The 71145-nt window shown below is 32.8% G+C and overlaps 7 protein-coding genes across 10 annotated transcripts; 3 read left to right on the top strand and 4 right to left on the bottom strand.

The window, feature by feature from the left end:
* Positions 1-7584: 7584 nt before the first annotated feature.
* Positions 7585-13386, bottom strand: LOC133300533 (ABC transporter B family member 9-like). Its single transcript, XM_061500091.1, has 13 exons — positions 13150-13386; positions 12979-13033; positions 12637-12812; positions 11847-12068; positions 11518-11756; positions 10896-11421; positions 10495-10768; positions 10221-10329; positions 9660-10169; positions 9199-9427; positions 8837-9103; positions 8347-8610; positions 7585-8229 (listed from the first exon to the last, which is right to left on the bottom strand). The coding sequence occupies exons 1-13, from the start codon at positions 13384-13386 to the stop codon at positions 7585-7587; spliced, it is 3753 nt and encodes a 1250-aa protein (XP_061356075.1).
* Positions 13387-15962: 2576 nt separating this feature from the next.
* Positions 15963-19911, bottom strand: LOC133300532 (codeine O-demethylase-like). The gene is made up of 4 exons (XM_061500090.1): positions 19654-19911; positions 19174-19418; positions 18757-19078; positions 15963-16235 (listed from the first exon to the last, which is right to left on the bottom strand). Exons 1-4 carry the CDS (start codon positions 19909-19911, stop codon positions 15963-15965), a joined length of 1098 nt encoding a protein of 365 aa, XP_061356074.1.
* Positions 19912-28065: 8154 nt separating this feature from the next.
* On the top strand, positions 28066-32263 carry LOC133300541 (uncharacterized). Its single transcript, XM_061500101.1, has 9 exons — positions 28066-28256; positions 28421-28501; positions 28665-28714; positions 29577-29654; positions 30747-30804; positions 30892-30941; positions 31188-31296; positions 31376-31437; positions 31977-32263. Exons 1-9 carry the CDS (start codon positions 28173-28175, stop codon positions 32017-32019), a joined length of 615 nt encoding a protein of 204 aa, XP_061356085.1. The 5' UTR covers positions 28066-28172; the 3' UTR covers positions 32020-32263.
* Positions 32264-34095: 1832 nt separating this feature from the next.
* LOC133300539 (serine hydroxymethyltransferase 3, chloroplastic) lies at positions 34096-38898 on the top strand. Its single transcript, XM_061500097.1, has 12 exons — positions 34096-34232; positions 34924-35177; positions 35745-35940; positions 36048-36222; positions 36312-36429; positions 36514-36626; positions 36760-36882; positions 37043-37147; positions 37296-37382; positions 37470-37577; positions 38178-38250; positions 38355-38898. The coding sequence occupies exons 2-12, from the start codon at positions 34964-34966 to the stop codon at positions 38627-38629; spliced, it is 1587 nt and encodes a 528-aa protein (XP_061356081.1). The 5' UTR covers positions 34096-34232; positions 34924-34963; the 3' UTR covers positions 38630-38898.
* A 1193-nt stretch (positions 38899-40091) lies between these two features.
* On the top strand, positions 40092-42457 carry LOC133300528 (eukaryotic translation initiation factor 4E-1-like). Its single transcript, XM_061500086.1, has 5 exons — positions 40092-40432; positions 40606-40771; positions 40880-41005; positions 41944-42009; positions 42103-42457. The coding sequence occupies exons 1-5, from the start codon at positions 40146-40148 to the stop codon at positions 42151-42153; spliced, it is 696 nt and encodes a 231-aa protein (XP_061356070.1). The 5' UTR covers positions 40092-40145; the 3' UTR covers positions 42154-42457.
* Positions 42458-43242: 785 nt separating this feature from the next.
* Positions 43243-47662, bottom strand: LOC133300537 (transcription factor GTE8-like). 4 transcript variants are annotated; one of them, XM_061500095.1, is made up of 11 exons: positions 47535-47662; positions 46115-46965; positions 45866-45926; positions 45649-45795; positions 45505-45554; positions 45345-45369; positions 45169-45252; positions 44947-45068; positions 44768-44834; positions 43857-43978; positions 43243-43747 (listed from the first exon to the last, which is right to left on the bottom strand). In XM_061500095.1, the coding sequence occupies exons 2-11, from the start codon at positions 46835-46837 to the stop codon at positions 43496-43498; spliced, it is 1653 nt and encodes a 550-aa protein (XP_061356079.1). In that variant the 5' UTR covers positions 46838-46965; positions 47535-47662; the 3' UTR covers positions 43243-43495. The 4 variants fall into 4 exon arrangements, with proteins under 4 accessions (XP_061356079.1, XP_061356078.1, XP_061356077.1 ...); XM_061500094.1 differs by having other exon boundaries at positions 45345-45402; positions 45866-45902; XM_061500093.1 differs by having other exon boundaries at positions 43244-43747; positions 45345-45402.
* A 21039-nt stretch (positions 47663-68701) lies between these two features.
* On the bottom strand, positions 68702-69097 carry LOC133300531 (protein S40-1-like). Its single transcript, XM_061500089.1, has one exon. It carries the CDS (start codon positions 69095-69097, stop codon positions 68702-68704), a length of 396 nt encoding a protein of 131 aa, XP_061356073.1.
* Between the last annotated feature and the right edge of the window lie 2048 nt (positions 69098-71145).

The following is a 71145-nucleotide window of genomic DNA, read 5'->3' as shown; positions in this document are numbered from 1 at the left end:
ATTGTGGATAGATTGACAAAATCCGCACACTTTTTGCCAGTTCGGGTAGATTTCTCTGCGGAGAGATTGGCTAGGCTCTATGTGAAGGAGATTGTGAGGCTTCATGGGGTGCCTGAGAGCATTGTTAGTGATCGGGACCCGAAGTTCACTTCTCGCTTCTGTGGAGCATTGCAGGAGGCTCTTGGCACTCAGTTGAGACTGAGCACTGCTTATCACCCACAGACGGATGGTCAGACTGAGAGGACCATTCAGACGTTGGAGGATATGCTGAGGGCTTGCACCCTGGAGCAGGGTACTGCATGGGATCGATATCTCCCGCTGGTTGAGTTTTCATATAATAATAGTTTCCATGCTAGTCTGGGTATGGCTCCCTACGAGGCCTTGTATGGTCGCAGGTGTAGGATACCTACTTGTTGGTCAGAGGTTGGAGACACGTAGCGGTTTGGATTGGATTTTGTTCAGGAGACTACTGAGCAGATCAAAATGATTAGGGATCGTCTGAAAAAGGCTCAGGATCGTCAGAAAAGTTACTATGATCTCAAACATCGACCTCTAGAGTTTGAGGAGGGAGATCATGTATTTCTGAAGCTGTCACCGGTTACGGGTGTTGGACTAGCCCTTGGAGTGAGGAAGCTGAGTCCGAGATTTATTGGACCCTACCAGATTCTTCGTAGGGTGGGACCGGTTGCCTACCAGCTTGCCTTACCTCCGCAATTGGCAAATTTGCATGATGTGTTTCATGTTTCTCAGCTGAGGAGATATGTAGCTGATCCTTCTCATGTGGTTCAACCTGATAATGTTGAGATCCGGGAGAATTTGAAGACTTCTATTGGGCCACTGAAGATACTGGAAAGAGATGAGAAGAAGCTGAGAAATAAATCTATTCATATGGTGAAAGTCCAGTGGGAAGTAAGGACGCCTAAAGAGTCCACTTGGGAGCGGGAAGACGAGCTTCTCAGGCAGTATCCTGAGTTTAAGGACAGGTACGTTCTTGATTTTGCGGAGAAAATCGCTAAAAGGTGGGGTGACTATAATAACCCTAACCCAATTAATTAGAAAATTACAGGTAATTAAATAATTAAGCATGTTTTAGTGAGTAAAATTAAGTATAAGGCTTAATTAAATGAATCTGAGTCACTTTGGAGTTAAAAAGTGTACTCAGTGAAAATTAGGGGGTATAAATGGATACTGGAGAAAGTGCCGAAAATATAAAAATAAAATTATAAACATTCCTAGAATAATATTCCAGACTTTTGGGTAAAGTTTGGTAATTATTGGAGTTAAATAGATAGATGAACCGATACCCACTTAAAACCACTTAACATAAGGTTTAGTGGCATAAAACAAAAAAAGAACCCAAGCCCCCCATTTCCCCGTCGAACCAGCATCAGAGAAGAGAAGAGAGAGAGAAGAGAGGAATGTGAGGGGAAACCTAGAGATTGCAAATCTCAACCATTTTGAGTGATTCCAAAGCCTAAACTACTCCAAATCTTCTCCTCTTTCATAATCCTAGCTTAGTTTTGAGCGAGGAGCATTGTGGAGAGAGATATTGCCTCTCAAAAATTCGGCCCTTTGGAGAAATAGAGGTGTTTGAGAGCTTCAACCTCTATTGAAGCTTGAGGAGCTATTAATCCTTGGTTGTGCAACCATTGGTGGTAAGATTCTAACCCTTGAACCTCATGATTCCTTGAAATTGCATGAGTTAGGGTTTATGAATAGTGTTTTAGGGTTTTGATGAAATGTTGTTAAATTAGCTATGTTCTAGGAAGAATGGAACTTAGAGCATGTTGTGAAAAATGCTAGGAACGACGTTTAATCGGTGAAAATGAGCTTAGATAGCTAAATGAGCATATTTGGAAAATGGCAAGAATATGACACTTAGATATTGGATTTCTTGCAATTATGATCAATGGGTTGGCTTGGTTGATTGATGATTGGATCCTTGTGATGTCTAGGATTGAGACAATTGGACCAACCGTGAGTGATCAACCATTGGAGCAAGCTATGGATCTTGATTAGCTCCATTGGATAGGTAAGTTCATGCTTATGTTTGGTATGAATTGTATAGCTTGGTTGATAAGCTATGAGATGTTATTGGATGCAATATGTGTTAATTGCATTAAACCTTGTGTAGGTTTTGTTTGAGAAGTGGAGTATTGTAATTGACTGACTGTGGAACCTGTTGGTGGTGAACAAAGGTCGAACTGAAGCTTGAGGTAAGCCTTCGGACCTTGGGTGTAATTCCCTTGATTGTTCCACCAAGCCCTGAAAGGGTAGTGGTAATTATAGTGTATATAAATGCAATGAAATAGTGTAATGCTTTGTTATACGTATGTGTATGCATTTGGTGTGGCATAGGATGGTGTTTCCCTATGTGGTATGTTGCATGACGATGCGTAAATCATACTTGGTAGTTAGCTGGCCAGTAGGACTATTTGCATTTGAGTTTCCTTAGGACAACTTGAGAGCTCGAGAGATTTCTCCTGGAGATGTTATTGCACTTTGCATAGATATGTATTTACTGCATTATTATTGTTATTGCTATTACACTGATATGGAACTGTGGGGTGGAGAGATGCTCCAAGGACCCCTGGTTTACTGGATATATTCGTATATCCCACCCCGTGTTGTGGGGACCCCCTTTCAGGTAAGGATGCTGCAGGAGCCACCAGTGGCAAGTGGCCATATTTGGATTAGCATATGCATGAGGATCCTATATTTTGATATTATACATGTTTTGTAGCTCACATGTATAGGATTGTAATTCATAGACCATTGATAGATGTATGATTTGTATATTGGCATGGACTTAGCCTATGCTCATGCCTTTGGTCATCTCTTTTATTGATGGGAGCCAAGGGAATGATCATAGTGTTTTGTAAGCTAAGTTCCATGATTTGTAATTGATGAGTACTTTAAGTTTAATATATGTATGCTCATTAAGTATTAGATTGTTGACTGGAAACTAAATTAGGTACCTAGTGCTAAATTGGGAAATGTTGAGAAAACAAATACATCCTGTCCGTTTGACCAATTTTCACACCCAATGTGATGGAATTGGACTTTGATGTCTCTATGGAAGTTGTAGACATTTCTCTTAGCTTTCCATAGAGACCAAAATGGTGTAATTTGAGTGAGTATAGCTCAAGTTATGAGTGGAAAACCATAGGTAGGTTAAATGACCTTGTTTTGGGTCACCCAGCCCTGTGGATGGCGCCTGGGGCGCCAGATTCACGCTTGGGGCGCCAAATTACGAGATCAGACAGTAGCATCCACGCTTGGGGCGCCAGATCCATGCTTGGGGTGTCAACTTTCTGTTTTCCCACGCTCTGGGCGTGGATCTCACGCTGCGGGCGCGGGGGTTCTGGAGGTTTCGCACCCTTTTCTTAGAAAATGCATAACTTTGGCTACGGTGCTCCGATTTGAGCGTGGTTTAAACCCATGCATAGCTAATGAAAAATACTATAACATAGTGGAAGATGGAAATCATAAAAGAAGTTTAGAATTAATTTGATAATTAAAGTGATGAAGACTTTTAACGACGTATTGTTAAGTAGAATGGGAATATAATATCAAGTTTAGTCCCACTATTCCGTGAAGTATATATAGTTATGATCACGCACTTGGTTATTTAAATCCGGCTTGTTTAAGAAGGAAAAATTTATCCGGTTTTCTAATTGAACCAATGTGATTGTAACTGCGCTTAATGCCGTACGCAATGATAACAATCCGGTTCTAGAACGGGGTGTTACATATGTTAATACGCCGGTCCGAAATGAGGTGTTACAGACTGGTTTCTGGAAAATATAATAGCCCTAGCTTAATTAGTCAGTAAGTTATAGGCAATTAAGTAATTAAAATGACAGTAAGAGGTAAAAATGCGGGTAAACAAAGTTACCCAAAAAGTGAAAGTAAAGTTAGAAACATGACTAGAAAAATATTCTAGTCCATTGGGTAAAGTTTGGTAATGAATAGAGGTAACTAGATAGATAAATATTTACCCAGTTAAATTTCACTTAACATATGTAAGTGAAAAAATTTCAAAATTTTTACTATTCCTTCTTCTCCTTCGAAAAACGATCGACAGAGGAGAAAAAAATGAAAAAGGGATTTTGATGGAAAATCTTCCAAAATCATAGAGAATGCTAGAGACCTCCAAATCACTTCGTTCCAAAGCCAAACTTATGAGAAACTTCGAGAGGAACACATTGGTACCCATTTTTTCATGTGGGGTTCACTGTAGAGAGAATTCTTCCTCCTCTAAGATTTCAGATTTCATGGAAAATGGGGGTGGTGATGGAGCTTGAGGCCATGGGGGCTTGAAGTAAGCTTCCCCCTTCGTTCTAGGTAAGTTTATGTTAAGAAATCTTAGTTTTCTTTTTAGTTTTGAGAAAGATTGAATTTAGGTTTTCATTTTGAAAGTTTGGCTTGAATGAGCATGTTAGAGCTTGATTGAGGCTTAGCTCATGTGGAGAAAAGTGTTTAAATGGGGATTTTAACGGTGAAAATGTATTCAGAAAAATTAAAGATATCGTATTTTTGAATAGTGTCGTATACATGAATAATAACGTATATGTGAATTGTAACGTCCGGCCGCTTCAAGAATCAATGACTATCTCATATACTAACACGAGACTTTTCAGTGTGCTTTTTCCTCACTCGCACACTTTCTAGGAAAACTTCCCAGGAGTTCACTCATCCTAGAATTGCTCCAAGTCAAGCACGCTTAACTGTGGAGTTCTTTCGTTCCGGGCTACCAAAAAGTAGATGCATCTTGTTAGTATAGGTAGTACTAATTAATTCTTATAAGCTATCCCAAACTGTGCAGTCTCATACCTGCACAGTCTTTAGAATCCCTCTCTTTCGGGTGTCGATTCGATTCATTCATGCATGTAACCCCCCGCTGGAAGCTTGTCAGGAGCCGCTCCTTGTTCGTGCCTCTTTGCATCGGCGATCACTCCCCGCCCTCGTCAGCGCTCAGGATGTTACATGAATAGTACTGTAGAGATGAACAGTACCGTATATATGAATTGATGATGGATAACGATGTAAATGTGTTCATTGGTTATAATGTGAGACCAAGTGGACTTGTGGAGCAAGAGCATGGACATTAAGCAAGGCTCTTGATTACTTGAGATTGAGGTAAGTATCAAACAATGGTTTGATGTAAAACTTCTATGAAATGATATATGTTTAATTGCGGTAAATTCACCATAGATAGGTGTGTTGATCATTTGTTGAGCATTTTGTTGGCTTGTGGACCTTTGACTTGGAAGAGGCTAGAAAAAGAGCTATTCCAGGTAAGCTTTCGGTCCTTGGGGTTAATCTCCCGTTTGTTCCACCAAACTCCGAGGGAATGTGATAGTTTGATATGGTATGTTGAAAACGATTTGTTATATGTTGCATGTATATGTATGTATATTTGTGTGCCACACAAGACAGTGTTTCCTTATATGAGGCATAAGACGGTGTTTCCTTATGCATAGTATGAGACAGTGTTTCCTTATACGACATGTTGCAAGACAGTGTTTCCTTGCGTAATGCATACTTGTTATATTCTCTGGCCATTAGGATTACATTATTGCACACTGCATTGTCATACATATTCTGATGCATGCATGTATTTTTATACTGTGTTTATACCAAAAGTGAGCTTAGAGGTGGAGGAGCCCTCCAAGGGTCCCTAGCTTATTGAGGTAATTATATTATCTCACTTCGCGTTATGAGGATTACCATTTCAGGTACAGGAGCTGATGGTGCTGAGGCATAGCGTGGCAAGAAGCCATACGAGAGATATTATCTGACCTGATAGTCAGGATTAGCTTGTTATGCTGCTACGTATTTAACATGGTTTTATCTTGGATATGTATCTATATGCCATGTCATTATTTTGAGAGCATAGGAGATGTTTATGCCATGTTGATAGTTTATCTATTTTGTTAGTTATGTCTGTATATGTCTAGGTTACTTATTTGATTACATCTCTTTTGGTTGTTTGATGTAATCATGTAAGTAACTCTATGGATATTTTATTTTAAGATCTGTTATGATTCTGAGATAGCCTACGCCATGGATGGCTAGGTAATATGGTTTATGCTTGGATTATATTAAACTGTCATTCAGGTTGAAATTTTCATGGTGGGAATTATCCTCAGTGGTCCAAAATAAAGAGGAAATATTATTCGTTTTATTTTGGTCATGGAAGTGAAAAGGTTTGCAATACATAAGGAAAAAGAGAAAATTTATTCAGTTAGCTTTCGCATTAATTAAGTTGAGCATGTTGCGCTTACGATCATATGAATGTTAATTAACCGGCTGCAGACGAGGCGTTACAACCTACGTCACACAATACAATAAGTCGCTAACAATTTTCTAGGTCACTAACAATTTTCTATTTACTAACAATTTTCTAAGTCACTAACAATGTCCTAGGTCACTAGTATAAGATATCTATTGTTGTAATTAAATAATATAGAAAGTAGATATTAAGACATACTTGACTGGCAGAGCTTCGCTGCACAAAAAACTCAAGGAGAAATCTAGAGAAAAGTCTTAGAGAGATGGTGTGAAATGGAAAAAGTGAAAAAAAAGAGTTTATACAGGCCAGCCAGGTCTCGCCTTTTTCGAGCGAGTTTCACAAGGGAGTCTCGCCTTATTTGGGCAAGAGTGGTTTCGCCTTATTTGGGCGAGACTGAGTATAATAAATACGTAAATAAGTTAGAAAATGCTATGTTTTTATAAATTTTTATTAAAATAATAATATTTTAATTTTTTTCCCTAGTTTACACTCATTTAAAACTCAAGGGTTAATTCACACAATGGATGTAGTCCAACGGTTTCTAAAATTTTAAACATAAATTAACAAAGATAAATACCTACACAATTTACACACACACACCCCTTTCATGCCTAAGTGCTTTCTATGCTTGAATCACGTAACATGCCAACCGTGAGTGAAACTTATAAATCAGTTCTCATCTATTAAGTTCGAAAAATAGACAAACTTATTGTTTAGATGAAACATCGTCCGATCTGACAGGCATGTGAATCAGATCAAACCTACCTTCTATGTTCCTAATCTAAAGTCTTTACAATTATCAAACTCCTTTGGCACAGGTGATAAGGAGTCTGAGCCCCTGAGGTCTCGAGTTCGAATCCTTGAAACGAAAAAAAAGAATTTGGAAGAGCTGCTCCCGAAAAGGTTCGACAGTGCTCGATAGGAATTAGTCTTCGGTTACTGCTAGAAGATACTCTTGAGATTACTAAAAAAAATAAAAAAGTCTTTACAACTAGAGGAATGAGCATCTGATGAAAAAGCCAAATAACAATAATATGTAATAAAATAATGGAACATCATTAGTTTTTTTGAAACAAATGTTATTTAATTAATGTATCAATAATGTTTCAATACTTCACTAATTTTGTAAACTCAAGTTGCGTATATATATACTAGGTTTACAAAAGAATCTTTCATAAAAGAATAATAAGAAGTTAGCCCAAGCGTTAGAAGGTGTTCAACCACTTTGCATAGTTTGACCTTTCATTCCTCCTTAGGAGGCAACAACATTTTATTTTTTTTCCTTCCTATGTTGCACTCATATGGAGTGCTACCAATGAAGCATAATTTCCACCATCAAGCTTCATCAACTCATCATGTCTTCCCTTCTCAGCAATGGATCCATTTTTCACCACTGCTATGATGTCAGCATTTTTAATTGTTGCAAGACGGTGAGCTACCACAATGGTAGTTCTGTTCTTACTCACTCTGTCTAGAGCCTCTTGAACTATACGCTCTGACTCTGCATCAAGTGCACTTGTTGCCTCATCAAGCAAAAGGATTTTGGGGTTTTTGAGCATGGCTCTTGCAATGGCAATACGTTGCTTTTGTCCTCCTGATAATTGTGTGCCTCTTTCTCCAACTGGGGTGTCATAACCATTTGGTAGAGAACTTATGAACTTGTGTGCATTGGCTGCTTGTGCTGCTGTAGTTATGTCATCCTCGGTAGCACCTCCTTCTTTGCCATAAGCTATGTTGGCACGAATGCTTTCATTGAAAAGAATAGGCTCTTGACCAACCAAACCCATTTGCTGCCTCAACCAGCTTAGTTTGAACTTTCTGATATCCACTCCATCTATAAATACACGTCCAGAATCAGGGTCATAAAATCTCTCCAAGAGGCTGATAACTGTTGATTTTCCACTGCCACTTTCTCCAACCAAGGCAACAGTCTACATAGACACACACACATATATATATAAACATTGTAATTACATCACATAATTCTCAAATAAGTTGGTTTGTAGAACCCAAAAGCTTAATTGTTAGAATACTAATGTAATATTTACCTTTCCAGCTGGGATGCTTAGACACATGTCTTCGAAAATTTGAATATTACGCCTTGTTGGGTACTTAAAGTTGACCTTTTCAAGTTCAATTTCACCTTTCATGGTTTCTAGTGTCAAGCCTTCATCGCTGCTCGAGTCAATACTAGGTTTGCTGTCGAGAATTTGGAATATTGAAGCTGCAGAATCTTTGGCCTTGTTAGTATCTGGTGCCAAGGCACTAGATTGGGAAACACCAACAGCTGTTATTGTTAAAGCAAAGAAAACCTGCAATAAAACAATAAGTGTTACTAAAATATAATATAAAATTATTAACATCACAATCATCTAATAACTTAAGCTTTTAAATTTAATTAGTTATTTACCTTATATTAGAGCATCTATAACCATTAACATGAACTTCACTTAACAACTTAAGCTTTTGGATTGAATTTAAGAACCAGTTCATAAGAAAGATAAAAAAAAGGTGGGCATTCCAAAGTGATATATGTACCTTGAAAACCTCTCCGAAAGTTGCTCTCCCGTGTTGCACAAGAATTGCTCCTATGTAGAAACAGAAAGCATTTGTGCAGTACAGAGCAAAGAAAGAGAAACCTAATCCTATACCACTGACAACCCCCAACCTAACACCTTGTTTTTCTGGCCCTAAACATTTCTGCTGGTACATATTCATCACCTTTGGTTCAGCACAAAATGATGCAACGGTTCTAATGCTGCCAACAGCATCATTAGCCACCTGACTTGCCTCTTCATACTTCGACTATAAAATACAAATGATTCTTGTTATATCCACAATATATAAATATAAGAGTACTTTCTATTGTTGAAACCCACAAAACTGAATTTAAGGCTAACCTTTGCATCGGCACTGAATCCTTTTAGAAACTTGGTCTGAAGGTATCCTTGCATGAGCAACAAGGGTGACACAGCCAGAATTACCAAAGCGAGAATCCAATTAGCTGAGAATGCCATAACTACACCTGCTGTGACTGTTGCTATGTTTTGTACAATGAGGGCCAAGGTGTCACCAACAAGAGTTCTCACTGTTGAAGCATCAGTAGCTAACCTTGAACTAACCGCACCACTACAAGGCAATCCATTCATTTCTTTGAGTTAGATGGATGAGCTAAAGGAATTATTAACATGTGGCAATGAATGTGTCTTTATTTTCTCTTCCATTATTGGAAGAAAGTATCACCACATTTGCATACCTTGAATTTTCAGGATGAGTTAAAAGGAATTATTAACATTTGACAATGAATGTGTCTCTATTTTCTCTTTCATTATTGGAAGTAAGTATCATCACATTAACATACCTTGAATTTTCAGGATGATCGAACCAGCTGATTTCTTGGTGCACAACCTTTTGAAATGTCATTGAACGAATTCTTTCTATAAGTTTTCCACCAGCAATCCCAAAGAAGTAGTTCTGCACTGGTATAGCCACCAGAGTAATAAAACCCAAACCAAGAAATAGAAGTGCCCAAAACTCAGATTCTTTCTTAAGCTTATCTGGAGGTTTATAGAACGTATTGATAACTGATGAAAGCAAGAGGCCAAATACAGGGAGAACAACACCATGAACTGCTGCAGCAATGGATCCAAGTATTAAGACAGGAACCTCAGGCTTATTCAACTGTGCCAAACGTTTAATAGAAACATTTTGGCGTTTCACATTATCAACTTCACTACTTTCAAGATCATTGGCATCTTCTTTTCCAGACTCATTTACAGGAATTTGATGAGGAAGAGAAAAGGCAAGTAGTGACAGAGATTGTCTACTGCCTGATGAACCTCGGCTCATTGATCTGTTCATTGATGTTTTCCTGGTTGAAGATTTAACCGTGAGACTATCTAAATTAAAACTGTTTTTTGACTTATCTGCATTAGAATTACGGCTTCCTTCTGCTTCCTTAGCTCCTTCTTGTAGACGAATAAGCTGAGAATAAGCACCATCACGATCCTTTATTAACTCATCATGAGCTCCTACATACATATATACAGGAATAATATCAAAACTATGATTTCATATATAGATAGCTGTACGTACTAAACATGGTAATCATACACACACATATATATATATATATATATGTATATCAAAGCTGTGGTTGATGAAGAGAATTGAAACAGTTGGTTCAATTTTATAACCTTTTTCCACAATTTTCCCTTGATGAACCACAGCTATGGTGTCAGCATTTCTAATAGTTGTCAAACGATGAGCAACAATTACAGTAGTCCTGTTTGACATAACTTTATCTAATGCTTCTTGAACAATACGTTCAGACTCAGCATCCAATGCACTAGTTGCTTCATCAAGAAGGAGGATTCTTGGATTCTTCAAAATTGCCCTTGCAATAGCAATTCTTTGCTTTTGGCCACCAGAAAGTTGAGTCCCATGCCCTCCTACCATAGTGTCAAGGCCCTGCAAACAGAATGATACAATTTTTTTTTTAGCTTCAGAATAAAAGAATGAAACCTAAAACTGGGATCACTTGTGTAAGATAAGAGTGTTTATATTTATATCCTGAGTAAAAGAGTTTGTTATATACATGAGGCAGTTTATCAATGAACTTTTTGGCATTGGCAAGCGTTATTGCTGTTGTTATCTCCTCATCTGTTGCACCTTCTTTACCATATGCTATGTTCTCTTTGATACTGGCTGTAAACAGGACAGGTTCTTGACCAACAAGCCCAATCTGTTCTCTTATCCATCTAACTTGAAATTTTTTCAAGTTCACACCATCTATAAGTACTTCTCCAGAATCAGGATCATAGAATCTTTCCAATAAACTGATTATAGTTGACTTCCCACTGCCACTTTGACCCACTAAAGCAGCAGTTGTGCCATTTGGAATATAGAATGAGAATCCAGCAAAGATCTGCACATCTGGCCTAGCAGGGTATCTGAAGCAAACATCCTTGAGTTCAATATCTCCCTTCAAGTCTTCCAAGACAACACCACTGGTGTCATAAGCATCAATCTCTGGTTTTCTTTTAATTGTCTCTAACATCTTATATGCTGCTGCTTGGCCTGATGCAAATGCATTCAGGCATGGGGTTGTCTGACCGAGTGACCTAGTTTAACATTATGCCAATCAAAGCATGATGAGTATCAATTATCAAACATAAACAAGGCTCTACAGACTAAAAGAAAAACCATGTCTCACTTACATTCCGCCAGTATTAATTGAAATGATTATATTGAAGACGTTTCCACCATTGTATCCTTTCTCAATGATCATTTTGGCACCATACCACATGGCAAGTGCATAGGTGCTAAAGACAATCAGCAAAAGTACTCCCATTCCTAACCCTGAGGTCAACCCTTGTTTAACCGTTGTGGTATAAGCAATTCTCAACTTGTTTTGATAACTATCTATTGCTTTTTTCTCACCAGTAAAAGAAGCAACCTGGTTAAACATCAGGAAGAAGTCAAGAACAAGAGTTAAATATAAAAGCTACGCATGCTAAGTTATCCATAGTTGATTTGTGTGTCTTACTGTTCTAATGGCTGAAGTTGTTTGTTCTACAACATTTCCGGCTTCTGCATAAGCAGTTTGTCCACGGCTTGACATTTTCGCCATCATCATGGCCATAACTCCACCAACAATAACAATTGCAGGAATACATGCAAGCAAAACTAGACATAGTTCCCATCCTTTTGTAAAGGCAATCACGAAGCCACCAACAAAGGCGGAAACAAGCTGTAGAAACTTCCCAACCTGCCATTAACTAACTTCTAGTCAGTTCTCTTCCTTCTTCTTCTTTTATTTATTTATTGGTAAAAATCCTTGTCAACTTCTGTTTAAATCAGAGAGACCTACTTAATACTGAGATCATGTACGTTATAAAGAACCAATTCAACCCAAAAGCTTAAGCTATTGGGCGAGGTTACATTAATAATTTTATATATCTCAACATGTCCCCTTATACGAGAGTCCACTGGGCTTGAAGGATGGACAATGTACAGGCCCACCTACTTGTGGGAAGAAAGAAATTCCACTAGATACCATGTAAAGAACCACCTCAACCCAAAACCTTAAGGTGTTGGGTGACGACATAATGCACGGGCCTAATTTTTGGTTTACCTTTTTATGCTTTTATTTAATTCTACTAGAAAGTGGGGGCGGTGAGAATCGAACTCATGTCCTTATGGTCACTGAAGCTCTAATACCATGCAAAGAATGTAAAGAACCAATTCAACTCAAAAACTTAAGTTATTGGGTGAAGTTACATTAATGATTTTATATAACTCAACATATGTACCGTGTATAATAGAAAGGAGCATACCTTTTCTCCCATGGCATCTTGAATGAGAATGGTGTCACCAGACATTCTTCCAATGACCTCACCAGTTGTTGTTTCAGTGTCAAAGTAGGCAATGTCCTGCTTTAATATAGTTTTCAAGTACAAGCCACGGATCCTCGCAGCTTGTCTTTCTCCTGTCACCATCCAACATGATACCTCTGCACCATTCAACAAAATCACCATCATATATATCACATTAATGCTGCATGCAATTATATATATATCTTGAAAGACTCAACTCAAATAAACAAATAAATATGCAGAAAACTGGGGGGGGGGGGGGGGGGGGGGGAACAAAAAAAGAAAGAAGAAGCAATATCTTACGTAGAAATGAGGCTATTCCAGAGCCAATAGCCAGGTAAACAAATAATAATGAAACCTGAAATTTGAAGTGCCAGTGAGACAAACATATAAGATCGTTTGCAAACAAAACCTTTGTTAATGGAAAAGTAAATATTCATTGTCAAGGCCAAATGGGTGGATTTGATTATATACCTTAGCAACTTCCTTTACAATGTGTGATGGATCGGTGGTGCCAAAGGTGTTGATAAGCTTCCCAAAAATGAGAGTCATGAGAGGCTGAGAAAACCCATTAGCCACGGCACAGATCGTGCCAATGATCATCAAAGTCACATCAAGACGATCTGCAAAAGAGAAAAGCTTGTAAAATGGGACTTTTTCCACGACTTTGGGCTTGCGTGCTTCTTCTTGTGCATCTGTTTTTTCAGCCATGGTGAAGAGGTTAGGAGCACAATGCACCTAACCTTTCACGTAGGAAAAAAAAAAACAAGACAAGAAAAAGAGAAGACAAGAGTCAGGTGTGAATAAATTAAAAAAAAAAAACAAAAAAAAAAACAAAGAGTCAGGTGCGAATTCAGATCCTATTTAAATGCATGGTTACGCACTTGTAATTGTAAGGGAGTAACTTACGCGTTTGATTTTTGTTATTTTGAAAATTATTTTGTAGGATAGTTTTTAAAAATTCATTTTCAGAGTATAAAAAGAAAAAAAAAATCTGTTTTGTAAATTTATTTTGAAAATAATTTTAAAAGTTAAAAAATAAAAATAAAAATAAAAAAATTTGATAATTTTTTTCTAAATATATGTTTTTAGAGTAAAAAATAAAAAACTTGTTTGATTGGTAAAAATTTTCTTCTTAAATTCAATTAATGATTTCCTTTTAAAAATTTTTAAGAATAACATATTTTTTTATGAATATCTTCTTTATAACATATATCTTCTTTATAACATATATTCATTGGCAAGTGAAGGACAGCAAAACGTGCTCGACTTGACAGACCAATCCATCCTGTTTGGTCCAAGTTTTATAACCTGCCTAACCCGATCTGACAAAGTGAGCCAAGTTTTTCAATCCATTTTCAAAAGTAAGGGAAGGCAGCTTAGCTCCACCTCTATAGTTTTTGAAAGTTGTCTATTAATTTGTTAGATAACAGCGAGTCACGTTGCATAGGGTTGGAAAAGTTTGGGTACTGAAAAAGTTATGGGTTTTATGTTTGTTAAGTTACATGATGTAACATAACTTTCTTACACACATAATTTTACGTGGGTCTCGTCCTTTGATTTTTCTCTCTCATTTCTTCTCTCTTCTCTCTCTTCTCAATTATGTGTGTAGGAAAGTTATATTACATCATGTAACATAACAAATATAAAACTCAAGTTATTCCATGTTTCATTATCAAACTCTAGTATTGTGGGTTTCACTAATAATTACAAGTTTGTCATTAATGAAAACAGTTCCCCGTGTTCAGTTCTTCATATTTTCCTTATTTCCAGAATTGAAAATAAAAAATCAAAACAAAAACATCTAATAGATGTTCTCTATTTCCTGTTTAAAAAACTAAAAAAGGATACTCGTTATCAAACCACTTTTTTTGTTTTTTTATTTTTAAAATTAAAAAATTGTTCTGTAAAACATAAATCAAACGTGCTCTATTGTGTGTTTTCCGTGTATGTGAAAGGAATTTATGTATGTTGACCTTCTAAAAAGATCGATACTATTTATATAGTCCATTGCCAACCTCCTAAATTTTTTCGTTGAAATTCTATTTTAAAACTGTTATTTCTAATCTCCCTATTACATTTCATTTTTAGTTTTTCATTTTGATATATTCACTAGTAAGTCTATGTAATGCACAGTTGTTTTTATATTTCGGTATATATAGATATAATTCAAATAGAATCTAAAGAAAATGTGTATGATACCAAATAGTGGTAGCTCTAGCAAAGGAGCTGAGTAAGTGGAAAGAAAGATAGTGTAGGTTCAATTCTCACATGTTACATTTGAGAGTGATTTAAATATCTTTATTCATGACTCGCCCTATACTCTGGATTAGTCCTATAACTAGCTCAAAGCTTGTGGGAATATAGGAAAAGAAACCAATTCACCTTTAGGTTAACTCCAAAAAAAAGTATACGAAGAATATATGTATAATAAATATAAAATAATTTAAATTTAAATTCTTTTAAAAAATGTTAAGAATGATATGTGTTATTTTTTAAATAAAGATAAACAAAGAGGTTAAGTTATGTCAACTATTATATTAATATATTTATGAGAAATTCTATTTTTATGCAGCTGGAAGGATGAATAGTGTTTCCTGCTGATAGATCAAAAATTGAGTTTTCTTTTTCTTTTAAAAAATAATGAAAAAAACTCGTTTATCAGTGCTCACATAAGAAAACTGAAGCTCTATATTTATTAGAGATAGAATATTGTTATTCTCGATATCATTATCAGTTTATTTCATTATTAGATCAATTATGTTGATTCAATGGTTCCGATTTAACTTTATAAAAATATTTTTTTTCTATATTTAATATTTTATATTTATTTTCATCTTTATTGGATTATAATTTCTCATATTTAATGCTTTCACATTAAATATGAGAAATCGTAACCATACAAAAGTGAAAATAAATATAATCATTGGATCAATATAATCTATCTAATGGTAAAATAAATTAATAATAATATTGATAATAGTAATAATATCCTATGTCTATTTATTATAATGAATGGTTTCCATTTATTGATCATTATTATTTAGTTCATTTCATGAAAGCCTATGCGTGTGAATGTAGGGTGGTATAGCATGGAGAGTACAAATAATCTGCCAAACTAGTACTGTCCCATATGACACCATACTCATGCATCAATAATCATTGCCCAAAAAATTATTTTTTTTGTCATGACATTGCCCAACATATACACGCATATGTATACATATAACAAGCTAGACACCCTTGTACCCAACAAAAAAAAGAAAACAAGCTAGCCATCCTAGGTGCTAAACTGTGGTGTCGGTAACATTTTGATCAGTGATTCTCATATGCTCCAAGTACGACTTTCCATCCATCTTACGAGTGAAGTAATCTTTGACATATTTCTCCATTCCAATCCTTTTGAACAAAGGGGGATTTTCTGGGTTTGTGAGGCTAATTGCAGGTCCAATCTCAGATTGAAACTTGGGGAGAAAGAACATAGCAATAGAGATCCTTTCCTTTTCTGAATTCACTGTTGCCCTGTGCTCAACACTTTTATATGCCCCATTGCTCATAATCTGCAAATTCGAGCATTCTTTATTATATTCCAAATCAAATCACTTTATTATCTTTCCACAAAAACAATCATTTTATTTTTGGAATATTTTTTTGTTCAGTCTTTTCTCTTTTATTTTTAGTCAATTGCACTAATCTTCCTTCAGATTTACTCAAAGTTATGCACATTGTTTTTTCAAGTTTCAAAGGTCACAAACTATTATAAAACCGGCTGAAAAGTAAAGTAGAAGGCTTTTCGTATTATTGTATATAATATAAAGTAAAATGGGGTGTCTGCATTCATGGTTTCGAGAATCTCGTTAAAAGTCAACGCAGCTTATTTGATTTTAGAAGATGTATTTCTTATCATTTCAATTTTTACACGTGTTTTAAATTGAATATTTATTCTAACTGAAAGAATCTGAAGTGGATGGAAGCATTCTGTTAATCACGAGATGAAGATTTCTTTCCTAAATCAAATAATAATTCTGGTTTTCTTCCCTAGATTTATCTTTTGGTTGTAAAAGCTTTGTTCTATAATTTTTCATTTTTTGTATATTAAGGATTAAAGCCAAAATCATATTATCATATAATCATATCTTAATTGACTGGTGTATAATTCTCATTGTTCAGCAAAAAATATAATTTATGAGGTAGGATCCTTTGATACCAGTGTCATATTTAAAGTTTGACACCTTATCTGAGAGTCGTTAGATCAAAAAAGATCAATGCCACATGCTTACAAATCAGAATCGTTGATCTTTTTTTATCTAACGGTTCTCAGATGAGATGTCAAACTTCAAATTTGACACTGATGTCAAAGGATCCTACCTCATAATTGATATATCAGAAAAATATTTCTGCAGTTACTACAGATAAGTTATCTGCATTTACTCTCAAAATGATGTCGTTTTGGGATTGAAATATTAAAAAATTATAATCATAAAGACTATAATAACCCTGAAATAAATTAAAATTACAAAAATACCATAATTTCCGCCCCCAAACGACATCGTATTAGGCTTACTGCAGATAACTTATCTGCAGTAACTACAGAAAAAACGAACCTTGATATATATATATATATATATATATATATATATATATATATATATATATATATATATATATATATATGAGCTTATCATTTCTCAAGCTGTTTGAGATAATGTTATCTTCGGCTACTAAATCATAACCGTACAAAGATGGATCAATGGTGATAAAGGAAGAGAAAGAAAAATGAAATCATAACCATTCAAAGGTGAATCAATTAATATAAGGAAATAAATAAACAAAACAACGTAGTTTTGGGGTGGCCGGAGATAACATTGTCTCAAGCAACTTGAGAAATGTTTTTCCCTATATATATATGGGAAAAATGTTTCTGCAGTTAATGCAGATAAGTTATCTGCATTTATTTCCAAAACGACGTCGTTTTGGTATTGAAATCTTAAAAAATTATAAATATAAAGACTATTATAACCCTGAAATAAATTAAAATTACAAAATACCATTATTTCCGTCCCAAAACGACGTCGTATTGAATTTACTGCAGAAAAAGCGAACCCTATATATATATATATATAAACATAGAGAAAAGTATTTCTCCAGTCACCGGAGATAAAGTTATCTCCAGTGAGCTCAAAACGACGTCGTTTTGAGGTTATAAGATTAAAAATTTATAATGATAAAGACTAATATAACCCTGCAATATATTATAATTACAAAAACACCTTGATTTTCGTCCCAAAACGACGTCGTTTTGGACTTACCGGAGATAACTTATTTCCATTGACCGGAAAAATCCTTTACTCATAAATATAATGTTTGCAATTTTAACTTTATGAATTTCAATTTTTTTTCAATATTAATGTAGAATTTTTACAATATTATTTAATGGTATATTGACACAACATACTAGTCATTATCTCGATTATATATAAGGTGTCAACTGTCAATCCCTTCCCTAATTTAAGGGATTGACTTACTCCATGTTTAGTTTTCTGTTGAGAAAAGCATTAAACTATGATTTGGATAAAAACTTATTTTTTATAAATAAAATTCAAATTATGATTTTAGACTTCCAAATGAGAAACCAAACATTTTTATTAGTAATTAAAGAATTATGCTTTTTACCTCAATTATATTAAGAACGTGAAAAATTAATTTAGTCATAAGAGTGCGTCTTTAAGATTTTTCTATGACAAAAATGAAAATATCACCCTCCTTCCCTTCATTTATAATTCGGAAAGTACTTGGTTCTAGTGTAGAAATAGTAGTTGACTTTGCTACCTCCAATCTCTCCCAAAATCCAACCATTTATACATGTTAAAAAGCAGATAAGGAATTTATCTCAGTTGTTAATAAACAAATTAAAGAAAATGTGATAAAAAAAAATATGAAAAAGGATAAGTTGATTTGTCTATGCATTATTGGGATCATTTCATATAAGGTCTATGCATGTGACATTAGATAATTCATTCCCATGTGGAATGAGTATGGGTGTGCATATTAGGGAATATGAAAGTGAGGATGATGACAAACCTCCAGAATGTCCCCAATATTGACAATGAAAGCATCTGAGATGATTTTCACTGGAATCCAAATCCCATGTTTCTTAATCTGGAGGCCATGCACTCCATTCACTTGGTTAAGGATGGTGATTCCTGTTGCATCTGAATGAGCAGGGAAGCCCATAACAAGCTCTGGTTTTGGGCATGGAGGGTAATATGTCATCCTCACAGATTGCATCCCGTTTTCAAACACCTCCCACTCTCTCTTATCTATCTTCAGGGCTTTTCCCATCAACCCCACAAGTATCATAGCAACATTTTGCAACTCTGCAGTGTATGATTCTAAGATAGTCCTGCATGTTTAATTGAGAATATTATATATACATATACATATAGGTCAAGTGATCAATATATTATTCATGTAGAACCTAGCTATCACCCCAAATACCTGAGTGATGAAGGAAGGTCCGGGAAAAGATATGGTTTTCTTTTATTAAGAGGATTGGTCATCATATAGAACCTATCACCCCAATCAAGTTTTTGATCCTCTGATCTTATCACAGCTCCGTAACCTTCAACTTCACCTTGCCTTATCTTGTACTTCATCTTTTCTTGCAAGGGAAGCCCGAAGAATTCTTCAATCTCATCCTTAAGCGTTTCCAACACTGGTGTGCTGATTCCATGGTCCACCAACTGCATAAAGTATATATAAATTCAGAAAAAGAAGAGGATTTTGGAACAAATTATACATTTAAAATATATATATATATATATATATATATATATATATATATATATATATAGGTTGATCCATTTGACCATATAAGAAGAAAGAAATCAATTATCTAGACACAAATAAATTGAAACACATAACAATATAGAATGAATAACATGAATTTCTTTCTATAAAAGGTGATCACTTGTGAACCTGAAAGAAACCCCAGTCCCTACAAGCTGAGTTCAATTTCTCTAGTTCAAGTTCTGTAGCTTCTCCATGAATCATTTTTTTCAGGTTGATGGTTGGGATCATTGCACTACAAAAGGTTTCATCTTGGAAAGCTGAAGGTTCATGACTGTCTAGATGAATATAACGTTGAGGAATTGATGTCAGCGGTTTCTTCATGAGCTCCTGGACACTCAACACTGGTTGAGATCTCTCAGATCTTGCTGCTTCAGACGATGCCATTCCTTCTTCTTCTAAGCACACCTTACATTCATTGTATTGACGAGAATTTATACAACTATATACACGGCGATTAATACGTAGTTATAATAATAAAATTATTTTTTTTACTCTTCAAACATTATCAGCCGAAGAAAGAAAAAATACTATGCAGTACCGTAATACATAGTTAAAATCAATTGCTCCATAAAAAAAAAATCTGCAATGAAAGGAGAAGTATATTTCTCACACACACATATATACATATATGAGAAAAATATTTCTCAAGTAGCTTAAAATATGTTTATCTCTCTTTACCAAAAAATTATGTCGTTTTGTTTATTTATTTTCTTATATTTATTACTTATTGATTCACCTTTGAATGATTATGATTTTCCTTTTTCTCTCTTTTCCTTTATCACCATTGATCTACGGTTATGATTATGATTTGGTAGCCAGAGATAAAGTTATCTCAAGTAACTTGAAAAATATTTTTCTCACATATATATATATATATATATATAGGTAAAATCATTTCTACAGCCGCGTCAAGTACAAAAGTTATAGATGTATGGTTATGATTACCTACTTTTAATAATTTCCTCTTTCATGGTTATGATTCTCCACATTTAATATTTTCATGTATATATGGCAAATATTTGAGATATATATATATATATATATATATATATATATATATATATATATATATATATATATATGAGGCAGGATCCTTTGACACACACTGGTGTCAAATTTCAAATTTGACACCTTATCTGAGAGCCATTAGATTAAAAAATATCAATGGTGTCACATGTTTACAAATTAGAGTCGTTGATATTTTTTGATCTAATGTCTCTTAGGTGAGGTGTCAAATTTAAAATTTGACACTGGTGTCAAAGGATCCTACCTCTATATATATATATATATATAGGCAAAATGATTTCTGCAGCTGCTGTACCTACAGCAAGCAAGGATCCGCGTCCGGATCCTAGGATACGGCACCGGATCCTGAGTTTTTTTTTTTTTTTAAAAGCTGTGGGGCCCACTTTTTTGTGTCAGCTGTAGATAACACTATCTACGGCAGCTGCAGAAATGTTAAGCCCATATATATATATATATATATATATATATATATATGTAGGATCCTTTGACACCAGTATCAAATTTGAAATTTGACACCTCATCTGAGAGCCGTTAGATAAAAAAGGATCAACGGTGTCATATGCTTACAAATCAGTGTCGTTGATATTTTTTGATCTAATGACTCTCAGATAAGATGTCAAATTTCAAATTTGACACTGGTGTCAAAGGATCCTACCACACACATATATATATATATATATTATAATATTTATATCGTAATATATTTATGGGTTTTATGTTTATTATATTACATAACATAACTTCATTTTTCTACACACACATTAAAAAGGTGGAGTCCATATGTTTTTCTTTCTCTTTCATTATTCAATTTTCTCTCTTCTTTTTATTGTGAGTGTTGGAAACAAAACTTATGTTATGTAACATAACATTAATAAATCCCTATATTTATATCGTATGCGCCTATTCTTTTCAAGTCCGAGGAAGTTCTAATTAATACCAAAGTAAATAGGTCCTGAAAAGCACATATAGATAGAATTAATATTGATTCCATTTATCAACTAATTAATGTACATTAAATATTTTATATTATCTTTTCATCAAGAATGTCAAAGCTAGAGACCCGTACTTCATATATATTCAATTTCAATATTTCGTGGCCTGCCGTTTAGTTAGCCGTCAATTTATGATAAAAATATATAGTTTCAGAAAAAAGATCGCATGTATAGTCCATGTGTTTAATTCTGATGATGCATGTATCAATATAAAAATTTTTACACTACTCGTCAAGTTAGGCGTTTCAAATATTATTTAAAGATTTTGAACTTTTAAAATAGTTGATATGGTCAAAGCTTATTAAGCTTATTTAATAACATGATTACAAATAAAAACAAGTCAGATAATATCAAGTTTATTTAAAGTTTGGCCTAATTTGACTTTATAAAAAATTTAAGTTCAGACTTATTTAGTTAAAGAGGTCACATTTTGAACTTTTGAAAAAATCTTTAGATTTGATCAACCATCATGTTTAAATATATATTATAACTTTAGGAGTGTATTGGATTGAGATTTTAAAGGATTTTAATGGATTATTTTTGGGTAAAAAAATACATTGGTATTTATTTAAGATTTTAAAAAATTATTTTGAAGTCCATCCAAATCTGGTGGTATTCAATCAGAATTTTAAATAAAGGAAAAATAATCTTGTGGTATTTAAAAATCTGACGATTTTAGAGAATTTTTTATGGGAAATGATATACTTACCACAAAATTTTTTTACCACCTTTACAACCAACCTAATCACCGTTGATTTCCGTCAATCTAACGGTTATAATTTATTGAAAATTATTGGATCGTATTTATTAATTAATTATTAATTCTCATTAAATCCAATAAATTATAACCTTTAGATTGATGAAAATCAACGGTGATTAGGTTGTTGTAAATGTGATAAAAAATTTTGGTGGTAAGTATATCCTGCCCCATTTTTTATTAGTATAGATTTCGTGAGACTTTTTAGTGAGAAGTATAAATATGATGCCTCTCTCACAATCTTACCATAACCCCTAAAATTTCTTGAGATTTCTCTATTATAGTGCTTCTTCTTCCTTTGGCGGGTCAACTCGCTCAAAACTGGGTCCCGCCATTGGAGCTTCTTCAAAGCTTAAAAACAACATATTTTTGAGCGATTTTCATCACAAACAAATCAGAACAACAAGATTCTAATCTAATCCATCTCAAAAATAGTAGTTTTTTTAGCCATTTTTTAGCGCTTTGAAAATAATAATTTTTCAAGCTATGGGTGATGATTTTTCTTGGCTCAAAAAGGTGCAATTTTGTATTAAAATAACATAAAAGGGTGAAAAAATAACAGGGGAACAAAAAATCCAAATCAATTTCCGTTTTACATAAGTGAAACGAGATCAATTTAAAAAGATTGAAACTTTCATAATATGAACCTTATGTTTCGTAACAATACAACCATGAACGAAATTCCTTCGTTATAGGAAACGATTTCGAACAATTTTTATGTCAATAAATCACTAAAAACTTGTTTTTCAAAAGTCCCAAAGCAATTTAAGATTTTAATGTATTGATCAAACATAATTTGAGAAATTTTCTAAATTTTCATGTAATAAAATCTACAAATTCATATTCAAAATTTTCTTAGAATACTCAATGAAAACATGCATATGATATATGGTTAGAAAACTATCATCACGTGTCTATAAAAAAAAAAAAACTATCATCACGTAAAACAAAATCCCAAGGTTTCCAAGATCAATAGCAAAAAATTTCAAACAAAATTTTATCATGAACTATAGATTCTAGATGCAAATTTTGAATTATTTTAATAAATAAAAAAATGTGGATCTTATAATCATATATGCATAGCTTTAATACCAAATGAAGAAGATAATTTTCATTTGTTAATACATGGAGGAATAGTATAGATATATGGAGAGCTTTCGCTTAGTAAGACATTAAGTTATATCAAATTACTGATTGAGAAAATTATATTAGGTTTTATTTTTTTTATTAATATCATTGCATTTCTTTGTTTTTTATTGGCTCTTGTAATTTTGAATGTTTGTTAAAAATTTATATGATTTTTTAAAATCTTATACATCCATATTGTTTTTCAAATCGTATAAATTCTATTAAGATCTTTTAAAATTCAATCTTATAAAATATTTATAAAAAAAGTATTTTAAAAAAGTCTATAAAATCACTACAATTCTAGATAGTTTTTTATAATCTACAAGATTTTTTTATCTTAAAATAGTCTTTTAAAATATTAATCCAATATACCCCCTTAATATATACATATACTAATTCTTATCATATAAATAATATAACTACATATACTAATTCTTATCATATAAATAATATAACTAATTTTGTATATAATATGATTTTTTTTTAACAAAAGTATACGTTAATTAAAAAAAAATGCGGCCTTCTATCTATGCAGTCTTCTTTAACTCTCTGTCTCTCCTTTTTTTTCTAAGCTAACTTATAGGTGTTTTTTAAATAACTTATTTAGAGTTGTTATTGGTAAATTTAAAGGCCTAATGTATTCTAATAGGCTCTTAGGTTCTATCAAACTTTTAAGAAGACCAAGTTAAAGCTAATCAAAAACAAAAAAGACTATGTGAAGTAACCGTTAGTCTCATGCCTTGTACTATAAAAATACGTCAAATTTAATTTATATCAATCGTATTATATATTAAGTATATGCAACCCATTTCCATGCCTAGGCATCACGTAATATGTTGTTAAATTTATGTAAAGAAAGAAGTCAATGTTTCTAAATTAAATCCATCTTTGATTTTCATAAAATTATATACTGTCTTGAACATGTCCGATATTATCACATGTAGTTGATATCAATTTGCTGGACAAAATAAAGATTACATGCATATTTAATTATCCCACTTACTTGCTAAAGATGAAGTGTATTTTTCAATATAAAACGTGCTTTCTGACTGTTTTATTTATTAAATATTTATCAATATAGTTGATATCAAAAGTTTGACAAAAACAAATAAATAAATAAAAATGGAACAGAAGTTTGACAAAAGAGGTTTTTAACAAGTTTGAAATTTCAAGACACAAGACGTTTTAACACGTTGAACTAATTGGCTACGTGCTCAGCCCCGAGAATCAAGAACAATCTTCAACTGCTAGGTAATTCAACTCTTTTATATTAAAAAATTATTAATAATTATTAAATAATATATTATATTAATTTTCATTATTATTTATTTTTTAAAAATAAAAATATCTAATTTAAAAAATTCATACTTTATTTTTTTAGTCATAATTTAAAAATGTTATTTTTTTTAGTTTTTTCAAATATTTGTATAGAAAATGTTGAAAAATGATTTTTTTAAAAATAATAAGAAACAAAATGAGAATAATGTGACAGTGTTATAATTATTAAATAATAAGAATAAAAAAAGTATTTCTCTAAACCAAATAGATCGGAATGTTTGGTTTGGTTTGTTTTTTATTTTATTTCTATTTTTAATATGTTTATCCTGTATCAGGATATAAAGTTATCTCTAAGATCCTCAAAATGACGTCATTTTAAAGTTTAGGGAAATAATAAAAGGTATTTTAATAATTTTACTTTCCTTGTGTATCATGTATTTTATTAAATACCCCCTATTTTTTTTTTCAAACCCCACAATGACCATTTTGTGATTTCAAGAAATAACTTTATAGAAACGTTAATTTTTTTTTAAAAAAAAATTTTTAGTAACTTTTACGTATTCTTAATACATATAAGCTTCTTTACGTGTTTTGGGTCAGGGTTTGGGTGTTTGAGATGAAAAATAACTTATGAGATATTATTTTATGGATGATAAAACGTGTCATGACTCACAAATTAACTTGCCACACAACAAGTCAAAATGACATGTTAGATAAAATAGTTTGTGTATAAATTTGGTTAATGACTTGAATTATTTGTGTCATGGATTCACTCGCGGACCTAGGTGGGCACTCATGTCCACAAGTGTGGACATAAGATTTTAGTTTTTTTTTTTTGTAGCTATATAGATCTTTATTTGTCTCTTGGTTCAATATTTATATTAAGAGTAAATATCATTTTAAGTTCCTAACAAAAAATATAGTTCTCACTTTAGTCCCTTATCAAAAATTAGTCTCGAGGAGGTCCCTAAGAAATTCAAAGTGGATCAATTTAGTTAAAATCGTGGTCTTTCACAAATTCAAAAAAGACCTGCATTAGTCCCTTAAAAAGACTAAAATGAGTTCACTTTAAATTTCATAGGGACCAAGTGACAATTTTTTTTATAATAGACTAAAGTGGGGACCAGATTTTTTGTTAGGGCCCAAAAAAGATATTTATTCTTATATTAGTTAGCAACGTAGCAACGTACAGAGATGATTAAAACAACGTAGCAAGGCAAATTGAGTAGAGAGAAAACTTATTCTTCCACCCGTGTCACGTACCCATTCCCATGATTTCTTCCTCCTTTGTTATAGAAGTAACTAGATTATGAGCAGTTCAAGCGTTAATTTAAATTTTTTTTACAAAAAAATATTTCGGAGACGCCGTCCCCGAACCCCCGCCACTAAATGTGCGGACATAAAAAAAATTTCTTGGGTCCACCACTGCATGATTGACTCGTGCGACTCATATATCAACCCATAATTTTGATGATTTTGGTATAATTCGTTGTGGGTTATGAACTTACGGGTAAATCCGAGTATTTTATTTAATTTTTACTTCTATTTTGTTATTTTTTTATTTTTTCTTCAATAGTTTCTTATTTTTTATTTGGATTTATCAACCACTAATTTTAATTAATTTGAGATAAATGTATGGTTGATTTCAATGTTGATATATTTTATATTTATTTTGAATTTTTAGTGTATTATGGATGAAATTAGATTAAATTCGAATATATTTTTTGATTAATGTTCATTTGGTGGAATTGGAATGCTAGCGGCTAGTTTGCATGCTAAACGTTGCTCTTGTTCTTCTAATTTGTTGTAGAGCGTAGACCAACCTTTCGGTCGTTAATCGCAATAACTAGCACTTCTACTTTTGACGACTGATTAAACATAACGTGTAGGGAATGGTTTCTGGGAAAGGGTATTGGAATAGTAATCATTTTGCCATATTTTTGCAAAAAAAATTACTCAACTGCAATGTGAACAGTAAATTTTTTTAAAATACCATGCATACAAATTTGTTATAGTAGGTAATGAACTTTGTTGGCTAACATGATAACCTAATGGGTTTTATAAGAGTTATGTTATAGGAAAAGTGATTGTGTAATGTTATAGAGATTCGTTTTGCGAGCCTTAATTTTTTATTTATTTTTTTGTTTTAAAAAGTGTGGGTCCCACAAAATATTGTGAGGGTAGGAAAGTTTGTAGTGTTATGTTAAAGGATAAAACTAAAACCCTAACCTAATTTGCTATTAGTACTAGCAAACTAGATGATTTGAACAAAAATAGGACACATGTGAGTCTTTTTCAAGTTTATTGTACCATCTAGCAAACTATGAGAAAGAATGCCAAATGCGTTTGGTATTTGATGTGAAATAAAAAAATATAATATAAAATATGAAAGTATCAAAAGCGTTTGCCATGAAGTAATTGAAGATGATGTTGAATAACAAAAGCAATTTAATCATAAAAAGCAGAAACACGTGCATTGTGTCTTTTATTCTCACTTATAGTTTGCTAGATGTTACAACGAATTTGGGAGAAACTGACACGTATCCTACCTTTATTCAGAAAAGACTAATATTTTTTATCACCTAATTCGCTAATATCAGTAATGAACTACGTGGCAACCAAAAATATGACACGCTGCTATAACAAACTTATATGCGTGACATTTTGAAAAAAAATTCTTATTCACATAGCAGATAAATATATTTTTAGAAAAAAGTGACAAATGGGTAGCTGTTCCAAAGGTATTGAGGCCGTTTAGTCCTTCTTTTATGATTCAGCCCAATATCTTGGTTCTTCACAAGTATGGGCTCAGCGCCAGACTGGTCCACTACACAACTTTTATAGGTTTTATATTTAAAAGAAAATGAAGTAGCCCACGAATAAATGAGACCGATTACCAAACGGAACTACCCAAATTTACTTTCTTTTTCTTACATTAATAATTTTATAACTCAACAACTCCCACAAATTATATAGTTAAAAGAACTGGGCCGTTGGGATGGTCCTAAAAATAAGAAATATATAGTAACTAATGTGTATTGTACGAAATATTTTAAAATATATATAAAATATGAAAAAAAAGTAAAAAAATATTTAAAATGAAAAAGAAGTTAAAAGCAATGTATATTGATTTTGAAAAACAATAAACGTACAAAATAAATTATTTAAAAAATGCTTTTAAGAAATAAAAATTTAATTTAATATACGAAGAATAATGGAAAATCAAATGGCTACTTTTGTTCGCAATGTTTTCAGATAATGAGATTAATGAATTATGAATACGCTTGTCGTTTATTTATTATAAATATCGAAAAGGAAACAAACGGAAGAGGTTGTGTGTCGTTTTACTGATGTGTGAAACGGTGCTGGTGTGGTAAGGTAACCCAAATCGAAGACAAAGGAATCGCGGAATTATCATTTGCGTTGCGCGAGAGCTGAGTGTGAAACGAGCGAAGAATTAGAAGATGGCGTGCTTACATGACCACAGTTGCGAAGACCATGATTGTTCCTCTGACTGGTCTCTCTACAAGCACATCGACCTCTCCAAGGTTTTTGTTTTTTTGATGATGTTAGCTTTTAGTGTGGTTCTTTAGGTGCATATTTGAACTTGAATATATCTCTAAGAATGCTTATGAAATACATGTATTCTCAATATTATTTTAATTGAAAAAATATAATCATAATTTAAAAATCTATTTTTTTTTTTTTTCAGGTATCAGCTTTGAATGAGGCAACTCCAGGCAGTGTTAAATCAGTTTTCAAAGCTTGGGAAGACCGTCTGAATTCTTCTGGGGTAATATATTCAGCAATCCAGTTTAGTCCGGTTTTGTGATGAACTACCCCATTTTTTCAAGTTACTTTTGTTGTTAGATATGAAATTTTAAGATTCATTGTTTCTGCAGTTTGGTCTTTAACCTATAATAATATATCCTCTTTGGCCCTCTTGGCCTCAACAGGACCACTTGGAGAGCAATGAGGGTGATCCTGAGTTACTTGTATTTATTCCGTAAGTTTTTTTCTACTGGCTACATTTTGAACTGACTTTTCTTTATTTTAATCTGCTATATGTTGGGATACATGACATATTGAATAAACTGGGTGGAATTGTCCATGGTATTTTTCATTTTTCAGATAACTTCTATTTTGATGATCTAGAAGGCCGAGAAATATTTTCAACTCCTTGATTAACAACCTGCATGTTTTTGGTAGTATTATCAGTTCAATTTCTCCTTTACAAAAGCTTATTGTAAAGATTCAAGTTTGTAATCTTGTCAATGCATGTAACAGCTAATTCTGAATTTAATTTCACCCTACCAAAATTATGATAGTGTTGTGTCTGTTTTTTGAAAAACATAGGTGTATTAAATAAATTCTTGTTTGATAATGAAATCATCTAGGTTTAAAATGCGTGTATAATTTAGCTGCTAACCCTAGATGCATGAAGTGTAAGAGTGAGTTTATCTTTAATGTGTGTATAAGTTAATTTTTATATGAGACAGCTCAGTGCCTGTATACTACCCAATTCTAATATATTGAAAATATTTGGAACTTAGCAAGGCAAGGTTTATGAAATGGATTGTTTTTTGGATAAGAGTTATCAAATAGAATATTGATATACTTTATCGTGAATAAAGAAAGTTCTCTTGAAAATTGGACAGAACTGCATAATATTTGTGTGTGATATGTCTTGAATTATGCTTCCTTTCATCGTATAGCTTTCACCCTATGTTGCCAACCTTGAAATTTTGTATGATCAGCTTTCTGCTAAAAACAGTAATTACAATGACTTACTAACATTTTCCATTTTCTATTTAGCACACTGGTCTTATACGTTCTTACAGAACTTTTTCTGCTTCTGTCTGATATAGATTCACTTCAGATGTCAAAATTAAGAGCATATCCATAGTTGGTGGAGCTGATGGAACAAGTCCTTCAAAGATGAGAGCGTAAGTTGTCGTTGTTTTGAAGAAGCTTTGTTCTATTTGACTGACATTTTTATTAGTGACTTTTGGTAGAAATTCTCGAAAGTAATTATGTTTTAAGTTCTGAGAAAAGTACAAGCCTGTGCAACTCTAATTTTTGGTTTGTGTTTGACTTTGACAACAACTGGGTTTTAAATGTGTGTTGCTTTACCATTTTACTATTTGAAACATTTCTTCTATGACATTTATCATCTTTGATTCTCTGATGATTGTGGTACATTCCCCCCCCCGCCCCCCCCCCCCCCCCAAAACCCCAAGTCCAGCCTGTGAAATGTATGTGGATTATTCATGTGACACAAACTTATTTTTGATTACCATCTTCTTGGTCATCCTTTTCCCCAATATTCTATGTTGTTTGACGCTCGTGTGTTTAGCTTGCATAATGGTATCCTCTGTTGCTTGTTGTATGATTGATTTAATTATATTCTCCCTTGGAAATCAAGGAAAATAATTTAAAAATCTTAGTAAATGCTTGGTGTTGTCGCCATGTGACCATGAAGTCACAAATTTGATTCATGTAATTAGCCTCTTGAAAAAGCAAGGGAAGCCTGCCTATTATAGACCCACACAATAGGTATGACCCTTCTTTGGACCCAGCATATAACGGGAGCTTTATAGCACTAGGCTGCCCCTTTTTTATCTTAGTAAATGCTTGTACCAAGAGAACTTTCTTGTGCCTTTTATTATGAGTAAACCTTTATTTATTTATTTTTTGCTCTTTTTGTAAATGCACTGCCACTGGGATTGAACCTCAAGAGGAAAGGTTGTGAGATGAAAGAGGAAATTAACAATAGATGTTTATCCACCTCTTGCCTATTACTTACTTTCCCTCAAGGGTAATGCAGTTTGTGTTTGGACTAACAATGGTGTATTTCGTCTATTTTCTCAGTATCCCCTTTATAGTCTGTAGACTCAATACCACCTCTGTATAATATGTTATACTTTGGAAAATAAAATTTGTATAAACTTGACTTAATTGAATATTCAATTACTATAATTCTTTTTATTGCAAATATTCTCTTACATAAAAGGCTGAACACTTCCAACTTGAATTAGGTTCATCAATCGAGATGGCATTGACTTTTCAGATGCACAAAGCATGCAAGCCATTCAGGTATAGTTTCTCTTAAAGTTTTCAAGGAATTACTTGACAATTGCAACACCACAACTTGTATGAAACTTGGATTTTTATTTCTTCAAGGAATGGGAGTTGGTTGAGAATATGCAAGGAGTATTGGAATACCAGACAAGGTAATCATTACCTACTTCTCATTTTAGTTAGTTCATAATCACATTGGCCTTGTCTACAAACACTTATGCGTGAAAATATTGTGAATTATTCAATAAGGCCGTAATACATGTATGTTATGCATTTCATATGTGGTATTAATGTAGTATATTTACATACTATCAATAATTAAGGGCACTACTGCTTTGTGTCATTGGAGTTTTCTTGTATTTCTGCCATCGTTGTAATGTATTGATCCTTTTGACTAGATATTCTAAATTTCAAAGTGTGGCAAATATTACGTTGCATTTTCCTGACAATTTTGGAGGTGACACAACTAAAATACACTATATTGGCTTTAAAGGCGAAGCCACTCAGGTAGTTTAACTGCTAAATTCAGTGTTACTGGTTGTTTATAGTCTAGTCAGACTATTAACTTTTGTTGTTGATTGTGTAGTTAAAAAGGGACGTTGTTGCCACTATTGTTTATGAACTTATGCCAAATCCTTCTGACCACAAGTAAGTATTGAACCCTTGACATTATCTTATTATCATTTTTTTTTATATCCTTCCAAGACATTCATCTATATTGTTTGCATCAAGGAGGCTAGCATGTGTGAAGTCTAATTTCCTTTCAGTGTGGATACAGAACAACGATGTTGAATTCTCCACATTAGGCATTTTTAATCCCCATCTTTGCTTAATTGCAACATATAAGTCCTTGTCCTATTAGCAAATAATTGCCCTCTAGAAATTGTCTTCAGCAAGCTCATTGATTTTAGTTTATATATAACTCCGGCAATTAGTTGTTTTAATCCTCTGAAAGAATTCCAATTGTTTAAATCCATTTCTTGGTCATAGTGTTTGCTCAATGTTGCTTACATGATCCATTTGAGATCCATATGAAGCATAGTTGCCTCATGCATGTGCATCCCAGGAACACACATATTTCTCTTTCATTTCCCCCCTCACCCCATCATTTTTTTTTTCTTTCCATAAGATTGCATGCTTTTGTACATTGCGATTGCTAAAGTTATAGTTGACTAATTCTTTTGTAGGACACGTTCTGAAACTGGCGGGGGTCTTTCCCATGTTGAATGAAACACATCTTCTGCTGATGTTGTTTTGTTAGTGGATAGCCACCACAAGGTCCCCAACCCACCTTTCCCGTGTTTCCTCCCACCTAATACAAAAAAAAAATAAAAAAAAATACAGTATGAAATAATTTGGTCCTGGAGTCTATGTAAATTGTATATGAAATTATGTGGCTACAAACTGGTTTATCTGGATTATGAATATCAATACTGTCATGACAATTTAAATATCTTATCTAGCAATCAAATCATTATCCATTGTTTCTCTCTTCCATTAGACGAATATGTGCTTTTGGCAAAAAGCAATGAAAAAGGTTCAGCTATGATTTTTGTTGGTATGCAATAATGCAATTGATGTAGATTGTTAATGGTTGAGAAAACACTTTTTTTTCTTAAAAAAGCGAATCTAATTCGGTTCTAGCCAAGGGAAGTTGTATGAGGATGACCCCTTAAAATTAAAGAAGAATTATGCGATATCTTGACTAAGAAAAGAATCCACCGGTGGTGAGGATGGAGTTTTATCACTCTCCCTTGATTGGCTGAAAAAATAAAAACTTGGTAGAAAAATATCTGTATTTTTCAGTTTTCACCCAAAATAAAATAAATTTATCTGTGTCCTTTTGCTTAGTTGAGGAGTTGGACACTAGAAGGTAAACAATTGGTGAATTTGAAATAAAACACTTGTTTTCCACCTATTTTGTGCAAAGTAAAATATATTTTCTAATCTTAAGTCATAATTGTATGTATTATTTTCATTACCTTTTTTTATTATTCTACTTTTGTTTATCTTATTTAATCAAGCAAATCTACATTCAAATTACGCATATTTCTCTATAATTTTATTTTTTATATTTACCTTTAATGCAGAATTAAAAACCACAATTTAAAAAAAAAATTAAAGATAAAAGTCAGGAATTCCTTTTTATATAATAATACAGATAAGCTTCTTATGAAAATAGCCGATCAATTAAAAGTTGTTAAGTTATAAGTTATGTTATAAAGATAAAGATGGTAGGATTTACACTTGTTTTCAAAAAAACAAAAAAAAATATGGGTTCCACAATCCTTATGGTTATAAGATAAGGTAATAATTTTCTTACAGTATTATATTTCTACTTCTCTTTTATTAGTTTGGTTAACGTTTTCATTTAAAGAAAATAGAATTTATTATTTGTGAAAAAAGTGTTTATCATTCTAAAAATATGTTATGTTTTGGTCATAATAATGCATCAGGTTGGGTGTGTTATTGCCCCTTTATAGAGAGCAATAAAATTCTAACTCTAAAAAATGCGGTCAGAGTCTCTTGATTAACCAAAAACATCAGTGTCATGACAACGTATGTCATATAATTTGAAATTCTTTGATACAAAAAATCCAAAGACTTAGTGAAAAAATAAAAAATAAAAAAGTTGAAATGGTGGCTCTTAAGTGTGATTAAAAAGTCATTAACAAAAATATTATATTTAATTATAAACAAGAATAGTAATTATCAATATATTGATTTAAATAAACAATTATTCATATAGTGATTCTTGTGGTAAATAAAAGTTTAAAATAAAGAGAAATTTACCAATTAAACATTTAAAACAAATCACTCTCGATGATTATTAAACTTGAACGGATTATATTCTGATGTATAATAAATATAAAATCATAACAAGGATTTTTAACTGAAAATGAGATAAATTATATCATATAACACGTTAAAAAATCAATGAAATCCTTTTTTTTCATTCTATCTTCTTTTTAATAAGTTTCATCCACTTTTTTTTTTTTTTTTATATGTTATAAGAAATAATTTATTTATTTTCCGCTTTTAATTTAAAGTCCTTTCCCTTTTAAATAAGTTCTGTGTTATATTTATGAGAAAAGTATTTATTCTTTTAAATGACAGAATTTATGTCATTTTACTCTTACAAAGAAGTGAGACTCACACCTTTATTTTATTTTTTTCAACTCTCTTTCCTTTATTTTTATCTTACTCTTTCTTAAAATGACACAATTTTATATTCTCACGCGCATTTTTTTTAATATATATTATTTAATTATTTATGCAGCAGCGCTAATAGACCACACCACACGGATTGGTTGCGCGCCGCTGTTACTGTCTCTCCCTTATTGTTTCTGTTTTTGTGTTCTGCTTTCCCTCCTCACTGCTCACTCACTACCTCTTTCTCTGCTTTTTTCACCATAAACAACCTCTTTCCGAAAAATATAAGGGTAAGGCTCAAGTTGATTTTCATGGGTTGTTGTTTTTATTGAGTGGGTGTAGATGGTATATTAAAAAATTCCGTCTTTATTTTGCTTTCATATTCAGTATTCCTTGGTGGGTATAATAATTTCACATGGTGAAAGATTGTTGTTGTTGAAGGACAGGGTAAAGATTGAATTTTTATGGTGTTCACGTTTCGAAAAGCAGAACTTGCTGACACGTGATTTTCAGGGTTTTCAAGTTTGAACTGTGACCAGTAAGAGTAAAGAGCCAAAGCACAGGGGCAAAAAAAATAAAAAATACAGACTTCTGTTTTGTAATTTTTTTTATTTTTTTTTTGGTCATTGTAGAATAATTGAAGTCTTTGAATAAGTTCGTGAGATATAGGAGATGGAAGCCAGGAATTTTTTAAGTTATTAGTATTTTTTATTTTTATTTTCACGAGATGTTTGGCTTTAGAAATTGAATTCCGTTAGGGTGAGAGTGGTATTTAACAGTGCTTGTGCTGCTGCTAATATTGTTCTGCTGATATCCTTTATTCCTTTGATTTTAATATGACAGAAAAGTAATAGCACTTAGAATAGTACATTTGTTTGTTCAAAACTATTATACACTTTCAAGAAAACAATCTGTAGCTGTATTTTGATGTATTAATCTGTCATATTAATTTTATTGCACGATGAATTATGAACCATGTAGGGAGCGGTGTAGCACTGACTCATAAATTCATAAGACAAGGATGCAAGCGTGTACTGGAGTTGCAATGATGGGTTCTTTGCAACAACCTGTTTGGACCAAGGGGCTGAATTTCCATGCAGAAGGGTATAGCAGTAATGGATTTATCCCTCAAGTAAGGTTCTACAATGTGAAGCCATGCAAAGCATCTCATGTTGAAGGAAATTTAGTCACTGGGAAGCCATCATCTTTGTCTTTCTCTGTGCCTGAAATTGGAGGTAACAGTAGTTTACCATCTAATTGAAAAATTATCATGTGTGAAGGGCTAGCGTTTTTTTTTTCTTCTGAATAATTGAGGTTGCTAGAAACCTCTAAATTTCTAAGATAGTTGTATGTAAAACAAGTGCGAAGCTTCCCAAGCAACATTCTTGAGGTTTTCTGTTTTGTTTTTGTATCTACCAATGGAATACAACTGCAGCTGCTAAACTGTAACATGCAATTTGGTGGGATAGAAAGATTCCTTTTTTTATTTTTTATTTCTGATTATTTGATCTTCTCATTCTTTGTTCTTCCTTCAATGTTCATTCTAGATATCTTGTTATGTGGCATTTAACATCAAGTAATATAAGTATGACAATGTCAACAACTGTATATTAACTTATGGTTGAGCAAATCTCTTTCATGATAATAAAACAGCTTTGGAATATTTGTTACTGTACTCTCTTCTCTGGTTTGGTTGATATCATTATATCAATATATACTGAATACAGTATACAAATATTTAAATTTATGCCTGATGGATGATCTTTTTTGTCTATGGAAACACATGCAATTGCAAATATCAGGTAATGGAAGTAGCTTCCTGGACTATGGCTTGAGTGAAGCTGATCCTGAGGTTCGTGCAATTATTGAAAAGGAAAAGGAGCGACAATTTAAAAGTCTTGAGCTTATTGCTTCTGAGAATTTTACATCTAGAGCAGTGATGGAAGCAGTTGGTTCATGCCTTACAAACAAGTACTCAGAAGGACTGCCGGGTAAAAGGTAAATGATTTTTTACTTTTTCTCAAAAAAATGAGAATTTTTCTAAATTCTTCCTTCCTTTTCTGCTTCTGCAATTTCATTTATTGGAGTCTCATTACACATGCAAGGTACTATGGTGGCAATGAGTACATTGATGTGCTCGAAACCCTGTGTCAAGAAAGAGCACTGGCTGCATTTCATGTTGATAGAAATGAGTGGGGTGTTAATGTTCAACCATTATCTGGTTCCCCAGCTAATTTTGCAGCATACACTGCAATTCTTAAACCGCATGATCGAATAATGGTAAACCACTTCTCAATCATTTGATTTTGACTATTCCAAAATGGCAGTCTATTATGTGGTTGTTGTAATATATAATGCTATGTTACTAGGGCCTGGACTTGCCTCATGGGGGACATTTGTCCCATGGCTTCATGACACCTAAAAGACGTGTATCAGGCACATCAATTTATTTTGAATCTATGCCTTATCGACTTGATGAATCAACAGGTGTTTGTTTTGTCATTGAATTTGTTAGATATATTGTCTAATTTGTGATATAACCATTTTTAACCCACTTTGGAATCACAACAGGTTTTATTGATTATGATATGCTGGAGAAAACAGCTAATCTCTTCCGACCAAAACTTATTATTGCTGGTGCTAGTGCTTATCCTCGAGACATTGACTATCCTCGCATGAGAAAAGTATGTTATGTACTTAAAAGTATGTTATGTACTTAGGTATTTTCTGGAAGTATATCTTGATCATGATCTAATCTCTATATTATGTGATTTTTTCTTGGCAAAAAGCTAATTATTATCTTTTATGCATGGGAAGATTGCAGATGAAGTAGGTGCTTTTCTTATGATGGATATGGCTCACATAAGTGGGCTTGTTGCTGCATCTGTGCTTGCTAATCCCTTCGAGTTTTGTGATATTGTGACCACCACAACTCACAAGGTTTGCCTTGAGATATTTCTATGTTGCGCTTGATATCTGTCTTCAAACTGAAAGAGAGAAGAGGAATTTGCGTTTACTTTTGTAAAAACATAATGCTATGTTTACTTGAAACTGAGAAGTAATTTACGTGTGAATTAATCCGTTTCATATTTTCCTCCAGTCTTTGAGAGGTCCAAGGGGTGGTATGATATTCTTCAAGAAAGATTCCGTGCATGGAGTTGATCTGGAGTCTGCCATTAACAATGCTGTTTTTCCTGGCCTACAGGTAAATTAGCAATGTCCTCTAATTAGTTCTCGTTTAACTATCCTGATTGAGAAGAAGTGTGTGGCATCCTATGTACTTATGGAGTCAGATGCATTTTTCTACTATACCTTCCTAGTTTGTGATTTTTATATAATGTTGAATTATCCAGGGGGGTCCTCACAACCACACAATTGGAGGACTAGCAGTTTGCTTGAAGCATGCCCAGTCTCCGGAATTTAAAATTTACCAAAACCAGGTATATCAATATCCCTTTTCATCATTGGTTAGAGTTGGGCATATGTCACTTCATAACAGTGACACTGATAAAACTACCATCCTGCAGGTGGTCGCTAACTGTAGAGCTCTTGCTAATCGGTTAATCGAGCATGGTTATAAACTGGTTTCTGGTGGTAGTGATAATCACCTGGTTCTTGTCGATTTGAGGCCGTCTGTAAGCTTCTTGCTATTCTTTTTTGTTTTTAGTCAGAATAAAATGCTTAGTTCCCTCGTTTTTTCCCCCTCCCCAAACCTATTATAGAAATAATGTATGAATGTCAACTTTCTCATAAACTTACTGATAGAACCAGAGAGTTGTTAATTAGAGTAGTTGATAATTAGAGTAGTTGATAATTAGAGTAGTTGATTACATGAAATTCTCATGCAGGTAAAGTTGTAGATGTGGGGAATTAGCTTAAATAGGAGGAGAGGGTAGAAGAGTGGGCATTATGATTTGTCATCATTGCATTAGCTCTCTTGCATAAAGGGGGAATTTTCTCTTTTGTGAAAGAGAAGTCTTTGGAAGGAGAATTTTCCTTCTTGTTCTTTGTAATTTAGTAAACAATATGAAAGCATTCTTTCTCTTTTCCTTTTTCTGTTTTTCTCATCTCTCCCTCTGAAAACTTCGAATCTGTTTTGGGTTCCTAACACTTGCAGTGCAATGTAAATTTCTGGCATGCTTTTTAATGTGAAAAGACATGATTTTGCATATTGATGTATGATCCTTTTTATCACCTTGGCTATATTTCATATTAATCCGCATCACATCCATTAGGGTATTGATGGTGCTCGGGTGGAGAAAATTCTTGATATGGCTTCTATAACCCTCAACAAAAATTCAGTACCTGGTGAGACACTTGCTGCTTGCTGTGTATTCATTTAGTCTGCCATTTTTGCTTATTCCTTGTGATATTTATGTTCGATTATCACTGACATGTGCTAATTACAAAAGGTGACAAGAGTGCCCTAGTTCCGGGAGGCATTCGCATCGGTTCACCTGCAATGACAACAAGAGGACTCGGTGAGAAAGAATTTGCACTGATTGCAGACTTCATTCATGAAGGTGTGCAGATAAGTCTTGAAGCCAAGAGTTTGGTCTCAGGAACAAAGGTCCAAGATTTTTTGAAGTTTGTAGCATCTCCTGAATTCCCTTTGGGAGATAAGGTTTCAGAATTGCGTAGGAAAGTTGAAGCTCTTACTTCTCAATATCCAATTCCTGGAGTCTAAGTTTACTTGCTTAATGAGCGCTAAAAACTAAGAAGCTGTTGAAATTTTTTTTATACAAAATAATAGTTACATGCTTCGTTTGTGCGTTGCTGATAATATTTGCTATTTTATGTTTGCTGACAAAATGTGTTTGTTCTGGTGCTGGCTTTATGATTATTCCATTTGGAACTGGATGCTAACCAATCCTTGACCCTTTCAAATATCATTTAGGGTCATGGTTTGCATAAAAACAGCTTTTCTAGGCGGTGTTGCCTTTTGCTCTAGAAGTAATGAATATTGGATGAATTAGTATCACAATTTCTAATTTGTTTGTGTTCTTAAAAGTTTTTGTTACTAATTTAGTTCTTTAAAGCTTTAAAAGGTCATTGTATATGTTCTTGTAAAAGATTAAAATCAATAACATAAAAAGACAAAGTTAATGATGAAAATCGTTGGAAAAAGATAGGTTTAGTAATTGGTTTGTAATTTTGAAAAATTAATTTCATGATAAAATTTTGGGATAAGATGTTATGCTTTTTTTTTTCTTGTCTATTATACTGCCTTTTCTCCAACACTATTAGATTGTAATTTCAAATGATCATTATTCATTTAATGATGTTAAAGAGGAGTAAGTAGAGTATCTATAAAAAAAATAGGTATAACATTTTATCCCTAAAATTTATTAAAAAAATAATGTGGTTTTTAAGTTTACTCTTAAAACTTCAATTATCATTTACACATGAAAAAATTGATGGATTACAACCAAATCCAGGTATGAATAAATAAATAGGAACAAATTATTTTTACATTGTCATAGGAATAAGAAGTCTTATATATCAAATTTTAATCATTACTTTAGTTGCATCTAATGACTTAAATATCTAATGAAGTAGAAAGCTAGATATAAATTGGATCAACAATAAATATTGAGAGAATAATTCATAAGTTTTATTTTTCTGCAGCTGTGGCAGAAAGATACATATTCACTCGGATCCGTTGATGGATCCTGATAAAAATGTGTTTGTGATAGACAGAGTTTTTCCACAGTAAAAATAAAAATACTTCTTACCATAATTTATACCGAGAAAAAATAATCTTAACTCGAATAAATAAAGCAACAGATAAATTCCACCTCTATAGAAGGCAACACCAGCAAAATATCACAGCAGACCACAATGATAATGATATCTCAAGGAGATTAATTGAGATGTGTTCTTTTGGTATCTACATAACTGTATTCGCCCATTGTAACATATCAAAATATTGTATTAACTTTAAGAGAAATAGTAGTCTCATAGGAGGAGACTACTAACTTTAAATCAAATGAGGCACAAATATTATCCAGTAAAATAAGTAATAATTTAAAAATTAAAATAATATTACAAGTATGGGCCTTGAAAACTAACCCAGCCCGTAAGTTCTGGTTGTATTGCTTCTGAATAAAAACGCCAAATCAGTGAAATCCATCGATACGTGAGTTGAGACAGAGAAAGTGCAAGAAAGAAAGAAAGGAAAAAAGTGAGAGAGAGAGAAAAAAATGGCTGTGGAAGATACCCCAAAATCTAGCATCACCGACGACCAAATCAGCAATAACCCTAGGGTTCTCGACGACAACGACGACCTCGAAGACGGAGAGATCCTCGACGACGACGATTCCTCCGCCACTTCCAAGCCTCCGGCAACCCTTGTCCGGCAACCTCATCACCCTCTCGAGAATTCATGGACTTTCTGGTTCGATAACCCTTCAGCCAAGACCAAGCAAGCTGCTTGGGGCAGTTCAATCCGACCCATCTACACCTTCTCCACCGTTGAGCAGTTTTGGAGGTCAAGCTTCAATCTTTTCCCTTTCTTCTCTTCTTTTCTCCCTTAACTTCTTTCTGGGTCCAAACAAGATTGTTTCTTTCTCATGTCTCGTTTCTGTAACATTTCATGGTTCTTTAAGTAAATAAACAAATAAATAAAATGGTTTCTTGTGCTTTCTTTTTTGATTCTTTCAGCATTTATAATAACTTACACCATCCAAGCAAGTTGGCTGTGGGAGCAGACTTCCATTGTTTCAAGGATAAGATTGAGCCAAAATGGGAGCACCCCATCTGCGCTAATGGTGGGAAATGGACTGTTACCTTTTCTAGGGGAAAATCTGATACCAGTTGGTTATACACGGTATTCTTTAGATAGAATCTGTCATGTTATAAACGTTGAGGGCATTGATTTTGTAATTGCTTTGTGGTAAAACTAATGATACTCTATATTTTTGTTGTTAAACTCAAGTTGTTGGCAATGATTGGAGAACAATTTGATCACGGAGATGAAATTTGCGGAGCAGTTGTGAATGTCAGAGGTAGGCAGGAAAAAATTGCTCTTTGGACTAAGAACGCTACAAATGAACCTGCTCAGGTAACATTCTTTTTAGGTTAGGGTGAGATCATAGTAGTTAATAGTGCCGCGATCCGCGCCGTATGGGCGTTGCGGTGCCTCGCCGCAAGAAACCGCGCCGCACCGGAAAGCAATAGCTGCCATTGCGATCGCATTTGCGGCCATATTGTTGTCATAAGGCAAAATGTCAATTTTGTTCTAAATTTAAGTGTGTAACCGAAAAAATTTAAGGGTTTTTTAGTCTATCCGCGTCTCTATCCGTCACTTTTGCTATCTCTGCGAGCCTTTAAAAAATGTTTCTTTTTGTCATTATTTATGTCATATATCTATTCCGCTATTTTCCAACCCGCTATAAAGCTGTAGCGTTTTCGGGGTTGGCCACGACATGCCGCAAACCGCATTTGATAACTATGGGTGAGATGGAGCGTAGGAATTTTAGTTCTTGATTTTCTATTAAAAAGTTCGTGGGGGAGTATTTATCTTGATGTTAAGCAATAAAATTATGATTATGCCAACGAAAGGGTGCTCCTTGGTCTGTTTGTTATGTGAATTGCACTCAAAATAAGGAGGAACTAGATGGTTCATATGAATGAGAACCATTGAGGCCCACTCTTGTTATTGTTGCTGTTATATATCACAGTTCAAATAGCAGATATTCACGGTTCATGAGTAATTTAAATGAAAAGTTTTCACTTCTTTTTGCCTTAGGAAATTTGTCAGTTGTTCTGCTAGTAGTTGAAGGAATGTGTAATTATGCTATATATGTATGTTGTGATAGTTCTATATACTTCACTCTTGAACTTGGTCATTACACTGAATATTAGCAATGGACAGTTCTATAAATATATAATTTTTGGTCTATGGGTGAGGGTCTTTGTGTGCTCGTGCTTATGACTGTTTAAATCTTCTCTCAAATTCTTCTGACATCATGAGGAACGTCGAAATTAAAATTTTTGAAGGTGAGCATTGGAAAACAGTGGAAGGAGTTTCTTGATTATAATGAGACCATTGGCTTTATATTTCATGTAAGTAGAACTATCTGGGTGCTTTTGCATTTGTATTGTTGCAAATTTATCTTATTTGTATTTATTGATTACCTGTATTGGTATTTTCTCCAGGACGATGCAAAGAAGTTTGACAAACAGGCTAAAAATAAATACGCCATATGAACGGTATAGCGTTCATAACTGGTGGCAAGTGTAGGATGCAAAGATGCCTTGTCTTACCTCCAACATCCAACATGTAGCTGAGCAGCATTCAAAGCATTTTTCATCTCTCATCTTCCCTTGTTTTACAGATTTGTGTACGGATAATTTTCCTGACTGGAAGATGTTTTATCAATAATATAGTGATTTAGCTAATTGATTATCTACCATAGTTTTAGATGACTGGGATATAATTTCTACTTCATTTTCCTCTTTCCTTTTAGCCATTAAAATCTAATGTATGGAAGTGATTACCCTAGAAATGACTGGGAAATGAAATCTGTGTTGATGGCATGCTCCGCGAATCACATGTGAAATAAAATAAACAACTAATTTGGAAATGGGCAAAGCTTGTTATAAGGAAATCAAAGGCGGTTCGTTATGGTTACATATATTATTCCTAAAAAAACTTGCTTGTGCCTGTAAGTGGCACAATAGCTAGCAACCCTATAAAACATTTTGGTAATGAATTAAACATTTCTGTCTTTTTCTCTAAGTTAAAAATTACTTATAAGTTAAAGCTAAAAAAAAAAGTTTAAAAAAAAGTTAAAACTGTTTAATAATTACATAAAAATTTTAATTTAAAAATACATATTTTAAGAAAATTATCTTTCTATATTTGTAATTTTTCATTTAAAAAAAAAAACACACAATTCAATAAAAGTATATAAGTGCTTAAAAAAATTTCTTCTAAGAACTTTTAGTTTTTTACTTCATTATAAATATAAAAAAAAAAACAAATTTCAATATAAGAACTTTTCTCAAAATCTATTTGATCTAACTTATACTTATAAGTAATTTTTAACTTTAAAAAAAAAAAAAAAAAAAAACGACCAGCTATTACTACGGCTACAAGCAACAGGGCTTCTATGTTTGGTGAGAGGTATGCTCCGAGAGATGAGTAAAACAAACAGCACGAATCCGAGTTTAATTAAACATCAAATATCAACTTTTTAAAAAATAATATTTGGTAATTAGTCAAATATTTTACTTTTTTTCACATAATATTTATCAGAACAATATTTTTTATTTTGTAAATTTTATCACAAGATTTTATATCAAAGACGCACCACTCGTCTATCAGGGATTCCATGTTTGCGCAGAGGAATGCTCCAAGAAATGAATTAAAAAAAAAAATTGCAAGTCCATGTATTTTGCTCCCAATTGGATTTTGGTCCTACATCCACTAACAAGACAGACAAAAATAACGGAAGCATTAGGGCAGACATGATCAAAAGACCTATTTACAATCATTGTCTGTTTTCCCTGTCCAATTAGAGCTGGCAGAACTACATCTCAGTGCATATCAAGGGAAAATTTCCCCTTCTTCCCACCCTCCGTTCAGAACCTCCTCGTCTTCATCTGCGGTATATTCATCCTTGATAAATAAACCAAGCCGCTCCAATGGGTTCTCAAAGTGAGGTTTATCCAATGTCTTCATTGCAACTCTGTAGCCATTTCTACCGCTTGGTGCCTTATAAGATAAAGTACACCCACTCAAAATTTCGAGTTCTTTCAGAATCTCCAAATTATGTTCTATCTCCACAGTTCTTTTCATCTACAAAATAAGACATCACAGTGAGAATTTATTGTTAATTACACGAAATTCAAGATAAAACACACAGGAGAGAGAGACAGGCAGATATATATATGAGAAAAAAAAAAACCTTTTCAATTGCAACTCGTGCAGCTTCCCTTTCCTTTTCTCTTCGTTGCCTCAGGTCTTCCTCAGCCCTCATTCTTGCAGCAGCTTCAGCAGTTTTAATTTGGGCTTCAATCCTAGCTCTCTCTGTTATGCATGAAAAAAGGTTGTAATCATAAATGAATTAAATTACAATTCTCATCAGCCCAAAAAGTAAAATCACTTCGAGGTATCTCTTATCATAACTCAAGCATAATGTAGCATAAAAGTTTATGCAATATGCACCAAAATAAAATTAAAAAGTACTTAATAACGAGAAGTTACAGCAAGTAGTAGTTACTCTCTGAACAACAAACGATACAAAACGGCAAAGGGAATCGTTGCCAGATGGTACCACTAAAAATTTATATGGCACAACACTGACAATCAACTTACACTAACTAGAGGGGAAAACCTGAATATTGATGATTTTCCTTCTTCTCGTGATCCATAAAATTAAAAGCTTGAGTGCCTTTATTAATTGTTCGATATTAAAAGGTCCTCCAGTCAATATACCAACAGTTCACATTATCTTATTGCCCTACCAACCCACAATCATATCAACATCAACAATACCTTTATCCCAAACTAGTTGGGGTTGGTGGTAGATGAACCCACAATCATATAATACTTGAAATATATCCCAATATAACACATCAATGTAATCAGATAATTCAAGAGAGTGTATTTGGTTTACACAATACATGGCAACTTTTAACACAAATGGAAGAAATAGATTACACGAAGCACCGCACCCTACTATTTAGAAAGATTAAGTGCATTGCAAAAATGGAACAGACAAATAATGCTACTGATGAGCATTCAAAGTTCAAAACAAGCAAACAGATATGTTCTACCCAATTAAATTGACTCCCAAGTAAGATATATAATATTCACCTTCACGCTGCATCCTTTCCAATCTCTCCTTTTCCTGCTGCATTTTCAGAGGATCACCTTTGTCACGCTAAAAAGAGCAATGACAATTAATCAGGAAACCACACTGTATTAGGAAGTACCCTGTACTAAGGCAAGAGGATAAAGTACTGCAATCAAGACACCATTCATATAAACCTTACATGTTCAAGAAGTGTCTTTTGTTGTGCTTTCAAGATGGTATCTGCAAAGCGGCTTTTAAGCATAGCAGCACGGAGAGCCTTTTTAGGTGACAGCTGTACAGGAAAAACAGTGGCGCTCCATCCTAAGACATAAAAAACAAACAAAAGTAATTAGCATAATACCAATTCACAGTACAAAAAGCATCAGCAGTTAATTGAAGCATACAAGGAAGAGAAGCTGACCTTCCCCAGAAGAGGCATCAGTAGCAAGAGTTGAAAGCTGAGAACTAGGACATAGATGTTCACTATCCAAAGAACTTACAGCACCTTTGTATAATACCAACATCAAGTATGCCAAGTCAGCATGAAAGTAACAGGTAGGTAGAGCATAACATATACAAATCATAAATCCTTCTCACCATCGGAATCAGGATCAGATTTCCTCTGCAAAGGCAATGTACATTTAGTCTGGCAGTCCTGGAATTAGATATAAAGTTTCTTCTTAGATTTTCAAATAAATAAATTTCTAAAAGCTATAGCTAATTTCGCTAATGATATTAATAATGTGATTGTCAATACCTGTCTCGAAGCATCAGCACCATGTGCAATTAGGTCCCTTGCTTCAGATCCTTCAGAAGATATATCAAAATCAATGCACAAATATAAATCAATTATGCAACAAATGACACTAAACAGAGAAGCAACCAGCAAATGTTTACCTACCTGATGACACTCGAGTAGAATTGCTAGGAATTACACAATTGCATGCGATGTCACCACAAATACTACACTTGCATGTGACAAGATGCAATGAAGGACAGGCCTTTACAGAGCCAGATGGCTGTTCCCCATCATGGTTATCTTTGCTGCCTATAGAATACACAGCTATTAGCTCCTTTACAGAGCCATAAACCCGTACTGTATTCTTAAAGCATCATACCTTTGCGCGAATCTTTCTCAATCAATTTGCAAGGAATCTGCGAAAATTTAGGCACCTCCACCTATGAGAAAAACATTGCCAATATAATGACATCTTTCAAAAAATATATAAAAAGAAACAAAAGATGTGTAAGGTGACCATGGAGAACAAAGTTGGTAGAAGCATAGATGTTATTTCATCAATTCAAGTAACATTGTATTCTTGCATATTATAGTAAGGTTTTTCACCCTCATAGAAAACAACACTTACTTTAGCACCTCTTGCAGCCAATGAACTAATCTTATGAATTCCCTTATTTTTTGATACTTGTGACTTCTTGGGCAATGTATCTTTATGCAGGGCATGCATCCCATTGCAACTTTTTATCACAGATTCCTTCATTGTTCCAGTTGCGCTTTTTCTATACTCATCCTCACTCTTCAATTTTTTATCCAAATCTTCCCATTTTCTGTCAAATATCTTGTTGAGTTCCTTAGCCATTAAATGAACATCATTACCAGGAGGATTATATGTCATGGCATTTGAAAAGGTCAGTCTGACATCAGCTGCAAACTCCTCAATGCCAAAATAAAAATTTTTCTCCAGCTTGGATTTGATAGTGCCTAGATCCATGGGTTGAGATATGATTGTAAAATAATCTGGAATATTTAATGCTACAGGATCCACTGGCTTACTAAACACCCAGCTATAGGGATGAGATGTTAAACTCTTCAGGATTGAAGCACACTGCTGTGATCTTTTCCTATCGATCTTCTGTCTTTTCTCTTTTTGGCCCTCAATACTCCCAGGCGGACCCCTCTTTTTGGAATCTGGCATAGAGGATTTTTTGTTTGAATCACATCGCCCATTTTCATCAATTTGAGACACTTTCGGTCCAAACTCACATTTTGACCCAATATCAACTTCTATCCTTTTGGTGGAGAACTTGATCTTCAATTTTTTGCACGGTGCGAAAGTTTCTGTGGCAATCATGGTGATGAAATAAAGCAGGGAGTGCAAGACAACTCTCCAAATATCCAAGTTCTCCAAAACTAGAAGAATGCAAATCCTTTGAGGCAAAGGCGTCAAGGATGCAATGCTTTCATGTGAAGACAGACAACCTAAATAACCGAAACAAATATATCAAAAAAGGCAGAGGTTACCTGCAACATCAGCTGAAACCTCGTAGCTTATGTAGGTCAGTATTACAAGAAAGAGCAATGCACAACTTGTTCTTTTAAACAAAATGATTGTCTTTTTCTCAAAAAAAAAAAAGTGTAGAACACAAATTTTCCACCCAGCAGTAATAAAGTTTGTTTTCCTTAGAGTCATAAATTACCATTATAAATAGGTTATTCAATGTATGATAGGAAAATCAGAAGCCCATAGCGTAAATCTTTTACAGTAATTAAATATATTGTTCCCAAGCCATAATTTAAAAGAATTTGAATACCGAATCCAATAACTATAAAAAAACACACAAGCGATATGTTCAAACACAGCGACCATCGAAGGATCTCGTCCAGTTCCGCATTCAAATCAAATTAGAAGACAAATAGAAAAAGACACACCGTAAATTGAAATCCGGTTTTTTATCCACCGCAACCCCAACAACAGAACAATCAACGCGATTTAAAAAAAAAAAACTTAGACACATGCAAAAAGATTTAGGGTCTCGAAACGAAAATACCTTAATTGCACCACAGAGAGAGAAAGAGAGGGCTGGGAAGCCCCCCTCGTAGTCGTAGATCGACGCAAGGGCTCGCGGGAGAAAGAGAAGAAACACTGGCAAAGTCACACTGTTGGTGTGTTTTTTTTTTAGGGTTTTTGCTTATCTACGCGTTAAGCCTCACCTTTTATATTTTATGTCTTGGGGTATAATTGTCAAAATCATCTTTTATGATTTTAAAAGATTTTTTTTTACTCAAAACGATTTCATCAAAATTTCAAACACTTTTATGTTTTTACGATTTTTTATGATTTTTTTACATTAGAATTTTATGTTTTATGATTTTTTATCCTCTTTCCGAATTTAGATAAAATTCCGATTTTAACTATCATGATCAAAATGCGTTAGCTCGTTCCATTTGGCCCTAGCCGTATAGGTTAGGGTCAAAAAGCCTACAGAGCCAAATGAATTTCAATAATTAAGACTCACACGGGCTAAAAGCCCTATTGGTTAGAGTTAGTCCGCAGGTCATTTAAAATTATAATTTCATAATTTTTTTATTATATTCAATACATTAAAAATATTTTAACAAATAAAATTTTAACATTTTCTTAGCATATTTTGTACAAATTATAAATTATTTAATAAAATAAGATTTGTACATAAATATACAATTAAAATTTTAGTTACTATTTTTACTGAATTCATTATTAAATGATGCCATCAAATAAAAAATTTCTCACCTACAACAATTGTAGTGGAAAACTAAAGTAATGATGAAAAAATTATCTTAATACCGATATTGAATAACTGCTCTTAGTATGCTATATATTTAATAGTAAAATTATTTATTTTCTTTAACTATTACCGTTACAAAAAAACTTTTTAGTTATTATTATCCACGATATCACAAAAGTTTATTATAGACAATATGTTTCAATACAAATTTGAATGTATGACATACTTATATGTCAATAGAAAATTTTATTTTTATTGATGTGCAGATAAAAATCTCTGTTAAAATATATCACTATTGAAAAATTCATTTTTATTGTAAAATATTATGGATGAACTTTCACCTGTTTCATAACACGTGACCCTTTGTTTTTCATGAATTTTGATATATTCTATAATCATCACACTAATGGTGTGTTGAATTGTAGAATACATCCAAAAGGGATTTTATAAAATATTATGGATGACCTTTCACATGAATTTTGGGCAATGGCGGACCCAGGTGGTTGCAATTGTCTGCACTTGCAGACACATAGTTGGAAAAAAAAAAAGTTCACATGGGGTGGGAGATTCAGGTCAAATATAAAAAATAAAAAATATAGGAAGATTGAAAGGAAAAAGGTAAAGATAAACTCAACCCGACCAATCCTTACAATTAAAAGCTTAAACCTTAAACCTTAGTCCATTGCTTTGTTTCTTCTTTTTTTACATAAATCGTATTAGCTCCAAATCTTAATAGACAACAACGATTCATGAAATTCAATCTTGATCAAAGAGGAGGAGAATTGCACCGAATTTTTCACATTTTTTTTAAACAAAAGTGGCCAACCTTGGACCAAATAAACATCGGCAAAGATGAGTTTTTGATCGATTAACCCCTACAATTATACTATATTTTACAAATATCTTTATGTGGTGTTTATTTTTTTTTTAATTATTATTATCGATTATTTCCTTAAAACTTTGTTTGATTCACCAAAGCTCTACTTTTGAAGTGGAAGAAAAATTGGATCATGATCATGATTTAAAAAAAAAAGGGGCCCCCCACCCTAAGTTTGCAGACAAAAAAAAAATTCTGGGTCCGTCAGTGATTATGGATTACCTTTCACATGGATTATAAATGACATTTCACATGGTTCATAACATGTGATTCTTTGTTTTTTCATGACTTTCATGTTTAAAAAGGCATATAAGATATGTCTTTATATATGACTCTTTGCTCATACTTATTCTTATTTTATTCTTTCTTTTATTTATTTTTTCTACATCATTTTCCTTTCTTTCATATTTCACTTTCGCTTATATTCTCCATCATATTCACAACAATTTTTACTATTTATAAATATTTAAATTATATAGTTTTTTGTTTTTTAAATAATAAAAATTTTGATTAAATAAAAAGTTTGACCCGCACAGCCTGCTAAATTATTGGGCTTTGAGGGTGTGGGCTAAAATAGGCCCTACCACAAAAAAAAACCTAATGGATTAATGTCAAATATAATGTTTTGCGAGTTTTAACCCATTTTGACATTTGACTCGGGGTTTATTTCATCTTTTTAATTATATTTACTCCATCATGATATTATAATTTTTTAATTTTTTATTTATAAAGCAGAAGTATCCTCTACTGGAGATAATATTATTCAAGTTGGGAACATAATATTATTAAAATTTATAAATATTTTAAAAAAGTTGTAATAAAATTGTATATGTAAAAACTTGTACTTATTTTTAATTTCATAAACATTAAATACATATATTTTATTAAATTTGTAAATATTTATGAAAAAAAATATGATACAAATTTTAAACGTGAAAATTTTATTTTTTTCATAAATATTAAATGCGAAGATTCTATTAACGTTTATAAATATTTATAAAAAATATAAATACATAATTTTTACATAATATCTACTCAAAATATTTATGAAATTATAATATTATAACATCCATCCCCATTCTGAAATCAAGGATATCTAAGACATCAATATTAATAAAGTGGACTAATAATAATAAGATTTTAATATTTCAGCTGCAATTTTGTTTTTCTACTATACTCATATAAAAGTGAATAGATCATATTAATTTTTCTCCTTATAATGAAACTCACTCACTTTAACGTGAGTGTTACATAAAAAAATTACAATAAAAATAAAAATATTTTACCCAAATAATAAAGTAATGAAAAAAGAATCCACAAATATCTCATAATTTAGATTTAGGTTGTAGTATATCATCAGATTTGGGCTAGCTCTTAGCCCGCGCGGCAAATGCCAATTGAATCATGTGTCGGCTATTTTTTTAGACTTGCATATATTCATTGCCCATTGTGCTGCTTCGTATTGATATATGAAAATTGGAAAGGTTATTGCTCACTGAGATTAATCCAACAAAGAGGTGCTATTTAGCAATTGGCCATTTACCTAGCGTCAATATCGCAAGTGTTTTTTTTTTCTTTTTTCTATATTGAATATTCTTAACAGTGCTTTTCCCAGAGAGGAAGTTTGAATTGCAATAAAAACAAGTGCATCTTCTCTTTTTTTCAAAAAAATAAATAACAATAAGTGCATCCTCTGAAGCGCCTGAATTAGACGACATGCTTCATTTTATCAGGAAAGAAAAATGCGGAATGTAGGGGTGATGATGTTGTTTCTATTGTTCTTGCAATTTTAAATGAAGGAGATGATCTTTATAATAACTCACACCAGTAAAATAAGAAATTATGATTTTTATCATGTTTAAGAGAAATTAATTAGATAAAAGTTTACCAAAAAATAAAATAAAATTAGATAAGTGTAAGAAGGTAAAAGAGAGACAATGATGATTAAAATTATCAAAAAATAAATTAGAGGAAAATTGATACTATTGATAAGGTAATTCATTTGTACATATAGAGCTCTTATATAAAAGAGCATAAGGAGAAAATAGAAAGATCTAGAATATCTCAAATAAAATAAAATAACATATTTATATCTCTAATACTCCCCCTCAAGATGAAGGGTGAACAACATGAACACACCATCTTGGGAAAAAGAAAACTAAAACAAATCTTAACGGAATATCAACCGGAGAAATTAGTAGCACAACAAATCTCCTGGAATGATCATCAGTCTGAAGAGCTGGTAAAGAGACAGTGTTGGAATGGACATCAACTATAATGTGCTGGAATGGACATCAGCCTGAACATCAGTGCTGCAACTAAGACAAAAGCTGACGGAGTCACTATAAACGGGATAATCTACATACCATGCAACAATCGAGATAGATGTTCCCCCTGAATGGGAGACCAAAATAAAGTCAAATAATGGCAAAATCAAATACAAGACAAACCAGACTTGAATAACACCACAAACATAAGTGAAAATTAAAACTAAGTGGCCAAATACAAGGCAAACAATAAAAAAATGACAAATTAAAAGAAAATAACATCAGATGATCTTGATAATGGAGAACAATGTGCAAACGCAAGACCATTTGTTAGTCTTAGGGGCATTTCGTCGAACATTTCAAGGTCAAAAGAATAGCCAATAGACCAAAATAGAGGCAAATGTGCCCTTCACTTCATCACTCATATATCCTTCCTACAAAACCATTATAGAAATTTAAAAGTGGAAACAAGTCAATTTGTAAGCAAGAAAAAAAGAAACACAAACATTGTAGATCTAGGAAAAGAACTGAACAAGGTTGAGCTGCGCCGAAAAACTGGAACAAAACCACAACAACGTCTCAGCTTCGTCGATGGTGCTTGCCGGAGAAATGAAATGCTAGAAAAAGAATGAGATCTGAGAATCTGGAACAGGGACGTTGGTAGACGAAAAATGCTAGAAAGAAAAAAAAGATAACAGATATAGGAACCATTTGGCTGCAACGGTGAAGTAGATCGATCAGATGTGGAAGAAAGTTTAGAGAAAAAAAGACACGGATCTGGACAAAAATTAAGTAGATCGGGAAGGTGGCTGGGAACCAGAGAAGAAACCCGCAACAAATTAAAAAAGAAAATACCATGGCGCCAGAAAGATCACCGGAATAATGATTGATTTTTTTCTGTTGATCGAAAAAGGAAACAGACATAAAGGGGAAAAAAATAATGCAGCGGAACCTCATTCATGAAGGATAAAAAGTTTCTACTTATACCATATTAGAAGGTAGAAGAAAGACAATGATGATTAAAATTATCAAAAGAGAAATCGGAGAAAATTTGATATTATTGATCAGGTAATTCATTTGTACATATGAGGCTCTTATATAGAAGAGCATAAGGAGAAAATTGAACGATCTAGAATATCTCAATTAAAATAAAATAAAATGTTTATATCTCTAATAATAAGAAATTTAATTAATAAGATAAAATTAATTTTAAAATAAAAGTGAAATTTTAGTAATTTTACAGATATCGAAAATTTTTAAATAAGTTTGTGAGTAAATATTTCACGAGTATAGTTAATGTTAAAATCTATGATAGAGGAGTAAATTTATGGATTTGAGTTAAGTTGCACATTAGATTTAAGTCATGGCTAGAAAATAACATGAAAGCAAAGAATTATAAGTAAGCGACCAAGTGGGTACCACCTACCAAAGTTAACATAAACTTATGTGTGTTAAACCACTTAAGTGACCACATTTCCTCCAAATAAACCAACACCCCCGTCGGCCCCCTTCTCCCACAAAATAGAGAAACTGAAATCCTCCATTGATGAACATTTAAGAGATCATATAGAGAGAGCTACACTTGACGGATTTTAGTGATTCCAAAGCCTAACCCACTTTAAATCTCGCAAGGAATCCATTTTCCCTCTCATTTTCGTGTGGGTGGCTATGTAAAGGGGGTCTACCCCTCCAAAGATTTCAGTTTTTGTATATATTTTGGGATTTTAAGGGTTTTTCAACCAAAGAAAGCTTGGAAACCTTCCACCTCTTGATGGTGTGGAGTTCTATGTAAAGTAAATGCACCTCTTTTAAGTTTTTATGAAAATTTGATATTTTAGGTTTTGAGTGAATATTGACCATAAAATTTATATATTAGTGGATGGATTTTTATGTTGTTTATGAAATAGATTTAAGCAAAGCGACTCACGGAGCGAAGAAAATCCATTGGAGACAACATTGGGTGAAAACCTAAGTTATTGAGTTTCACAAAAGAGGTGAGTTTAGTGATGAAATTTGATGTTGGAAATCATGAATGATTGTATGTCATAATGTTGAAATATGTCAATGATGTTTATGGAGTGGATTGAACCATTTAGAATTCTATAAAGCATGTAATAAATTTGATGAACCCTTGTCCCCATTTCAGCCATATTTGGAAAATTCATAATGAAAGTGTGTTTAATCTGCTTTGGATGAGGAGTAGTGGACATTGGGTATTTCAATGTATTATGGATTAAATGGTTGGTCATTATAAGCATGCAAATGTCACAAACCCTTTATATGACCATTTTCGGCCATCATGTAAAAGACTAGGTGGAAATGTGTGTCATGATACCTTGATGATGGATAATATACTCTAGGTAGTATAATGAATAATGGGTTAAATTGTTTGTCATGTGGAGCATGCAAAATTATTGAAAATATAGTGAATGATATATGTCACCGTTTCAGCCTTCATAGGAAAATTCAAGTGGAAAGTGTTTGAATGTTTTTTTACAATATATTGATGACTTCCTAGATGTCCTTATGTGAGTAGAAAGATTGGTTGCCATTTGACAACATAAAAATAGCTTAAACACCTTGTATGTCACTTCGGCCAAGTGTTGGAATACCAAGTTAAAATGGAGTCTAAATTGAGTTTGCTTGTTGTTCCATAATGGAGGTAATCTGTCTCGGAGTAAACAATAGCTATTAAAAAACATGAAAGTTGGATGTGTTTACTTAGGCCATGTTTCAGTCATTCCATAGTAAAATAGCTTAGGAAGTTGGAAGTTGTAACGTTTGGCCGGTTCAAGAATCAATGACTATCCCCAGATACTAACACGAGACTTTTCAGTTTGTTTTTTCCTCACTCGCACACTTCCTGGAAAAACTTCCTAGGACGTCACCCGTCCCAGAATTGCTCCAAGTCTAGCACACTTAACTATGGAGTTCTTCCGTTCTGGGCTACCAAAAAGTAGATGCATCTTGTTAGTATAGGTAGTACCAATTAATTCTTATAAGCTATCTTAAACCATGCAGTCTCATACCTGCACAGTCTTTGAAATCCTTCTTTTTCGGGTGTCGATTCGATTCATTCATGCATGTAATCCCCGGCTGGAAGCCTGTCAGGAGCCGCTCCTTGTCCATGCCCTTTAGCACCGGCCATCACTCCCCGCCCTCGTCAGCGCCAGGATGTTACATGCCCACCATCTTCCGCCTGGTTCGTCCTCGAACCATACTGTATTAGAAGAGAGGCTCTGCTCTGATACCACTTGTAACGTTTGGCCGCTTCAAGAATCAATGACTATCCCCACATATTAATATAAGACTTTTCAGTGTGCTTTTTCCTCACTAGCACACTTCCTGGGAAAACTTCCCAGTAGGTCATCCATCCCAGAATTGCTCCAAGTCAAGCACGCTTAACTATGGAGTTCTTCCGTTCTGGGCTACCGAAAAGTAGATGCATCTTGTTAGTATAGGTAGTGCAAATTAATTTTTATAAGTTATCCCAAACCATGCAGTCTCATACCTGCACAGTCTTTGGAATCCCTCTCTTTGGGTGTCGATTCGATTCATTCATCCATGTAATCCCTGGCTGAAAGCCTGTCAGGAGTCGCTCCTTGTCCATGCCCTTTAGCACCGGCGATCACTCCCCGCCCTCGTCAGCGCCGGGATGTTACACTAATCCTATAATTATGTCAAATGATAATACTTGTGAAAAACCATGGTTTGGTATAAGGTTCTTGCTTGGTCCTTAGATGTGGGCTTTCTTGAATAATTGAATAAATAAATCATGACTTGTGTTTTGGCATATACTGGCACGAAAATATGTTAAGTCATGCTGCCACAAGAATGAAATGAAAGTCAATGTACTTGATTGTCATAAATGTAAGGGTTATTAAAGTGTTGAAGTCTTATGTTTAACGTTTTAAATATAACCTATATGGTGTTGGTTTGTGTTGGTTCCTACTCTAGGTTTGAGCTTAGGGACATTGTGTTGAAAGACCAACAATTGGAAGAAGGTGACCAGCTTTCTTGGTTTGCAAGTAAGCTTGTTTGTGAAGTTTCGAGAGGTAAGCCATCAAATCTTGGGGTTAATCCCCCTTTTTGTTCTACCAAGCCCTGGAGGGGTAGTGGTTTTTATACATGGTGTATGTGATTGCATTTGGAATTGATATAATGCATGTTATGGGCGTTTGTTATTGCGTGCGACATAAGAGGGTTAATTCCTTATGTCGGGTATAAGATGAGTTTCTATTAGTAGTATGTAGTAAGACATTGCATGATTTATACATTATATTTTCTCTGACCAATAGGATTTATAGTTTTGAACACATAGCATTGACATAGACTGCATTATTTTGATTACTCTTTTTACATTGTATGCCTGAAGTGAACTTTGGGGTGGAGGAACCTCTAAAGACCCTTAGTTTACTGAGATGTTTATCTCTAACCACATTTAAGGGACCTCTTTCAGGTACAAACATTGATGGTAAAGGAGCATCTATGTGCAGGAGGCCTATGTGCTCTTTGGCATGTTGTTATCGCTGTTTATGCATTTTGATTATTCATGTTTTTAGTATGTTGTTCTGGATGACTGTAGCATCATATGTTTATGTAGTCTTATTTTGAGAGTATGTAATGTTGATGCATGGAGTAGGGACGTAGCCTATGATCATAGTTATTGGATATCTTTCATGTTGTTGATACATGTACAAGACTTTGATTATATGTTTTGTATTAGTTAATTTCTCATTTATGTAGTCTGTGGACATTTGTGTATTTTGATACAATTATTATGGAAGGGCTTATACGCCTATTGGATAAACTGAGATGATGTCAATATTTTCTTAATTGTTTATCAGGTTGAGATATCATGTGGGAATAATCCTTAGATGTCCGAAAAACAAATGGAGAGTTGTCCGTTTTGTTTGGACGATGTTGGTAGGATATTATCACCTTGTATGATTGAATATCATCATCGTCTAGTGAAGCTATATTGTTTATGGGAACTCCATGGTGGTATGATATTTTAAGTGTGCTTAGATAGTTTTGCAATTTATATGAGTGATAATTACGAATTGAATTGTTTATAAATACAAAAATTATTTCTAAGAAGAAAATATTATGCTTTCAAAAAGAAAAATTGAAGCCGTATTTTAATTCAACGATTGTGATTGTAACTACGCCTAATATCATATGTAATGATAACATACCAGATGCATACGAGGTGTTACAATCCCAGAGTTAATAATCCTTCTTACATATGCCTCATCCCAAAAGTTAAGAAGCCAAAGCATAATAAAGATTTTTATACTCATATCTTTATGTAATGTGATTTTAAAACTAGTCACCAAAAACTATTGCTAAATACATTGAAGTTGATCCTTTCATTATTTGTTGGGGATTTTTGAAGTGTATTTGAACCGAAGCATCTCCTCCCAAGCCATTGTGGCAGAGCTCAGTAACTCTTATATATTGTCAGAATCAGCAGTTCATCAATGAAATTGTCATGCCATTTGAAGCTAACCAAATTACTAATATTCCAGTAGCTTTCACTAACACGTGATTTTTTTTAGTAAAATAACACAAGATATTTTTTTTTACTTGGCATCATATCTAGGATTCTTTTATTCCCTTACCGTGTATAAACCTCATAAACCAATTCCAATTTAACATATCCTTGTGCCTTTGCACGTCATTTTTCTAATTTTGTTGTTACTATTCAAGGTTCATATAATAGTAAGGCCACCATGGTTCTCTTAATATTCATTCGTTAATAATATTATTATTACTCCTAGTAGCAGTAATACCAGTTCTCTAATAGTGTTCCTTAAATGACTTTTATCATAACTTTGTTTGGCTTTATGACTTTTATTAAGAAAAAGAATGGAAATGTATGTAAATAAATATGGAACTCAAAAAATGTCATTATTAATATTTTCCTTTTCTCCCAACTTTTTAAGAATGACCAATATCTGATGGTTATATTCAATTATAACTCTAGAAACGAAATTGCCACGTTACCATTGTCGTATGTCAATAATAACCCTATGTGTCTATAATTTATGCCAAGTAAACTAAATTTTCTCTCTCTCCAAAATCCATGCATACTTTCTTTCTTAAAATGCTTTATGCTATTGTTAATTCTCCAAAAAGAGAATAAATGTATAATCTAAAGTTGAAAATTATCCATATGTAAAATCAAAAAAATTCTTCTCCTTCTAATAAGACAAGTTAGGGGCCTAGCACTCAAATCCAAACGAAAAGTAAAACCCACCAAGAAAAAGTTAAGAGCGAGACAATCCAGAAAAGGAATGGATAGAACAAAGAACTAGAAATGGAATTGAGGGAGGATATTGAAGTGGTGAAGAGAAAACACATTGAGGACTATGAAAGAGCAAGACGTAGTGACTAGTGACTCTTTGCAGAGGAGGGATACAGAAGAAGAGTTATTAGGAAAAGGAATGAAGAAACATGACCTGCTCAATTGCATATGTCATGTAACACATTCGTCATTATTGGCACATGGTTGTCACTCAAAGAGGGACAAAAATTAAAATGTACAATAATTGTAGGTATAAAAAGATATTCAAGTTATTTAGAAATCAATCACATTTCAGGATAAACATGAATTCATGTAGGATAAAGTAAATGAGTTGAGTTTGAAGAGGCTTGTGCACATAATTTTATACCAGTTCAATTTTGTTGTAGACGCTGCATCTAGTCCTAAGCTTAGTTAAGTTTTTTTTTTTTGTTATCTACCCTTGCTTTTCTCATCCAACCTTTGTGGAGCGAGTTTCACGATCTTGCTCATATATAACTTATTATCATACTTAGAAATTAACTTTCAATCACTAATTAGAACACTTTACTGTAGATAAAAAACTCTCTAAAAAATGAGAGTGAATATTCTCTCGGAATAAGCTTGTTGCGAATTCAGCAAGTGAACTGAATCATGTAAGTAATAAAATAGAGCATCATTCTTAACCAAGATTAAATTTTCAAACACTAACTCGCTATCTTAATTTATTCGATTTAACTTTAATTTTCACTTAATACAAATTCTATTTTATAGAATTTATGGTTAAAGCTTTGAAACTAACCAATAATTAACTTATTTCTTAACTCATTGATCATACTTTCACTCTTTAGAAGTTATAAATTCCTTAGACAATCTCCAAAGAAATCAGGTATCTCAAAGCTAGGAGATCGATCCAATAACAAACTATATGACCAATTACAACTATTCTTATAAATAACATGATTAAGGAATTTATCCTTAGTTCCTGGATATATATTAATATTTCAATCAATGTATGACGAATGTTTTTTTTTACTTTCCTCCGTAATCCAAAAAAAAAAATCAATACATGATGAATACGCCCAGTTTAAGAAGGATTTAAGTACAAAAGATAAATTCTGAATTCCATGAATAAGAGACTTAGATTAAGTGTAAATTAAATATAAACTACATATTCAAAATCAAGTTAAATAAATATTCCAACAAAAGAATTTAGTTAAACATAGAAAGAAGAGTACAAAAGAAAAGGTCAGAGAAAGAACTCCATTAAGAAAGTGAGAAAGAGAATGAGCCTTGAATGATTCAAAAAAACTAAACTTTCCTCCTTGCCCTAATCCATTCTATAAATCGTAATTGAGATCAGAAATTGTTTTAAGAAAAAAAACTATTATATTGTTTGTCTTCTGACTTAATTACAATAAGACAAAATTAAGTCACTGGTTGTTGTGGTGACTCTTCAGCATTATAATGTTACATGTCCATGATTGCATTTTCACATATAGGCAATGTTATGATGCTAAACTTTTACCGCTGTGATGCATGTCCGACACTAAGGTGCTATGATCACAACGTTGTGGCTTCAGCTATCTAAAGAACATCTTGTTAGGATTTGGTCCTTCTTTCTACATATGCGGAAGTGATTAAGTCTTAAGTGGAGTTATTAGATTCAGCACTTAGAAGTTGGCTTACTATCAGCTGGTTGACCTAATACACACAAATGAAAAAAATGAGAGATGAAGAGAATAAGCGATAACACAACGATTTTTAATATGAAAAATCGCACTTAATACAAAGGAGTAAAAATCACTTTCATCAAAATCTACCATTATATGAATAATGAGATTACAAAATTTTTCCCTAGTATCTCACTAGAGGATTACACGTTTTCTTTACCTAATAATGATGGAATACACTCAATTCTTCTTTGAAAGAGATTACACACTTGTTCTGTCCTAGGGACAAAGATATCTAGTCAAGAGACTAGATCTAGATGCTCTCAGATATCAATGAGTTAGATATCCTTGAGTTTAGTTGATCTCTGTGCACTGAAAATAACGACGTTTGCTAAAGGGTGGTATGTGTGCACAATGACAACATAACAGTAGAGAGAGAAAAGATGTCCATACCTGTAGGCTTTACTTGTGGATAGTGGAATTCTAGACCTTTGATGCCTTCTCTGAAAGCCCATGTCGAGGTTCATTGTTATTGTACTAGGATTTAGTATTTGAGATTGATACTTTCCTTATATTATTTAATTTCCTATTTTCATTGTCTGCTTTATGATATAATGTGGGACTATAGTATAGGTCCATAACAACACTACAATTTTTTCTTAGAGAGGAATTCTAAAACACAATGGCTCATTAGCTAACCTTTTACAAAGGAAACTTAATTATCTCATTATACATAGGAAAAAAACTCTTTATCTTCATTTCAGAATCTTCATATTTATTAAAATTGTTGGGACATTGAGCCATACACATTAAATGGTATGCATGCTCAACCATTAAAGCATTGAATAAGAAACACACCCTAACACATCTTCATTTTTCCTTCAAACGCTAAGGTGTGGGATTTCTAAGTGTTGTGACACTGAATACTTAGCTGCGTTCTTGGCTTTCTCTTGATTTCTCTTCCTTCTTCATTTCCTTCACACTCTTCAAATATTGTCCTTTCGATCCATCTTCACACACACAAGCTTAATTAAGAAACATCTAATAACGCACTCTCATCATTTAAGTGAAATTCTATCAAAATTATGTAAGACTAAAATTAACAATGACACGGTTAACATCAAAGCTTAATCCAGAATAATGTGATAAAATCTAGGGTTATCATCAAAGCTCATAATAATATAGAAATTCAAATGTCTACTCATAGAAAGCATTAGAAGAACATCCTATTTTCTTGGTCTCTTATGTTTGGAACATATTTCCCAAAAGTTTGTTGTCATTTTGTGAATTTGATTATTTGAGTGTCCTTTGACACGTCCAGGTTGTGCATATTTGTTTGTTCTGCCCTTTTTTATCACCATGACAGAGAGAAAATAGATCACTAGGAACATTCTGAAACCCTCTAGATCGATTTAAAGATTAGGAACACAAAGCAAAGTGTTTCCGTAGCTAATAAATCAGTTCAGGCAAACTTATCTTGATCCATAGGCTCCCTTAACTTATGTTCTTCACCTAGCTAGGTACTATCCTTATTTAGGAATTAATCTTGATATTCGACAAGGTTGTCTTATCTTGAATTCACAATCAAAGATTAAAGATGACTCATCAGTTAATTTGATACGAGTCCGTGTCAATGATAGCTAGAAGAGTTGCCCCTACCCCTACATAAGACAATTGTACAAGCCTGCACGTATTACAAAATGAAAGAATGTGCCATGAAAACCATATCCCATTGTCAAAGGCTGAAAGTGAAATCTCTTTTATTTATAGTCTAATGATTTATATGCAGGTCATAATCAATTTCCTCCAACTTTTAAAAGGATTTTTACACTAGTTTCCAATCTACCCTCCTATATACCAAGTAGCCCAATCCATTTTGTACACTTTTGCCCGCACGAAACTTCCTCTCCATCTAGCCATGTAGACATGTGTATTGCTACCATCGGTTTATATTTTGCTGCGAAGGAAGGAATTGTTGAGATGGATAATGCCAGGGGATAATTCCCTTGATTTTTAGAGATATTGAAAATCCTCAAAGATGTTGGGGTCTTCCTTAATTTTGGTGGGATAACAGTGTCTTATCACACTTCTACTTTCTATTTTCAAAATAAAAATAAAAATGAAAGAGTGCGACATTTTTTTTTGCTGAAGTGTTAATTTTTAATTAGAAGCTAGGGGGATATATATGTGCTTTAAATCATATTTTAAAGTTGGATAATTAATAGGATGCTGGACTCAGTATTAGTCTGGTGGGTCTTTTTTCCCAGCTGGAGACGTTGGATACGCCCTAAAGGATTAATTAAGATCATGAAATTAAAAAAAATTAAAAATGTTTTAAAAAATTTAGAAATATCAAGTTAAAACAAAAGAATTAATGCTAATATAAATTTAGACAAAATTATTATCCATGTATTTGCTACATAAAATCACCGCTAATGTTATATCATTTTCCAACAATTCCCCCCAAAAATATTCAAAAATACATATGATATCACACTTTTGTTATATCAATATAATAATCGATCATTTAAATAAAATATCAGGAAAAAAAACGACGGTTAAACACGAATAAAGTAGACTTCTAAAACTGCATCTACGTCTAAATATTGGTTACCTAATTATTGATGTAGTTAAAATATTGCTTGAAGTGTGACCCACATTATTTATTATCAAACTTTCGAATTGCATGTGAATCACATTATTGGCAAAAGAAAAAGTAAAGGAAAAAAAAAGTATGAAGCATATTTATTTCCTCACCAAAAAGAAATGTGTTAAATCATGTTAATAGCAAGAAAACAAATAAAGGAAGACTTTCGGGTCCTACGGTATATACCAATTAAATAGCAATATACCTGTACTTGTGAATGAGGATTGAGGACCACATATGTATTATTAGTAGCAATGAAGACACGAAAGCACAAGTAGTTGCTATAAATGTTAATGCATTTTTTAAATTTTCTACTAATAAAAATAGTGTTGACACGTATTATGTGATAATATAGTACGATAAAAAAAAATAAAGCAATAATGAAGTGCATTATATATATGAAATTATGAAATTACATACTAAATTATTTTTTGGGAAAGATTAAGGAGAACAATAACTAATTTAAAATAAAAACATGTATAGTGAATTGCTTTGATTTTCACCAAAAACCTCTCCGTGAGTAGGTTTTCAAGCCATTGCTTAACTATTGCAGTTGGATTTTATAATAATGATTATTTTTTTTTTTTTGGTACATTGTCAGGAGGTATCCTCATTCAAGGACGAGAACTAATCTCCAACAGAAGATTTTTGGCTTATCCTCTGGCCTCCAAAGATTTTTCAAGAAACTGCTTGAGGCAGGGTTTGATCCCTGCACCAAGGGATCCCTTAGGAGCTCAGCTGCCAACTGAGCTACCTTGGGAGTTTATTTTAGTTTTTCAACTTGATATTGTGTTACATGTAAAATAGCAACTATCTTAATATAAGAAACGACAAGGAACAAAATTCTCAAACTCGCAACTAAAGAAACCAAATACCAAACCGTCACGATGAAATTCAAACCACCATAATAATAATAATTAGTATTTAATAATAATAATAATTATTATTATTATAATCATAGGGCACATTACTCATCCATGTCATCCTCAAACACTTTACAATATACTAACTCTAACAACTTTTTTTCGGATAATCTAACTCTAACAACTTTTGGAATAAAAGTATACATAACTTTCTGCCTATTAAATAGTGAGTGTTGAAATTTTAATAAATTTATTCGCAGCAACAAAAAAAAAAACAACAACGTATAAATATTCAGAAAAATATTTCTGCAGTTACTGCATATAAGTTATCTGCATTTACTTACAAAACGACGTCGTTTTGGAATTGAAATATTAAAAAAATTAATTATAAAAACTATAATAACCCTGAAATAAATTAAAATTACAAAAACACCATGATTTCTGTCAAAAACGACGTCGTATTGGACTTACTGCAGATAAATAACTGCAGAAAAAACGAACCCATAAATATTATACTTAAAAAGATTTTAAAAACTAGAAAGGGACTTGAATGTGAAAGTACATTTGCTACCCAACAACCAAACACAAGCCATAAGATTAATAAATAAATTAATACCTCAATGATAAGCTATAATTTCGGCTTAAATTAAGATATCCACTTTACTTTTACATTCTTTATTTGATTCTTCATTTTAATTTTTATTATGGAAAATATTATTCTCATTTTACATGAGATATTATCTTTTATTTTCTCTCACTTCAATTTTCGTACCTTCTTTTTTTTTTCTTTTTTTTTGTAATGGTGAGACCTACTTATTTTCTATTTACAACATAAAATACATATCTTATGTTAAATGAGACTAATAAAACCCTTTTATTATATACATCAATAATTTTCTATTATTAAAATACTAAAATAGATGTTTAGGTTAAGCCGTCGAAAGTCATTGCTTGGAATGGGAACGGGATACAGAACAAGCACAAGTCATAAACCTCCAAATTGTCCAGCAGATATTGTAATTTAATACAGCCGAGCGCATCTTATGGAAGTACTCAACTGCAGAAATTTCTTTTTTCACCAGGCTGTGATGTACTCCACGTCATATTCATTTCATTGATCTGGTCTTTGGGGACAGGTTAATCATGCCATACACGTGTCGCTGACATCATGGTCGTTTCCTCGTTCACTACATGTGGCCTCGTTGTCATCGAATTAGCTTGAATTTGGGGATCCCGCTACGCTTTCCCTACTCAGAAATCCTTTCGTTCTTCCTTACAAAAGTTGATTGCTGCCGCACATAATATTAAAACCATATATATTTGTTCAGTCTAAAGTTTTTAAAAATGATGTTGATGATGATATAAATTTATCAAATTGTGGATTACTTCAGGTATCGATAATATGGGTTGATTGGTTGTGTTTCTTACTTAATTAGGTCATGGTGTAGTTAAAAGTTTACAAACTAATTACTTGCACGTTGAATTCTTTCCTATAAGAAAAAAATGTTTCTTCTTGGCTTTGGCCTTTGGACAAGAAATGTCAATAATATGCTTTAGCTTCCACTGCCAGATTGTTCCTTTTTAGCCATTATCAACACAATTGTACGACATGATTTTAAAAAAAGTTGTGTTCAGCAAAGTAGGTACACTCGCACACACATATATAAAATATGGGAAAAGTGTCTATCATTTAAAATTACACAACTTACATCCTTTCACTCTCACAAAGAAGTGGGGCCCACATCTTTATTTTTTTTGTCAACTCTCTCTCCTCCTTTATCTATCTCTTTCTCTCTCCTAAAATGACACAACTTTACATCCTTTAAAATTATACACACTTTTCCCATAAAATATTTGTTTGCTAAAACTACTTTTGCCTGAAGTATAAAGTCGCATGGTATGAGAGATGCCAAGCCCCACAAAATTACAACATACATGTAAGGTCCTAATTTTTTTACAGTCCCCAACTTACTTCTCCTTTTAAAGGAGAAGAGATTTTTTGCAACAACAAAAAATAATTATATCTCATTAGTAAGATATAGTTGTAATATTAAAATTGTTTTTTCTCTTTTCACCACGTCAGTAAATAGCTTTGTGAGAAAAAAAAAATCCGTTTCTTAATTATAGGAGCCAAAATTAATATTGGACAAACTAAATAAGCTGATTGATTCATTTTTTGTAAATTCAAGGATATATCCATGCTTCTTTTGAAAGGTTTCTTTTCCATTTCCTAAAAATTAGCTTTTGTAATTTGATTAAGTATATTTTATAAGGATTTAATTTGTAGTTCTTCAGTTTTATTACTACCCTTTTAGTTTGCTTTTATTGGGTTGCTGTCCTCCACATTCTCCACTTCCCTACTTGCAATCCAATAGTTAAATGAACAAGTTTTTTACATTAAAAAATAAAAATAAAAAAGTGGGTCGAATTTGCCAGACCTCTCCTTATAAATAATATGGATATAGAACTCAACGTATATACATCTTTTCTGCAATCTTGTATTAATAACAACAACCAATAATGGTCCATCAGTACTGTTCAGACATAATCATACATTCAATGATGAAGTACTGATAAAGTCCACCATAATATGGCATGAATCTACAACAGCTTGTACTTTGCTATGGGACAATATCAACTGGTTCAGTACTCGTAATAACTATTACACATTGACTTTTTTAACTTTAAACTTAACTCACATTCCATTTGTTTGGTGAAATTAACCAAACTTCATATTTTGCAGTTAAGAATTCATAAATTAAAAATCTCTAAATAATTCCGTAGCACAAGTTATTATTATTATTTATCTTAAGAAGTTTATTAATATTTTTTTGAGTGTAATAATAATTTTTACTTATTATAAATATGTTCTCGTTGGCATGAATATTTGATATTGCAAAAATCTTTTCACCGTTGAAATCAATTTTACTTACTATTTAAATTACTTTTTATATATGCAACGTTATTTAATTAATTATATAGAATCATTAAAATAAGCAGACAATTTTTTTTCACAAGTACATTCCAGGGAGGCCAAATCCATACTATAATCAATACATCAAGGCTTTAATAAATCGAATCTAAGACGCTCACTCAAACTGCCCCATCCCTTAATTTGTGGAGCTATATTAGGTAATGTGAAATTCTTTAATAATGAAGGATTCGTTTTATTCCCACTCATGACTCATATTGTACGCATAACTATAAACAAATATATAAGTATTACATATTTTTACATAGTATTCACCTAATAAGAATATGATTGATAAAAGTTAAAATAAAATTAGAAATAAACAGTAAAATTTTACTTATGCATTGATACTTATACACACCTAGATGTAACTAGATGTACCTAGATGTAACTTATGCATTGATACGTTCATATTTTAACTTACTTGTCCTCCACTCAATGCATCAATCCTTACTCCTACGTATACACACCCTAATTTTATTTTTCAAAAGAAAGAAGAACAAATATAGTTTATCAAAATATCAAATTGGACATTATGACAAATTGCTAGATCAAACCTTCGTATTTGGCGTTCACTTATTGCGTGAATATCTCTCTTATTTTCTAATTACTTTTTCTTGGATCAGGATCATTTCATGTTATTAATTAACTGAAAGGATTATATCATGCGAAAAAAATATAAAAGTAATTTTAATAAGATTCATAATTATTTATACAAATTTTATTAATCTATTTTTGTATCTTTCATTCTTGTAACATTTATGACTAGAATCCTAATCCATTTTTGCTTATCCCTTATTCCGATGTTTACTAATTCAAATAAGATTTAGAGCCCATAAGTAGGTATGTGCTTCCGAAGTCAACAAGAATACCGCAATTTACATTTTTTGTACTACCGTGTACAATTAAATACATTGTCTTACTTTCACCAAAAAAAAAATAAAAAAAAATACATGGTCTTATGCTGATTTCTTGACTTCCTTCGTTCGTAATTTACAAGTAGGCTTGCACAATCGTGATCATAGTCGTGGCAATTGTAGGATAATATTACTACATATGATTTAGCTGGTTTTCATTTATGCAACAACATCCTTCCTTGATAATTGCCAAGTAGGATTCAGTGATAGAGCCGGTAAATAATTTTAACTCGTGTCAAAAAATTCAGTCAGGAAGAACCCAACCAGTATGAAGGCTGTATCATTTTTGAAAACTCAGTCAGTGATCATAATATTTAAAGAACACATGTATCATTTTTGAAAATTAGCCAGTACCAAAGCCCCATGTGGTCAGTACCAAGACTTGAAATAGTTCCATAAGACTAAATGCTTTTTCTGTTTTGCATTTGAGGATGTCAACTAAGTTAACTAATAGGTACTAGTGTGAAACATTAAACTTTAATAAAGGGAAGAGTTTCTATTTTCCTCAAGCAATTATAAAATAACTTGACCAAATTGTGTTGGTAAAAAATCAACAATTTTTTACTTATTAATATACTTTACATTGCATCACGTGCATATTGAGACAAAAACATAGAATAGTAAATTTCGACAGCATGATACCCTATTTCATATTTTTTATATAGCTGTTCCCATCAAATACCAATACTTTATCACACAAAAATTGCAAACAAACTTTAAAATTAAAATTGACGAAACCTGCATCCACATATGGCTAGTTTGATCCTGAAAATACGATGTTCAATAATGCATGTCCTATATATATTTGCAGGAAAATAAAAGAGAAGCAATGCCTTCTGCAATTATGAGACACCCATAAGATGCCAACCAAAACTGTTGACACCATACTTGGAGTGCCAAAGTGCCAAATTCAGTTCTCAATCTTTCTGTTTTGTCCTTACATTATTATTCTATTAAGACTCTAATATTGTCATGATAAAGAAAAAGCGACAACTAATTATTTATGCCGATCCTTTCCCTACCTGCCAAATCACAATTAAAACCCATGTTACCATATTAAATTTTGGTTTGTTTCCCTTTCAAACTGCTTCAAGAGCCTAGCTAACATAGTACGCCTTATTAATTTTTATATTTAGATAAAACCCTATATTTTAATTCTTCATTCTTTTAATATAGTCTCATTCATTAACTCTTTTTTTCTTCTATTTAGCCTCAGACTAATAAAAATATAAATTAATTAGCTCCTTCGTACGGTGAATTTGAAGCAAATGTTAATTACGGAATCAAATAAAAAAAAAATGAAACGATAAGATTTATTAAACTAATCATTAGCCCTCCCTCTTCAAATATAGTTCAAAAGATTACATTTTAATGCCAAACGCAAAACAAAAGGGTGAAGCAGAAGAAATGTGAAACCAAAAGAAACAATCTTCCACACACAAGCTGACATTAACCGCATAACTTTGAAAACCTTCTCTTTTCTCTTTCCCTCTTCATCTATCTATCTATCTATGAAATTAAAAAATAAAATAAAAATAAAACAGCTGTTTGTGTTGGGCTATGTGCTGGAGCAGAGAAGTAGCTCACAGACACAATCACAACAATGGGTGCACTGCGCACACTTTCAAACATCGCAGAAAGCAAGCTATATGAAGCCTTCCGAAAATCGCCAAGGTTGAAACCAACAATGTAATTAACAATCCCCAAAACAAAATACATGAATAAATATAAAAATTAATAAATTAATTCACTTTCATTTCTAATCTTCAAATGTTCAGGTTCTTTAATTGTTCCCCTGATACAATCGACGAGACTCCAAAAAAGATCTCAAAAATTTTAAAAAATAAAAAAGGGGGGGTGTAATTAGTAAAGCAAGAAATGAAGACAATTTTTCTTTCACTTTCATTTCCATTTTCCCATCTACCAAACACGATCAATATGTTAAATTGTCACACCTCCAGAAACCCAGTCAACCTAAGAATCGAATTTCGGACCTGGCTCAAATCACGTCCCTTCAATGTTCTCCCGTTCCCCGTGCACACCGACGACGCCATTTTCCCGTCGATCCTCCGTCCCACGATCACGTGCGGCGGCACCATACCCTCCTCCTCCTCCTCGCCGAAACCCAACCAGCGCGGCATCCTCTCCGGGATATTCACCGGCACCGAATTCTTCACCGTCTTTTTACCCTCACCACTCCTCATCCACGACTTGCCGCCACGCGAATTTTGCTGCTGCTGATGCTGCTGCGGCTGCGGCGGCGCCACCACCTCCCAGTAGTCGTTGAGCGGAGATCGATGGTGGTCGGAGAAGACAACCTCGGATTCAAAGAACTCTTCGGCCATTTGGTTAGGTTTTAGTTAGAGACAGGTTTAAGGTTTTTTGTCTTTTAAATATATATATATATTTTTTTTTAAGGTTTGGGAATGAAACAGTGAAGGTTTGGGGGGTTTATTAATAAGAGGAAATGAGATAATGAGAAGCGTGGGTGAGTACATTTTGGATTGGTTTGTGTCGTCAGATGTCGTCATCGCCAAAGGCGTTTGAGTGCATCCGTGTTTTCTCTTGATTGTACCATGTTCCTGCCTGCGTGACTTTCATTTCCATCATTCAAATCAATTAAACTACCTCTCTCTCTCTCTCTCTCTCTCTCTCTCTCTCTTTGGGTCCCACACTCCTTTTGTTTTTCTTAATTTAATATAATTCTTCCTTTTCTTGTAATTTACTTGTAGCTTGTGTATGCAGTTAATCCCATGTTTAAATTCACACCAGTCGGCTTCTCTTACACACGGCTCCTTCCTTGGATACAATTTCACTTTTGTTTTTCTACGCGTTTTCCATTTTTTTTTCCTTACCATTTTTCATGCTTAGTTTTCCAAATCTAGAGAATTCTCTTACAATTATGATAATTACTATGTAATCTATTTCTCTAGTTATTAGATTGCGGTTCAAAGTTTATCCCTAAAAAAAAATTGATTTACAAAATTTAAGTGGTTAAATTAACCTTTCTGAACTCGGTCAACAATTTTATTTTATTTTTTTAAATAATGTTACGAACATGATTTTTTTTCAATGATTGCATAAGTGTAAATGAAAATTTATTTAGTTACGTGTACTCTGCAGTCAATACCTCTTCAAACTTCAAAGACAATGAATTAATTACTTTACCGTTATTATGGATAGATACTAACAGATTCATGAATGCTACCCACATCTCTTTTTCGTGGGGTCATCTTTAACTAATGAAGATCAAGCAGGAAGAAGTGTAAATGCACGACGAATCAAATAGCAATGCTATTTACTTACGTAATTGTTTTAAGTTGTACTAGACTACTAGTACGTTGTTATCCAGAGAGAGGAGTTAAGAATTTTAATACAGGGTGCCAAACAAACAATTAACGTTTTTAAGGTGCTTCTATGAAACAAACAACTCAAAACGCAAGTCATATATGTATTTGTCCAGAACAAAATTTGCCTAGAACGTAGGTTTTTTTTTAAAAAAAATCATATTCGCAGGAGCTTTTCATAGCAGTACCATAATGTTTTAATTTTTAGAAAACCAAAAGTTTACATTTTTTTTTTTCTGACAAAGGAAAAAGATTTCTTTTAAGAAAATATTTTTGAGCTATATATGAGCATAGAGAGAGTGAGTGACCCATCAGCCCTTTTACTTTGTTCCTGATTATATATGGTCTTTTATATATTTCAAATGTAAATAAATTCATTCACGTTTTTTTCTTTCTTTTAAACTGATTACAAAAGGTCTTTTGTTCAAATATAAATATTCATTTAAGTTGTTGTTTTTTAAACTTAGTGTGTGCATGGTTTTGCTTAATTATTCTCAAAACATCTTTTTACACCAAAAATAAAAATAAAAATAAAATCCCTTGCACCGACTACTTGTTTGGATAAATACAAAAACAGCATTTTAATTTTTTTCTTAACTAATTATCTTAATACTAATGAAGAAAGTATTCAATATTTTCAATTCTTAAATTATGAAATGTATTAAATGTACTTGTTTTTTATTAACTTTTTAAGTACGAGTTTTAATAACTAATGCCCTCTCCTATTGAATGTTTGTAATTACTTTTTTTATACATTGTTTGTAATTATTTAAAAAAATAAGTAATAAAGATTTTACATAATCTTAGGGTAAAAAAATTCTCCGGTGAATAAGATAAGTTATTTTCGGTGAGCCTAAAATGACGTCGTTTTGAGACGAAAATTAAAGTGTTTTTGTAATTCTAATGTATTGCAGGATTATATTAGATTATTGGTCTTTATCATTATAATTTTTAATTTTATAATCCAAAATTACATTATTTTGAGCTCACTGGAGATAACTTTATTACTACGAAATACTTCTCCCATAATTTTAATATAATAAATA

Source organism: Gastrolobium bilobum, unplaced genomic scaffold (assembly GCF_033153095.1).
Source record: "Gastrolobium bilobum isolate Gb01-03AN ecotype WA unplaced genomic scaffold, APGP_CSIRO_Gbil_v1 utg2187, whole genome shotgun sequence".
Lineage (NCBI taxonomy): Eukaryota > Viridiplantae > Streptophyta > Magnoliopsida > Fabales > Fabaceae > Gastrolobium > Gastrolobium bilobum.
This window is presented reverse-complemented; position numbering and strand designations above follow the sequence as displayed.

What these genes read in the sequence shown, in the direction of transcription:
- LOC133300532 (XM_061500090.1), bottom strand. Translation starts at nt 19,911, where the DNA reads ATGGCATCGTCTGAAGCAGCAAGATCTGAGAGATCTCAACCAGTGTTG. An exon ending in GGGACTGGGGTTTCTTTCAG is followed by an intron (nt 19,419 to 19,653) that starts GTTCACAAGTGA and finishes TACTTTATGCAG; the next exon opens with TTGGTGGACCATGGAATCAG. An exon ending in GACCTTCCTTCATCACTCAG is followed by an intron (nt 19,079 to 19,173) that starts GTATTTGGGGTG and finishes TTAAACATGCAG; the next exon opens with GACTATCTTAGAATCATACA.
- LOC133300541 (XM_061500101.1), top strand. Translation starts at nt 28,173, where the DNA reads ATGGCGTGCTTACATGACCACAGTTGCGAAGACCATGATTGTTCCTCT. An exon ending in AGCACATCGACCTCTCCAAG is followed by an intron (nt 28,257 to 28,420) that starts GTTTTTGTTTTT and finishes TTTTTTTTTCAG; the next exon opens with GTATCAGCTTTGAATGAGGC. An exon ending in GTATTGGAATACCAGACAAG is followed by an intron (nt 30,942 to 31,187) that starts GTAATCATTACC and finishes CCTTTTGACTAG; the next exon opens with ATATTCTAAATTTCAAAGTG.
- LOC133300539 (XM_061500097.1), top strand. Translation starts at nt 34,964, where the DNA reads ATGCAAGCGTGTACTGGAGTTGCAATGATGGGTTCTTTGCAACAACCT. An exon ending in ACTATCCTCGCATGAGAAAA is followed by an intron (nt 36,627 to 36,759) that starts GTATGTTATGTA and finishes ATGCATGGGAAG; the next exon opens with ATTGCAGATGAAGTAGGTGC. An exon ending in CTGTTTTTCCTGGCCTACAG is followed by an intron (nt 37,148 to 37,295) that starts GTAAATTAGCAA and finishes TGAATTATCCAG; the next exon opens with GGGGGTCCTCACAACCACAC.
- LOC133300531 (XM_061500089.1), bottom strand. Translation starts at nt 69,097, where the DNA reads ATGGCCGAAGAGTTCTTTGAATCCGAGGTTGTCTTCTCCGACCACCAT.
- LOC133300537 (XM_061500093.1), bottom strand. Translation starts at nt 46,837, where the DNA reads ATGATTGCCACAGAAACTTTCGCACCGTGCAAAAAATTGAAGATCAAG. An exon ending in TGGCTGCAAGAGGTGCTAAA is followed by an intron (nt 45,927 to 46,114) that starts GTAAGTGTTGTT and finishes TTTTTCTCATAG; the next exon opens with GTGGAGGTGCCTAAATTTTC. An exon ending in AAAAGACACTTCTTGAACAT is followed by an intron (nt 44,835 to 44,946) that starts GTAAGGTTTATA and finishes TGCTCTTTTTAG; the next exon opens with CGTGACAAAGGTGATCCTCT.
- LOC133300528 (XM_061500086.1), top strand. Translation starts at nt 40,146, where the DNA reads ATGGCTGTGGAAGATACCCCAAAATCTAGCATCACCGACGACCAAATC. An exon ending in ATACCAGTTGGTTATACACG is followed by an intron (nt 40,772 to 40,879) that starts GTATTCTTTAGA and finishes GTTAAACTCAAG; the next exon opens with TTGTTGGCAATGATTGGAGA. An exon ending in CTACAAATGAACCTGCTCAG is followed by an intron (nt 41,006 to 41,943) that starts GTAACATTCTTT and finishes AAATTTTTGAAG; the next exon opens with GTGAGCATTGGAAAACAGTG.
- LOC133300533 (XM_061500091.1), bottom strand. Translation starts at nt 13,386, where the DNA reads ATGGCTGAAAAAACAGATGCACAAGAAGAAGCACGCAAGCCCAAAGTC. An exon ending in CGTAATTCTAATGCAGATAA is followed by an intron (nt 10,170 to 10,220) that starts GTCAAAAAACAG and finishes ATCTTCAACCAG; the next exon opens with GAAAACATCAATGAACAGAT. An exon ending in CTTTCGGAGAGGTTTTCAAG is followed by an intron (nt 8,611 to 8,836) that starts GTACATATATCA and finishes GTTTTATTGCAG; the next exon opens with GTTTTCTTTGCTTTAACAAT.